General features: G+C 28.3%; 2 protein-coding genes across 2 annotated transcripts in view; both read left to right on the top strand.

Moving 5' to 3' along the window:
* Positions 1-16,386, top strand: part of LOC129962537 (TELO2-interacting protein 2-like) — a 21,710-nt gene extending 5,324 nt beyond the window's left edge. Inside the window, exons 5-12 of the mRNA XM_056076293.1 lie at positions 2,234-2,421; positions 4,384-4,506; positions 5,277-5,417; positions 7,545-7,694; positions 9,011-9,123; positions 12,986-13,059; positions 13,646-13,713; positions 16,206-16,386. Of these exons, the coding sequence (XP_055932268.1) occupies positions 2,234-2,421; positions 4,384-4,506; positions 5,277-5,417; positions 7,545-7,694; positions 9,011-9,123; positions 12,986-13,059; positions 13,646-13,713; positions 16,206-16,286 (938 nt within the window). The 3' untranslated portion in view covers positions 16,287-16,386. The remainder of the gene's footprint in view (positions 1-2,233; positions 2,422-4,383; positions 4,507-5,276; positions 5,418-7,544; positions 7,695-9,010; positions 9,124-12,985; positions 13,060-13,645; positions 13,714-16,205) is intronic.
* A 7,830-nt stretch (positions 16,387-24,216) lies between these two features.
* LOC129962900 (protein masquerade-like) lies at positions 24,217-70,578 on the top strand. The gene is made up of 7 exons (XM_056076901.1): positions 24,217-24,292; positions 56,298-58,775; positions 59,490-59,611; positions 59,736-59,827; positions 63,804-64,081; positions 66,294-66,448; positions 70,037-70,578. Exons 1-7 carry the CDS (start codon positions 24,217-24,219, stop codon positions 70,199-70,201), a joined length of 3,366 nt encoding a protein of 1,121 aa, XP_055932876.1. The 3' UTR covers positions 70,202-70,578.
* The last annotated feature ends 1,511 nt before the right edge of the window (positions 70,579-72,089 follow it).

Raw genomic sequence — 72,089 nt, 5'->3', positions numbered from 1 at the left:
ACTTCAACTACAATACAATGGAAGTTTGATTAACATGATTTCTATCAATTAAGGTCTGTATTAACTCAGTACCAGAAAATTAAATATTATTTTTTTAAATAAAATAACTGAATTCTTCAGAAAGTGTCAATTGAAATTGAAGCAGATTTTTATAACTTTGGTTGTAGAGGGTCATTGGAAGAAATCTTTCTGTAACTCAAACTTATTACATAAGTAAATAAAATCTCAATTCCTCCTTAAGCTCTTCAATAGTGAAATGAGCCAATTCTATGTATTCAAGAAAAGAAGGGGGGAAAAAAGACATTATTAATGTCTTCAAAATTTCTTTTTTGAGCAGCAGAAACAATTATTTTAAGAATATTGTTAAATAGATGTTAAAAAAAATGTTAAGGAAACATCAAAATTCAGTAACCTTTGTAAATCCTGTTATCAAAACTATTTTTTTTTAAATATACTCAATAATTTTGATCACAAATAAAAGTGTTAATATGTGGTAGTTCTTGTCAATTTAGATTTATAATTTCAAATAAGCATTTTGGAAAAAACTCACTGAAAGAAAAAGAAAATGATTTAAAATTCAGCTTCCCTTCACTGAGGTAATTAGGGTTCCAATTATTGGTGGCTCATCCATAAAAGTTGCAATCCTGCCTAAAATTATTTTTTAAAATTGCTGCATTTTCATTAAAAAAAAAAAAATCTTATTTGCTTGCTTTTCTGCTTTGAGAAATATATATTTGCTTACTTTCTCACTCTGAAAGTAAAATTTTGTAAGGACAAAGGCAATAACATGAAATTAAGACACAACATGAATTTAGAAGCAAGAAAAGCACAAGTCAGGGCTAGTCTGTGAAATGCTCATCAAAGTACATTGTGCATACTATTAATTAGTGGAAGTCAAACGCAACACTTTTAGTTTAGATATGTTAAAGCTGCTAAGAGACCATCTCCTGCTCAGAATGTTACAAACTAATTAATTTTTTTTTTTTTTTTATCCCATCCAAAGCTAATCTTTGTTCTCTCAGATTTTTCTGTTATTGGCGATTTATGAGTTTTGGTTTCTATTTTTTTTCTGTCTGGATGGAAACATATTGTTGGATATCCATTTCCTTTGCTAGAAATCTCTATCTCTCCTTGGATAAAAGATATGAAAGTAGTTTTCTGAAATATTCAGATATTCAGAAAATTTTTATTATTAATCAATTATTATATATATTAAAAACAACAAATGTTGTGTATCATTTATTGCACATCTTAATTAATGCTCATTTTTAGACAAGCATCAACAATTTGACTTGCTGGAAATGAAAATGTGTGTAAGAATGGTACTCTTATTTTCTTGATTTATCTTTTCACCATTCATTTTATTTTCAAATGAAAAATCTGCTGGGAAATTATATTATATTCTGGTTATTTATTACATTTGAAATGCAACAAATTTCATATGTAGATTTGAAATTAAAAATTTTGAGCTACTTATGAGTAAAAAATTTTTTTTGTAATTTCATGAAAAAAAAATCTGCCACTGGTTCCAATTAGCTAAGATAGTTGAGTTCTACTCTCATATTTGCATGTAATTCATTTTTTTTTTTTTTTATGATCCATAGTAAAAATTCTAAAAAGAAATCCATTTTATTGTTTTTTTTTTCCAGGTGTAAATTTTATTTGTGAGATATTTGCTATTAAATCAAGCAGCATCCAACAATTGGGAATTTTTTTATCAATTATTTTGAACAATAAAACTTTTTATGGATTTTATTTAGCACCGCAATGATATCGTAATTAGTAATAATATAGTAATTGCTTTGTTCACTTTGAATATGTGTCTTCCAAGATTCGCAATTGTTTTAACTAATTGATTGACCTAAGAAAAGTGTACATTTGACATCAAAATTTACAGATCAAAAACGTTTTAATCTCCTTTCAGTTGTTTTTAATATATTTCAATCATGTCCAGTTACTTTATCAGTCTTTCCTTTTTTATATACAAAATATCAGATTATATATCTTCCTTAATTTATATATTTACGACTTTTTTTGCTATATAATTTTTATTGTATAATTGAAGTTTTGAAACTATTTGTCTCTGCTTAAGGCATAAAAACTTTGACATATAATCATAAATCATCAATAAATAAAATAGGAGAAGAAAAAAAATTCAATTCAAGATTATGATTTTATAAAGCAAATTTCCTAATTTCCTACTTATATTAAATCAAGTATTTTTATTTTTCAGAATTTTTATCTGATCTCTTGCAATGTACTCAGCATAGCAGTTTAATGAGCTTGCTTTGTGATGATAATTTTCATCCTACAATTTTTAAAGGAATTTTGAAGAAAATGCGACCATCCTTAATGAAAGACACTTGGATGTTGAATCCAAGTTCATGTTACATATTTAGTTGGTTATTATGTCATGTAAAGGTGGGTTAAAATACATCTATCTACTATGTAAAAAAAAAATTACGTAACCATTGTGTTTTATTCACTTTTTGATTGATGGTTAGCAAGTCATCTGATGATGCTATTTCAGTTGTTTCACCAGTATTATTTGAAATATTTAATGAAGATTTTTATTATGCCATAATAAGTATTTGTATTGAACCTGGTGGTGATATAGTGGAAAATAAGTTAAAATAAAGCTTTAATTAACAGCAAAAAGTGGTTATTATTTGTTAATTCTACCATACCTAAACAGTACACGTATGAACTTTGCTGTGTTGTCTTTTAAATAGTAATGCTTCATACAGCGATATCAAATGAAGGAAGAAAAAAAAAATGTTAAGATAGATTTAATGATTTTAAGAAAGCTTTTATTTAGTTTGTTAAAAAAAAATCATTTTTGTGTTTTATGGCAGAAATGAAGAATTAAAAGTTCTTTGATTTCTTCTGAATTTTAACTGATGCTAAAATATATTCTTTTATTTGGAATTGAGTGTTTTTTGTTCGTGCCATTTTTACAACAACTTGTTCATATTTATTTTTGTGGTCTGTAGGTAGGGAATCAAACCCTCAGGAAAACCCACTAACCTGAGAATATACAATTCCAGGACAACATTGGGTACAATTTTACTTTAAAATATTCTAAATTTTTGTTTCTTTGGAAAAAATTAAGGGTTTGGATATTCACTTATTTAGGCCGTTTTTCCTATTCAGTATTTATCCTAAAGCTGATTTATAAACATGCATAGACTATGATTTTATCAAAAAGAAATTTTTTTTTCAGTAAATATATTATTATGACACTGAGTGATATATTCAAAATGGTTTTTCATGGAAATATAAGTTGTGTTGAATCTCACTACAGATAGTTAAATAATGACATTTTCAGTTTCAGATTTACTTGTTAGTCTGTTGGATATCTTAATCCCTATTTTATGTTATTTTATAAAAAGTTTCCAGTGAAATAAAGGTAACTAATAATTGCCAAATGAATTTAAGCTGAAGGAGAATTCAGACTGTATCTTTTAAGCTTATTACTATAAAATGATTTGTTATTAACTCATTTTTTTTCTCTTTCTCCATCGATTTATGTCATTATTTTTTTATCTTATGGTAATTAATATTTTGTATAGTAACATAATTTTATTTTGTCTATTAAAAGAAAACCTTTCAGCATTTTTTTTTTTATTTTTTTACATTGTTCCCATTATATATTATAAGGTGCTGAGTTATTTGCTAACAAGTAATTGAATATTAAGTCTGATTTTCTTATGTGGTATTGCAAGATTAGAATTTCGGAATCCTGACTGCTTGTTCATAATTGGGAACTTATAAAATGCAAATCTTAATTTTGCTCAATCATAGAATCAATGCAAATTATGTATATTTAAGAAGACAAAATCAAATCTTATGTTATCTTTTTTTTAAGTCTGTCATGAAAGCCCTTTATTCATCACCAATACCTTTTATGTGTGTTTTGTATCAGTATTAGTATTAGTATTTGAATCAGTAAAAGCCATTTTTTTTAATAAATTTTTTTTATCCTTATTAAAGAGTTTTAAAGGAGTATTATACTAGCATTTGTAGTATCTTTATAATTTCTCTGCACTTAATTCACAATTACATTCTTATGTAGCAGTGTTCTTAATATAAATCTAAATTGTTACAGAATGAATGTATTTATTTCTTTCATTTCTGTTTTTGTTATAAATTAGTAATATTCTCTGCCCATCCTTCTTCAATAAATGTATAGGTTTCAAAATTTCTATAATTGGTGTACCCCCCCCCCCTTTTTTTTTTTTAATTTCAATTTTCTCTTTATTTAAAAGTAAAATTCTAAGTTAACAATATCCAGTTATTCAAAGATTAAATATCACTTTTATTATGATTGGCATGACATATTTCTGTAAACTCTGAAGAAAATTTTTTATTCTTTTATTTTAGCATCCCCACTTGGTGGAATATTTACCTGATGTTTTCCCTCCTCCATTTATGTTTGTGTCTTATCATGCTGTTCCACAGAAAGTGTTGGGTATTCAATGTTTTAGCCATCTACTTGACAATGTCGTAAGTTTTCTTTGAATGCTTATCTATCATTTATAATCTAAAACATGAAGTCCATTAAAGAAGTTATTAAATGAAAAGAACACATTTATTGATTTGTATAGTTATAAAAATATGATTATGATGCACTCTTGATGATAGTTAAAATTGGATTATTGTAATCTTCTTATAAAATATTTCTTATTTAATGCATGGATAATTAAACTTATAAATATACAAATTTAATTAATTTACCATCTTCATTAATTTTTAGCAACTAATATTTGTCTTTCATGATGTTTATGACTTCCCCACCACCACCTTTATTAAATATGCTGACTGTAATTGTATTGAAAAATAATATCTCGTTTGATTGAAATTTCTTTGAATTGAAATAACTAGTAATTTTGGAGTAGAATAGGAAGCTAACTCCAAAGTACAAGTTTTGCAATCTAATTACTTTTGTTAAGTTTTATAACAAATTCTGATTCTTTATTTTGTAAGTTTATTAGCAAAATGTTATATGATATATTAGAATTATTTCAATCTCATATACCAAATTACACATGTTTATTTACAGTGACAAAATGAAATAGAAATCTATAGAATTGTTCGTGGCTCATGATTTTCATAACTGTTCTATTAAAAATTTGCTATTAAGTGCCTTTTTATTTTAGAACCTTCTATCATGAACTAAAGGCCTCTTCTGTAACTAATCTTTTGCTGAATATAGTATATACTTTTATTTCTCATTGAGAATTTATATATAAAATTTTAAATTCTTTTTTTCATAGCCACCAACATTAATGAAATTAGATGGTAAAGAAGATGTTATTTTTCATTCCTTGTTTTCTCTTATTTATTTAAAAGAGCTTCCTGTAATAGAAGTATTATTCCCTTGTCTTCTAAAATTGCCAATGATGAAAACACAAAAGGTAATAAACTCTTGAAAGCCTTATGATATATTTATTCATTTTATGCATTCATCTGTAGTTATTGTTTATTAGATATTCCGTTCAATTCTTGTCTTTCTATATGTTTAATGTTATTTTTAAATTTAATAGTTTTAAAAACTTGTTTGAAAACTTTAAGACAAGAATGTTTCTATTTTTTATATTTTTATTTTCCATGTTATAAATATTTCTTAGTTTTTTTTTTTTTTTTTTTTACATTAAGATTGTGAATGTTTACATTGATATCATTAATCTATTATATTTATTATCGAATCAAAATCTCTAATATTGTAGGAAACAACACTGAAAATTTGAATTATACATAATTTTTACATGTATAATGGCTAATAGTTTAGAACAAAAAACTTTGACCTTTGTTTTTGTTTTTTTTTTGTCTTAACATATAAGCATATCAAATGTCTTTTATGTGAAGTATCAATTACTTAGAGCACCCAGACTATAAACCCATTCAGTCAATTTTTGAAATAACATTTTAGCGCATAGCACTTTTTTGTTAATTGAGATACATGCTTTGAACTACATTTAAACATAACATGCAGAGGCTTTTGTCATAATGAAGGACCATAATGGTTTTCCTGTATCAAAGATGATGCCATCTTTGATGATAACCATGTGACAAAAAATTGTTTCATAGCATCATTATTTTGGAATGTCTTAACGGAAGTGAAAGTCTTAAACTGTAAAAAGAAATAAAAATAAGAGTGAAAAATAAACTATGAGGGGTTTAAAGTTATAATTCACAACCAACGTCTAATGAATCCTTATATAGGACAAGCATTGCTATTAATGGAAACAGCTCTATGGAAATTCACTTATGAACTAATGATTTATTCACAGTATCCATCACAAACTTCATAGTGAATGTCAGATGATGTAACATTCCATATATTTAAAAATGTTATGACTGATAGTACTTCACATGTAGCGTCTCTATCAATTTTCCTAAACACTTCAATCCACTGCAAAACATTAGCATCACTCTCTCCAACCATTAATGTCTTTAATAATTCAGACTTCTCAGTGTGCATGTGTATTATTATGATCAGCTCTGGCATAAATTGCAAATAAAACTCATTTTGTAGTAATTCATATATGACATGATGACAATATGACAGATTCATGCTCAAATTTATTAACAGAAATTTAGAATCTTGTCAATTGTTGAAAGTGTACAAAACAAGTGGTGTTTTCTTCAAGTTTTGTTAATGACATCAGCTTATAGAATTCTAAATTTTACTAATCCTGTCATTTAGTATTTCGATATATCATCTTTCAGTATTTGCTCTTAGTTCCTGAGCTACAATTGTTTTAGGTGCTTTCACAAAAAGAAATTATTTAGAGGTGAAATTTCGAATGGGGAAGTACTCAATTCTTCCTTTTCTATCTCAATTGTATTTTTGCTTGAATTTCAGCAAGATTAACAGTTAATTAAATTTTTAGTTTGATTAATTAATACATGTATTGAATTAGTATTTGGTATTTTAATTAATATTAGATTTGCACTCATATTTTATTGTTTATATAATGCTTATTTCAGTGTATGTGTGTTATTTTGGGGAAGGGGACATGTATTTAAATTTTAATGAGATGTTAATCTTTTGTTTATTGAATTTACTTACTTTATTTAATTTAAAGTAATCTATTACCTAAATTTTTTTCACAGCTTATTTATCAATTTAGAATACATGTAAAACATTTTATGGTGGTATTTTTTTTTTTTTTTTTGTTATGAAGTTTTATTAGAAAGTTATTTTATTTCGGTTTGATTACTAAATTATAGATATTTTGTTTCTTATGGAAATCTCAGTGAATTAGTAATTTAAAAATTTCTAACTTATTTAAATAAATATTTGATGATTTACTGTTTGTACTTATACATTATTTTTATAAGCAAGCATAAATACTTTCTTTACATAGCTCAGTTACTAATTTACTCATTTTGGACTTTTTATTATTGTTGTAGCATATGCACACATATTTAAATTTGTGGGAAAATAATATACTTGTTAATTTTTGTCTATTTATTTTTCTATATTTCTGATTTTTTTAATTGATCCAGAGTTTAATTAAAATTGTATGCTTTTACAGGCCAAACTGGTTTATTGGGAAGAAAGAGACAAAATCTTCAATCATCTGCTTTTTACTGCAGAATATGAAAATAACCGTGAGATGAAAAAGATTTATCTTTCACATATTAAAGATTTTGTTGAGTGCAGTCCTCCTTTTAATCATTTAAAGGTACAGTTAGTTTTAGTTTTTTTTTTTTTTTTTAAGAATCATTTGTCATATTTAGTATAAATAAATATATTGCATCAGCATACTAAAATGTAACAATAATAAAAGGTTTATGACCAAAAGATTAGCATCATTAAGTACTTACAGGCTTCTTCTCAAGTCATTATTACTTATTGTGAAAAAATATAACTCTGCTCCAAATTCTAATAAAGAAGAAGAAAAAAAATATTTTGATACTAGCCATATTTTAGTTTTTCCCCTTTCTGGCTTTTCCCATTTTATGTGTATTTCAGCAGCAATCAATTTTAGTATTGTATTAAAAAAGTTAGCTGGTAATTTTAATTAGCTTTTATGAGGTTTGAAGAATAAATTTCTTTTCTGGTTTATACTAAAGAAAAGAGACATTATACTGATGAATATAATCTCCTGTTGAAGAGAATTGTACATTATGGTTTGGTCCTTATGACTTCTTAAGGCTGACCTTCCCATTTATTACTGCTGCAATGATAGTTATCCAGATTACACAAGTGTACCAAGTTACTACACTAGTGCCAAGACAGAATAAGGGTTACTCCTTTATGTGGTAGTACTTTAGTATTTGTGAGTAAAATATGAAATACTTAAAATTTAATGAATAATGTTATCAAATGTTACTATTATCACACATAGGCTTTAGTGGCTGTGTAGTGCAAACATGACAATAAAATAAAGTGTTGGTAAAAACATAATTTAAATTGTTGCTTGCATGCAGATATATACATAAATAAATGTATTTCTTTTAAAAGAAAAATTAATTAAAAAATATTTATATGGGAAATATTGCTATATATAAATTCCTCTTATTGTATGAATATTTATTTTTCTTTGAAATGTGTACATCATTTGTTCATTTGCATCAAATAATTTTTAAATCTTGTAAACTCTCAAAAGAATTACAGGTGATTTTTAAATCAATCAAATGATTTTTAAAAACCTACAAATAAATCTCTTCATAAATTATTAATAATTTGTAGAACACTAACATTGAAAGTAGAAATTCAGTGGAAAACAAGCAATAAATTAAAAATATCCACAACATTTTGATTGAATAGGATAGATAATGATAAAATATTTTTTCTATATATAGAATCATGTTTTGAATTTTAATAAATAAAAAAAAAATAAGTTATGGAACCTTCACTAAAAGTCTTCTTTATAGTATTATGAGCAAAATTTGATTAAAAAAATTTCTTGTAGTTTGCATTTTAATAATATGATGCTATTTGTGAAATTTTCCCTTTAATATATGTATATAGATCATTTTGTTTGTTATATTGCAGCGTTTGATAGAAGTTGTAAAAACAGTTTTGATAGAAAATCCGTTTTCTGATTTAACTTGCAAGATAATAACTTTGCAAATCCTAAAAGCTGTTATCAAATCTTGTTGGCCAAGGTATGTAATTTTTATTTCTCCCTTCTGAATGAAATAAATTTGTTATTTGCACTGGTGTTAAGAGAATGGAATTAAATACTTATCTAAATTGAATTTTTCAATTCTCTCTTATGAATCTCTAGCTTTTCTATAGATATATATGATGCAAGAATCGTTTCATGTACAAAATAATATGACTATAAAGAATTTTATACTTTTTTCACAGATAATGAAAGTAATGAGGACAAAGATCCTCAATATAAGAAAATTGATAACATAAAGTAAATATTAATGTATCATTTTAAAATTTAAAATATATACACACAATAGATAGATTTCAATTTTATAATTAGTGTGTATTGCTCAGTTGGCAAGTTTTCAATTCACTAAGTTTTCTTTTGCAATTGTTATACATTTTCTACAGCTAATAAATAGATCTTGCATAAATATTTCTGGAACTATAAAATATGGAAGTAATATATAACGGAGTTGATATTCTTTTATGAGTTAAGATTGTTTAGAAATTGAATTTTGAAACAGTTTGTAATTTAATGCATCTCAGTATATTTTCTGTGGATGCATTCAATTTGGCTTTCTAAAATTAAAATTCCGAAGGAAAAGGAACAAATTAGTGAAACTCTTATTGGTTATTCTAAGACATGCATGTACATAATGTAATATATATATATATATATATATAATATGTGTGTGTGTGTGTGTAATGATATTTTAACTCTAATTTCAATTTAATTAATTTTCATAGTAACTTCATCTTAATTTAGCCCATAGTAACTTCATTCTAAAATATTCTCTTATTTCGTGATCCAATTCCACTGTCTCTACTTAATTAATTCAAGAGAAGCTTTGTTAAATTGTTGAATCAGCTAAACTCTAACTTTCCCACACTACGCGTGAAGAGATAACATACCGCTGATGAAGCAAATTCTTTTTTAAAATCTCCCTTTGTTTCCCCTACCTTCTCGGCGCCTGTAATGAAAATCCCTATCGAAATCTCATAATACATTAGCACTGTGAAGAAATGTTTTCCCTATCAAAATCATAGGTTATATAAGACCAGGGATAAAATGTCCGAGAGGTCTTCCCTCATTCCTTTCTGTGTCGTTCTGTGTGCTCGTCGCTTGTACATATGCTTGCTTCTTCAAAATGAAATAAAACGACGTCACGAAATTAAAAGTATCTTCATTGCCTTCAACTGCATCATGCTTCACCACAAATAATATTACATATTAAAAAGTCGACAAGGATAGTTTCCTGTGAAAAATGATGAAATGAACTAAACGAATTAAAATTAAATCCGCTGGCCAGGCCATCGCCGCGCTCCAAAGATGATTGCTTCGGTCCAGGTTCGCCTGCTGCGATGTTACCGCGGCGAAGCTCTTTCATCGCCGTCACCTTCGGCTGCCTCCGTCCACATCGTTTCGTGCAAACCGTGGTCCATGGTCCAGTCCAGTTTCCGTTGAATCCCCTGCATTCCGTCATGTTACCGCATCGTCGATGGTACCGTGCCTAACCTGTGACTTCATCCGACACTGCTGCTTAATACCCTTGTGCTTGTGCTCCATATCCTCATGTGCGTGCTCCTTATATCTTCAAAGTGTTGGGGCTCCTTGTCATCATAAAAATTTACTGGCTCCTTGCCTGTGCTGAATAATAATGATCTCGACGTGATTTCCTTTTTATATCATCACCACAATATAATACTCGCCAGTGGTCTCCAATGCCAGATTGAATCACTCAAATTTCGAAAATATCTCTTGTGTATTACATTATCAACTCAATATAAAAATAGCCTGCCGTAGTCACCATTTCCAGTGCTCAAAATTGCATTTTTGTGATTAATTAAAAAGTGATAATTCATCAAGAAAGTGTTAAGTGTTTCCCGACTCAACGGTGAAAATCAAGATTTACGTATATTGTGTGTTTTTCTTTTCTTTTGATTTTGAATTTTAGAATTATTGCGAGTTATATTTTTATAGTATTATTTAAAATATTGAATTTTTAGTCATTTATCAAGTTTATTTTTAAAATTTTATGCATAAATTATAATGTTTTTTATTTGAAGTATACTTAAATGTTATTAAGATCCGGAAAAATGACTGACCAAGATAAAACAAATGTGTCTAATTCTCAAGGTTCAGAAACTGAAATTGGTAAAAAAGAAAATGAACAAATAGCCCAAGAACCCTCCATAATCCCTTTTGATCCCGAAAATGGGATGAAGATGGATTTATGGTTGGGATATTTTAACAGAATTTGTCAAGAGAATAACAAAAATGATTCATGGAAAATTAAAAATATAGCTAAATTTCTAAAAGAGTCAACCTTACAATTAATTTCTATCTCTTTCTATTTTTATCCTGGATATGTTGTTCTCCACTTTGGAAATAAATATTCCTGGATGAGAGTAGAGAGAGAATAAGAATTACGTCCCCTTTTCTTGATGTCCTACTTTTGGGTCATTAAGTTTCACCCACTACTAGAAATTGGTGGACAAAGGTTTACTATTCACCACTAATTGGCTAACTAGTGGGTTAAAGTTTTTCTTTCACAAATACACACTTATTTATTTTAAATATTTATGCTATAATAAGATTTTGAATCTCATATTATTATTTTCAGATTCAAGTGTTATATACAAAAATTAGAACAGTGTTGATATATTACTATTATATAAGTTCAATTTGTTATTCCAATATTTCAATTGATAATTTTGGTGAGCCTTCTACTATTTAAAGGACCCTGTATGCAAACATTCTTTAGAGACATTCCTCATCAAATAGAGACAATCTTACAGATTGAGAGACAATAGACTGAGTTTCTTCAGAAAATCATTTGTACATTGCATATTTTAATATTATTTTTGGTGTTGTTGAATATTATCCAATATATTCACAGATATCATATTATCTTTTTTGTGCTTTATATAATCTTGTTAAAAATCATTTTTATATTATTGTAAAGGTAAGGGAAACTCGGGTATCACGTTTAATATGCTTTTAAATTTTAGTTTCTTACTTGACCAATTTTTGATTTTGACTTTTAAATTTTAGTTTCTTACTTGACCACCACTGTAAGGTAAGGCTGTATGTCGAGGGCCCCGGCATACTTCTGCGTCTTGCAGTGGGGAGAAAATTGTAATGATATTTTAACTCTAATTTCAATTTAATTAATTTTCATAGTAACTTCATCTTAATTTAGCCCATAGTAACTTCATTCTAAAATATTCTCTTATTTCGTGATCCAATTCCACTGTCTCTACTTAATTAATTCAAGAGAAGCTTTGTTAAATTGTTGAATCAGCTAAACTCTAACTTTCCCACACTACGCGTGAAGAGATAACATACCGCTGATGAAGCAAATTCTTTTTTAAAATCTCCCTTTGTTTCCCCTACCTTCTCGGCGCCTGTAATGAAAATCCCTATCGAAATCTCATAATACATTAGCACTGTGAAGAAATGTTTTCCCTATCAAAATCATAGGTTATATAAGACCAGGGATAAAATGTCCGAGAGGTCTTCCCTCATTCCTTTCTGTGTCGTTCTGTGTGCTCGTCGCTTGTACATATGCTTGCTTCTTCAAAATGAAATAAAACGACGTCACGAAATTAAAAGTATCTTCATTGCCTTCAACTGCATCATGCTTCACCACAAATAATATTACATATATATATATATATATATATAATACCTTATTAATTTTAATTATAGATACATTTATCACAGATAATGCCATTTAGCATTTTTTCATTTCTGATAAATATTTTTGTTTCCTTGCTTTTTTTGCTTGATTGAATAAATAAGATGTAATTATTATCTTAATACTGATATTGAATTGAAAACTGAATATCATATTTAAATTTTAGGATGGAAATCCACTGTTTTGACATTCTAATATCAGTGCTTGATCTACAGCAACAAAATGATGTCCAAAATAATGGTAAAATACTTTTAATTTGTATCTAAATTTCTGTCTTTGATATTAAAATCTTAGATTTTTGCAGTTGTATTAAAATATTCATATTAAGAAAAATACTTTCTTACTACTTAAAGAGGCATGTATTCCACTCTTTGTTTTGTTTTAAAAATAAACTGTTTTGCTTATATTAATATTAGCTATCTAATTGTATTCATGGAAATATCAAAATTTTTAAGATCTTGTTAAAGTATTTGTGAATAAGTTTTTAATTTTTTTTTCCCATAATTTTCTGAAATTAATAGCTTGCTGAACATATACTTGTCTTATGACTGACATTGTGTTAGAAAATACAACTTCAAAATATATTTTGCTTTATAAAATAACATTCATTTGTTTATTTTTTTTAGTGAATAACTAGATGCTTAGTATGCAACCCCCCCCCCCCCTTTATATAGTTTTCGAACTGCAGTGATCATAAATTCACTGTATTACATGAAATATTTTTTCAAAATACCTAAAGTTCAACAAAAGTTGTTTACATTCAAATAAAATGTAAATTCAAAATAAACGTAAATTCAATGTTTCTGATTAAAATTTTTTGTTGCAGATGAAGTTAATGAACTTAGTGAAGAATGTTTAACTCTTTTAAGGTTTTCTTGTGAAGATAAATTTATGGTAAATATAATTTTGCATATCTATATTATTATATTTCTTGATTCAAATAATTGTGCTTTTGCTTTTCACAAATACATTTTATTTGCGTGTGATTTGAATACCACAATTAAACAGTTTTAAAAAAATTCATGTTTACATATTATTCAAAATTTTGCTAAGTAACATGTGATGTACCATTAATTGACCCTCCTTACTATTGCTGGCCATATTAAGGAAATGGAATATTAATTGCCTTCTCAGAAGTGGTTCTCTTTAGAACTTATGGAGCAGCTGTACTTTGTGACATATGCTGGGGGTATTTGTGAATTAGAATCTCTGAAGAGAATTCTGAGATTATTTTTTGAACTTTCAATTAATATGGACATGCTAGTTTTTAAGGATTCTGGACGTTAAATGTTTATGAGCTAAGATACAATAAATACCAAGCTCTGGAACTAATTGCATGATACTTTAATTTTTAAACACAAATTGATGTTTAGAATCTACAATTTATATCTCTGTGGATAAAATATACCAAGATAAGTTAATATGAGTGTATTTATGAGTGAAAATCTACATAAATATTCTATAATGATTAAACTAATGCATGAAAATACAAGGCAAATTAAAAATTTCCAAATTAACAATTTATTTTTTATGTGCATTCTTATCAATTTCAGCATGTTTTAATATTTCTGACCATCTAAATGTCATCTTTGACATTTCCTATTACAATTAATGTTTCTCTTGAAGTTTACTCACTGCACTCTGGAACTGTCTCCAAAGTATTTGAACATCCTGTTTGTTTAGACCCAAGGAATTTATCATTGCACTTTGACTTTTTTCCTTATTTATAATCGAAAGAGAAGTTTTTGATTGTAACACCTGACAAAGTTTCAGTTTCCAATTCAGTTCATGTGCATATCAAAGATAATCCTTGATATTCTGTATTATTACATAAATGTTCTTACTTCAATTTCTTATTAGTTTCATACTTGTCTTTTATTTGGCTCATGTAAATAAATTGCTATTATTGTTTATATTATGATATCACATTCCCCAAATATTATTTATATCGCACATACTGTTTTTATATGAAAAATTTGTCTTTGTAGAAGTTAGCTGGAATATTAAAAATTTAAAGACTAACTTCTCATTTATTTTAGTTTTATCTTATTCTTATTGATCTTAAACCAATAAATGAGCATATAAATATTTTTAAGAATTTTAAATGGCTTCATTGACCATCTTGGAAATATTACATGTGAATGCAACAAATTTCCAATCAAATCAAAGATCTTGATAAGAATTAATTGTATTTTATACTTTTGAATTAGGGAATACACAAAATTAAACAATTCATTTAATAAAAATTCACTGGTGGATTATTTTGAAGGGGCTCATGAAGTCTATTAGAATGAAAAAGGTGAAAGACAAAATAATCATTCTTTGAGAAGTACTATTAAAAAGATTGTATTATAATTTCTTCCTTCTGTATGTCTTATACATCAACTGGACGTATGTTGTTGGAAACTGAATGAAGATGAACAACTTATTACATTTGAAGAACTGCATTGATACAGTCTTATAAAGAGCATTGTATAGTATATAATAGCATAATATATAAAAATATGTAATTGAATTTATTCTCAATGCAAATTTTATTTTCTTGTTTCAATTTGCTTTACTTTTTTTTATATGAAATGAGATTTGCTATTGAAGTACAGAATGGGCATATATGAAAATTGAATAGTTGAAGAATACTTTAATGTAACAATTGATGTATAGTTTTAAATAAGGTAATATTCTCACAGTTCTTTCGTTAATACATTGGCGATCTATAGCTGAAAACTGTCTTGAAGTAGAACTTTCAAAATTTCTATAGTAGCCAGAGAACGTTGATTTTTTTAGCATGCTGTACAAGTCCCAATATTATTCCATTATTATTTTTTCTTTGTGAAATTTATAAACTATTGTATATATGTAGCAAAAGCTTGTGATGTTGCTAACTGGAAAGAAAAAAAAATCAGAAGTCAATGATTTAATAATGGCTGAAATGTTTCATGCTGCTTGATATCAGGTGAAACACTGAATAATAATTTGTGTGCATCTCATGCAATTCATAACATAGTTGATGAATTTTCAAAATTAAATATTCTTGTATATTAAAACCTTAAATATTTGTTTGTTTTTCTTTTCAAAAAAAAAAAGTCCTGAAATCTGTTCAAAACTTTTAAACACTGTTTATATCTTCAGACAATTGAAAAATTTGTAAAGCATTTTTTTAAAATTATTAGTAATTAAACTTAGGTCAATGTTCTCCTTTTCAACTCTTCTTTTAGGAAAAGAATGGACTATGTTTAAATTTCACCAATAATAGTATTTCATGCTTTATTTATAATTAATTAAATAAATCCACTTCCTTATAAATTATAAGATATAAACAGTGTTTTATAATTTATAAAGAAGATTTAATTCAGTTTTAAAATATTAATTTCTTTCTCCTTTTACAGTCTCTTACCTCAAGTTATGTAGAAGATCCAAATCTTCCAGGAGTTGAATTGTTAAAACGAATTATTGCTAAAGAAGACTAATATTATTAGTTTATTCTTGTAAATATGATGTAAAATATTCCATAATTGTATTTGATTTCCATATATGTCCATAATTGTATTTATTTTTTGTATATTTGCAATGAACTTTTTATTAATACAAATTTATTTTTTTAACTCTTTGATTGATAACATTTGTTTGGCTTCTGTATTATTTATTTCCATAAAAATTGATTTATAATTAATCATTAATTTTTGTATATCTGCTTGCATTTCAATCCAAATAATTTTCTTCTTTTTCATTTCTGAAGAAATAACGGCCTAATTATTCACTTATGATATTTCCTTTTTACATCATGATTAATTAGCTTAATACTGATAATTTTCTAAATTATCCAGATATGCACATTATTATTATTACCTTTGTTAAATTTCTTCATATATCCATGACACATGAACAAATGAAAAGAATTTCCATGTACAAATTATATTTTACATTCATTATTATTAAATTATTTGATTCAATTTTTAGTGGATTGAGGCATATCACTATGCCTATTAACAAAATAACATTTGACAAAAATAAATTTGGGAGACATTGTTTTGTAGAATTACTCATATCTTATGAGGACCTTGGAGCAACTTTTAAAAATTTTAATTGAATAAAAATTAAGTGAAATTGTTGTATTTTTCCACAATAACTTCTGAAAAAATAATTGCATAAAAATAAATTTTGCACCATTTCAATTTTTTTTTTTTTAATAAGATGTCTTTTTTTTAGAGACATCAATTTGATAGTCGAGTGGATTTTTCTAAAGTTTGGCATTTTGTAAAAAACATTTTTTTGTTTTTTCCCTTAATTTGCAGCCATAGATTTTAATGTTGCTGTAAAATTCAAGGGCTTTCATTGTTTCATCAAATATGTAATTGCATGATTTTCTTCCATTATTTAAGGTAATAAGGATTCTATTTAATATTTGTGTAGTTTACAAGATCAAAAAAAAGTTAAATTATAATACCGCAAAATTTGGAAGATAGATGAACATGATATTTATATTTTGTTATAGCGCTATGATGTAATGGAACAGTCTTCATTAGAAAAATTCATATGGACACACACACACACAAAAAAAAAAAAAAAAAAAACAGAACTTGATTAAAACAATTAAACTAACATGGCTTATTGTCTGACAATTTGATGGAATCATTAAGTTATATCTAAGGAATTTTTTGAAATCAAATATAACTGATATTCCCAGTGAATCATCTGGTCGCTATGTGGTTAGTCTACCAAATAAATGGGGCTAATATGCTATTTTATGCAAATTTGGTATACATTCTGGGCACTGTTTATAAATCAGATGAAGGCAGAGGTGGGTGTCAGATCAAGTTCAAAGATATCCTGAGATGTAGACAGTTTCGCTGTTAACCAACTTTATTTTGTAACTGAATATATGATGTCTACGATTTAAATATATATATATATATTATGATATTTTAAACTCTAATTTCAATTTAATTAATTTCCAAGGTTTTTTCTTAATTTAGCAAATAGTAATTTCATTCTGAAATATTATCTTATTTCCTGATTTAATTCCACTTTCTGTACTTAATTAATTCAAGAGAAGCTTTGTAAAATTGCTGAATCGGCTAAAAGCTTAATTTTCCTACACTCTGAGTGAAGGCACAAAATACCGCTGACGTGACAAATTTTTTTTTAAAGATCCCTGTGTTTCCCTTGCCTGTCGGCACGTGCAGTGAAAATCTCTATCGAAATATCATTGTATATAAGCACTATGGAGAAATATTTTCTCTATCAATATCTCAGGTTATATAAGACCAGGGATAAAATCTTCAAGAGCTTTTTCCTCATTTCTTTCTGTGTCGTTGTGTGTATGCTCGTCGCTTGTGTTTAATGCCTGCTTCTCCAAAATGAAATAAAGCAACGTCACGAATTCGAAAGTCTCTTCACTGTCTTCGAAACTGCATTCTGCTTCACATAAAATAATGCTTATATACTATATAATGCTTATGCTTATATACTAATAATGCTTATATAATATAACTTTTGCTCATTGTTGACTCAGACTGTAATTTGTGTTTGATGGCTCAACTGTAATCCAATATATTTAATCTGTTCATTATCTCTAATGTTGTTCCAATGCAGAAGATCTCTGTTAGATTCTATAATTTAACGGCCAGAGAAAGGAATGAATCGAAAAGCGTATATAATACAAAAGCTGCAAAGCTTTTGGTCACAAAAATACCAGAAAACTGAATACCACAAAAACCTTTTCTCTGACCGATTAAAACCAAAATTTGTACAGAACTACAAATGCAATCGCAAATCAAGTACCGAATTTCTTAAATTTAATCCATTGTGTTTTTGAGTTATCGCGTTTACATGACTATGAAAGCTCAGACAGACAGATGACCGCCCTCTTGACAGATTTGATTTCAAATTTGACAGGCGCTTATATTTTCGATGTTAAATCTGTGTACCAAATTATACCCATATAATTCTCTTCATTTTGTAGTTATTTTGTTAGCTTATATTTGTACAGTCAAACTTCATTCACAATTTGATAGAAATCTACATATATGGTGTAGAAACCATATACTAAATTTATGCATCCGTCTAGCTCACAACGTTTTTGAGTTATCGTGTTCACGAACAAGCAGACAGACGTAATTCCAAAAATATGTTTTTCTTATTCAAGGAGGCTTGAAACGTGGCGAATTGTTAAAATATCGAGTTCCAATTTTTTTGAGGATTAAAATACTTTTCTCTGTGTACTTTATAAACAAGAAAGTGTTTAAAAAAACTGATTTCTGGTTTAAATGTGTTATTAAAAATAAATAGTTATTGTTTAAAACGCATAAATGTGTTGTATGAGTATTGCACTACTCAAAATTAATGGGAAAAAAAAATGCGAAAGATATGATTACTCGCAATATGTAGATTGTGCATTGGAAGGTAAAATGCACAACACCCTCATAACAGAATCTTACTGTTATTGACTGTAACTGTTTGTAATGTATTGATGGAACAAATTCAGACTGTTATAAATTCTGGGCTCATATCTTGACAGCTACAAATCATTTCTTTCGCTATGCCCTCCTTTCCAGATATCGCTGACATACTTGACACTTTTTCCCAACAATGGCATTTAGTAAGATTTTGTAAATCTTACATAAAAACGTCTTATATATATTTTAATAGTAATGGCGCAGTATAATCAAATATGGCACTTGCGCCACTAAATCCCACTATCCATCCATCCCAATAATGGCATAGCACCCGGGAAGCATGAGAGTTATATTAAAGTCTCAGGCGCTAGTTTTATGGGACGTGCAAACTTTAGTGCATTTATATCATTTTTTGCAATTAAATATCACGAAAGAGAGAAAACATTATGTCATGCTCTGGACCATTGAACCACTGATAATGACTGGGCTTGAAAAAAATAAATTGTGTCCGTGTATTTATTATCTTCGTTGCATACCTTCCAAGAAATGTGAAACCTACCTACATTAATGTCGGGAAATAGCGGACTGGAGCTCTAACGAGAGTCTATTCATAGAAAAAAAAATATGTTTTTGTTTCCGCGCTAGTAATGTTTGGTGAAATGGAACCACATGCAAGGCATTTCCCAAGTACTTCAGTAACACAGCGAATTAATGTAGTAATATAATATTCGAATAATATCACAAATGCAGAAGTTTCGCAAATAAGAATTCTCCGTTTATCATCCCGAATTTCCTAATTCCAGAAAGATACATAGAAGGACGATTCAATCCATTGGAGATATTATTCCTGAAACCATTTATTAAAGATATTTCAGCATAAAAATGTTAAGCTTATACCGCAATTGAAATTGGTCTTTGAGATTTTAAGATAAACTGTTTTGAAAATCATTCTACAATTTCAAATGAGATAATTTACTAGATTTCGAATTAAAATGTTTAAAAAAAAAACTGAATAATATTTTTTAGCTATTTATGATCCTATCAGAGAGAGAAAGTGTAAAACCTTCTAAAAGCATGATAATAATACTAATAAAATAATAATAAAAATTTAAAAAAAAACATTATTTAAATGTAAAAATTCATTCTTTTTTTATCAGAAATACCGACGTTTAAAACAAACTCATAAATTCGTGACGAGTTGATAGAAATAATCTTTGCATTGATGCTTATAAACATACATTGAAGCTTAATATCTTTATAATGTCGTTTACAGTACTTCGAGTTTTTAGGATTTTATTTCAGTATCATTATTTCTGAGAAATAAAACAGGTTATTACTCTGAATTTATTAAAAAGAGTGCTTTGGTTAAAGATTTTTAACTTATTATTTTCTAATTTTTTTTTTTTATCTTTAATATATTTTATAATTTTTTTTATTGCAAATAATATGGATTCTTGAAAAAAAAATTTTCAAATAGTATCGGATATCTAAGTTATTGTTGCAAATTGCTCTACAAAAATATTGACTTTAAGTCAGATATTCGAATCATTATTCTAGTAGAAGCGCTCTGAATGTTCTATCTAGTAGAAGCGTTATAAAAGATTCATGATCGATTAAAAAAAATTTCGAATAACAAATACAAAGTACTGCTGCTTTTAATTGTAGTTCCAAAACCATTGTCAATTGTTTTATTTGATTCTAAAATTGTTTTATTAGTTGACTCCTGAATTATTAAGCTTTCCCTTTGGATTACTGCAAAAGCAAGGAGGAGATGTTGAAGTTTTCAAATGCTATCTTCAAACAAAAACCTCACCAAAAAAAGAGGGTACTGGTCAAAAAATTGAGTTTGGTATTGAATTTAGTAGGAGAAAAAGGGATAATCCCGCGCACAGATGTTTTCGGTAATAAAAAGCATGAGAAATCATCTTGGCTCACTTACATTTATAAAATGCGTTAGAAAGTAAACAGTCGAAAGTATATGTGTTAGAAGAAGCCATTTTACTTTTTTATTTTCTAATTCACAAATCATTTTGTTTATGCGTTATTCATTTTATTTTTATGCAAAAATAAAAGTTCGTTTATCTTATGCTTGAAAAATAATTATGATTTCAATTTCAAACGATAAAATAACTAGTAATATAGATTTTATATTGGTTGATAAATAACAAAAATTACTATTATCACCTTAAAATCATTAAAAATGCTGTATTTTTAAATTTTAATAACGATAAATTACTTATTTTAACTTTACGAAATCGTTTTCATGTCAAAAATCAAAGAGAGCAGCTGATAATTTATTAAATACATAAACAAATGTTCCCGCTTTTAATAATGAAAAGGAAATAGTAGAAAGCAGATGTTAAGTTACCGAATATGTATGCAAATGGGCAAAATTTTAATGACCGTTCAAACACGAGCAATAACTAGAGAAATGAAGTTTATATAACGAATACAAATATTTGTTTCTGAGTCTAGATAAGAACGTAAAAAAAAGAACAAGAATCCAAATGAAGAACTCTTATTAGAAGGATTAGTGATATTTTGTAACAAGAAAGAAGAAAAATTTTAAGAGATAAGAATATTTAATTATATTTCGAAATTCCTCTTCAATCCTACAACTTTTTTTTTTCAGATATTCAGAGCAAACGTGTCAGTTTTTCTTTGCATTTGCTGTAATTAAAGTGTATTATATCTTCTTTTAATAAATTAAACATAATATAGATAGTAAAAATATTCTGAAGTTAAACATCTGTGTGAGTAGGAGAGTGCAAATGAAATCATGCGAATAATGCATAACATTAATTAAAACCATTTTTAAATAGTTAATTTGATTAAATAATTTAGATTTTTTTAACAAAAAAAATGCATCTATATTTATTATTATTTTTTTAAAAAAAATTAAATTATAATTCAAGTATTAGGAGAATAAGCATTTATTTTTGACTAAAAATGAGTAACAGAAAAATTAACATTATTTGTAAATGGTTAAGTCAATTTAAAATAATATCAAAAGAATTTTTTTAAAAAACGCAACCAAAAATGAGCCTTGGCCTTTCAGCCTCCTAGCGAATACCTTTTCTGCGCAGTTCGACATTAAAAGACGAGAGAACTTATTGGTGTATAAGCTATGGCGAAAATTTGAAGGCTGTTTTTTTTTAATTGGCTGGCTATTGACTAATATTTTAATGAATCCACTCTCTAAAGTAGATTTATCGTCATTATTCTAAATCTCATCTTGAATTCAATTTTCCAACCTGTGCATTCCCCTTGCCAAATCCAACTTAAAAACTCAAATTTGGAAACTGGCAGCTTCAACAATTTCTCATAATATAATTGCAAATAATAATTAACTCTTTTCAGTTTATTAGAAATTGCCATCCACTCAAATTTCAAGGTTGAAGAACATATCAAGAATTTGCAAATACATAAATTACTTCAGAAAAATTACAATTTTTTGCAATTTCTTTTTCGGTGCTAAATACAGCAAGTGCACTTAAGCGTTCTGAACACATGCTTGACCGAAGATAATTTTTTTTATTAATTTTAATTTGCTGAAAGAGCAAATGCTGTACAGCACATGCTGTAATAACTGGCAACGTAAAGAAAAGTTTTAACACAGTTGATACATTTAGAAATAACTCATTATAATTATTATTTAGTATGCATTACAATATGCCTTGTGCGTTATTTGCATCTCTTTCATTCAAAATCAAATCCCGTAACAAACAAATTTCTTGGATTAGGTTTTCATCTACATCTGTGTTATAAAACTTTACAAAGTTTTTGGAACATTTCTTTAATTCATATTTTGTGTCTTGTGACTAAGTCTGACGATAGCTCTTAATCTCGCACTTAGAATAAATTTCAATTTTTCTGGCGTCTTAGTGGTTTCTAAGGGTTTAAGACTGAAATCATGTATAAAGCTTAAACGATAAATGTAGAAAGAAGGCATATAAATTATTTGTATCATCATTTTCACCTTTAATAGCTCTTAAATTCGCACTTAGAATAAATTTCAATTTTTCTGGTGTCTTTGTAGTTTCTGTTAAAAACTGAAATCATGTATAAAGCTTAAACGATAAATGTAGGAAGAAGATATATAAATTATTTATATTATCATTTTTGAAAATATTAAGTTTTTTCATGTTAAAACATATTCCTAATTAAAGATAAATTTAGCAGAAAATGAAAAAGCTACAAAATACTAATTATATTTAATACATTCTATATTATTAAATTTTAACAAAATGAATGATTGCATTTCACTTTCCAAGTTTTGAGCATTATTTGTGCCACTTGAAGCTCCAATTCAGTTTCTTGATACTTTTTATAGTACACAGTAATTAAAGTTTCGGTAAGACTTAAGTTTAATGTCCAATTACTTGCAAAACATGACAAAATCGTGCCAACTTTCTGAAAACTCGTCAACAGTCAATCAAATAAGAATGGGTTGACAATGTGCCTAGCCAGGACTTATAATAGTTAAAAAATATGATTTATATATTATAGTTTAAGAATAGTTTTGTAGTTTGCACTTATAATAGATTTTTAAAAAATTCGAACTCCATATTTTGACGAATCAGCACATTTTAGATCTCCCAGAATCTGAGAAACAATTTTTTAAAATAAAATCATGCCTATGAGTGAACACAATTATTCAAAAATATTTTCAGCTTGATGGATGAAATTTTGTATATGGTCTCTACTTCAGATTTTTAAATTTCTATCAAATTTTGAACGAAGTGCATTCAGAGGAAATTTGTCAATTCGGTGATCCGAAAGTAATTTAACACGATGACAACAAAACGAAGAACGTTAAATGAGTAATATTTGATGCACAGATCTAACATCTGATGATATTGTGTCCGCGTTATAACCGAAAGAGGCTTCCTGTAGCTTCTAAGGACCCCAGAACATTCGAGGGCAGAAGTCTGACTTCATACTGACTGAATTTGGATTTTTCGTTGAGTGCCAATGAAAAACACTTCTACTCAGTATGAATATGACTGTGGTACCTGACTTTGAAACCCTGAGAAGTTATGGCTACAACAGCATTTTAAGTGTGGTCATGAGACCAGGTGAGATGAGAGCGATGATGGGGTGCAAAATAACAGGTGAATAATGAACAATAAATGATTTGGTGCAGTAAGAAATGCAGGGGGAGAATTGGACTAGGTTACAATGTTACGGAGGCTGTAGGGGCGGGCGATTCAGGGGTCTTGTTTCCGGTTGTGGGCGTGGTCAGTTAGATGTTGGGTTTTTAAGGAGGAGTGCGCCTAAGATGATGAGGAGTTTTTCTTGCTTGTTTTTTGCTATCTTGCTTAGTTTGATGGCCTGTAGGATATTGGGAAATTCTATTAGGAGTTCTTTGATTTCTCTGATGGGATATGAAGATTGCACTCACACTACTCGCTTATATAACCCCTTTTTACAGGGGTGGGGGAAGGTTCTTTCACATACCTCACAGACAGAACACAAGGGGAAGAACCCGGTCCACCCAGATTTTGGGGAAGACACGCTACTCCTAGGCCAGGATGCCGGCGGTTTTACATCTAAAGTATTTCAAATTTAGATTAACCGTCTGTCGATCTGCTCGTTCATAAGCGTGTAAACGTAGTAACAACGACTTAATCTGATAATTGATCTTATCATTAAAATAGTTTGGTAAGGAATTTTGAGTTTCATTTGGCTGACAAATGAGCGTCCAAAATGCATATTCGGTTTTCTTCATTATTCTACGAAGCACTAAACGCTCATGTAATTGATTTTGAAAATTAGTGCTTCTTGAATTGCTGTTTTTTTCTGCATTCGTTTCGCGTGATTTTATCGTTCAGCATATTTTTTGCGCGTTTCTTCTCTTTTTCTTTCACTTTTCTTTTACCTTCCACTTCCTTTTTTTAAATTAATTATTACACTAATATGATATGGCAATTTACCTCAAATACAGCACAGGGCAGAAACTTATTTCTTAACATGTCAAGTGAAAAGAAAATTTGTTTCCAAATTTTACTCAACACATTTTTTACAAATTTTAATCAATTTCAATCTCGATCGATAGCATTAGTTTTAAATACTTCGCGAAAAACTAGTTAATATTCGAAAAAATATATAAATTAAAACCCACATAATTTAATTAAATATTAAATCCCCTCTTTGCCCCTCTCTAGTATTCTAAGTTTGATTATTAGATTTATTCTACTGTTAACTTATTAACAATCATTGGTTATATTTCAGTTGTTATTGGATGCAGAAGGTTTCAACAATCACTCTTATTATTGTTGTTAGCAGAAATATTACTGTTTAATTTTGAACAAACGCACAAAATACAAACAATATAATAAATGAAACAATGAATCTACTTTCTGCTGCTCTGTTAAGAATCATTTCTCTGTTTGCAACTGATCGTTGTGTGACTTTTTTTGCTGAGCTATGCTTAGTGCGTTTTTTGAACATTTCAATGAGGCTACGGCCATCGTTGGATGGATCGTCCTATGGACGATTTTGGAACTGTTGAAATATTACATGTTCCCTCACTTACCCTCAATCGGAGATCTGTTTTTCGATCCCGATTTGGATCAAGATGTTGATACACCATCTGATCCACCTGCGACTAGAGTAGAATCCGTCCCAGTGGTTCGCTCCTACACGGTATTTAGGATTTGCCAGGCTTTAGAACTTCCAGCGAAATTGGCTCCATCTGCAACCCAGAAGTTAGATATCCCTGTTGTAGAATCCTATACGGTCTACAAGCTGTGTTCTGCTCTGGGTTTTCCTGCACGGATGGCTCCTATCGGAGTGCCAGTTGTAGAATCGTTTGCGATCTACCAGTTCTGTTTAGCCTTGGATATTCCAGTGAGATACCGGTCGCAGAAGGACGCAGTTTAACATCGAAACTGCTGTCGGCTGCCCGATGCAGTTTTCAGACCAGAACTGTCTTCGGATGCAGCGATGGAGGGTGGGTGGGCGGGGAACAAAAGTAGCCCACCTCCACGTGGTGTTCCCTGGGCAACGGTGCAGTTCTTTGGAACTGCATCGGCTAAGAGGCTACTCAAGTATGAAACAAATAAAAAACTTTTGATTTAGTTTGACAAAATTACACCTAATTTTTGATTTTGTGTTTTAATGCCCCAAAATTTCATTACAAGCATCAAATTCAGAACAAGCAGAACGTGTATTTATGGTAGCAACAATTTTAAATGCATTTGGCAAAGAATTGTTGTAGAACTCACACATACAGAAAATCAGTAGCGTTGACAATCATATATCTGGTGGAGGAATCTTATAATGACTTGAATTTGAAAAATTATAGTACCTACCTACCTAATACAATCCCTTACACCGAATAATGATTGAAGTTTGTTCTTTATGGGAAATATCAGGAATACAATCCCTTTCAATACTATAATACAAGGCTGCTTTTATATCATGTTTAATTTTATTACGGACTTCATTTCCTAATGCAGAGATAATTTGTTCTTTTGAACTATGTGCTAAATGATGCACAATTCTATTTTCGAATTTATTATTTTGTTTATATCAGCCGTTAGCACAGGGTCGTATTTACTTAATAATTCGATTAAACATTAAAAAAGTTCCATTATTAGGTTATCTTTTTATTTCGCGATTTCCTCGAAGTGGAAGATTAGAAAAATATAATAATTTAACTTGATTTGTTTTACCAATAGTTGAAAGTAAATTTAATCGTTTTAGTAATTTTTCCCAAGCAATAAGCGAATTAAATTGACAACTAGAACGCTCATGATCTTGGATTACAGTTGACAGCTTCCGCTTGTTATTATATCCACCTATAAATCGTGTAGTTTGCTCATCTCTTCTTTTGGAAAACAGCATACAACAAAAACAAAACATGGAGTCTTGCGTTTTTGAATAAATTAACCATCTGCGAAGTTGGGTTTCACCATTTGGCCTTTTTTTTTCAAGTGGTACATAGTTGAAAAGGATCGACTTTCAGTACTTTTAGCAAACAAAATCCCTTGTCTTGTACAGGTCTGCTTTAACACAAAACATTCTAGATTTATTAGTTATAATATTTGGCCATAAACCAGGATCATTTATACTTTCTTGATCGTATTTGTTATTATTTCTGTCATTATTTTCTGATTCGGTCATGTTTATATAAACACACGTTTCTTCAACAAATTTCACCGTTTTAACATTTTCATTTCAAGACTGTGTAGTTGCAGTAGAAATTTCTTCCTCAGTTGAAGTTTGAATTGTAATTTCTGAAGTGGAAACAATTTCTTTTCCAGAATTATTTCAAAGACAAGAAAAGCGATCTATTTGAGACCTCTTGTGAAGTTTAGCTTTTCTTCTTTTTTTTCTTTTCTATAATTTTCTTCTTTGACACCCAGAGCGATATTTTATTGGCATGGACATGATTATATCTAACAGTATTAAGTAGTTTACAGAATTAATTATCAAATTAATATATGCTATACTATACGCTATTACCTAGTAAGTAAGATAAGTGACTGTAAATCCACTTATATTAATAATATTTGCACACTTGCACTAGACTATAATATATACTGTAAACTTCGTATATTTCCAAATCCGTCGACTGCTCCATTTAAACTTCTTCCTTAATTCTTCTTATTCTGGTCGTGGTCGGTGAAGAAGTAATGCAGTTTGCATTGCTAGGAGTTTAATTTATCTTCGTTTCACTTTTTGTTTCAACAACTTAATATAAACAAATATGCACGGATGCACACATAAAATATGTTACATTAGATGTAGAAAAAAAGTAGATAGTTGATTATTTACAAGTCCATTTGAACCCAGCCGCATCCTGGACTTCTGGGAGCCGCATGCGCCAGAAGTCGCGCCGCTCTGTCTTAACATGTCTGAAGGGGATCTCCTTATTTATAAATGACCCCCCCCCCTCTTTTAAAAGTATCGCTGCGAAACAGCATAAGTCAAAACTCAGCCAGCCACGTGGAAACAAACGTATACTTTCAGTATGTGTAAATGTTATTATTGTTCAGAACACTATTTTAATTCTTGATCACAGCTGGGCCCCGGTGGATAGCATCCACCGCACCCTTCTGATGTCCAGCCTTGTTCAGAAACCACACAGATTTTAATCAGAAACATTGCTTTTTAGTTTTCAATAATGGAAAAAAAAATCGCGCAATCAGAGCGTTGATGAATCAATGAAAACGGTTTTAATTTCAGGGCAACAATGCAATTTACCTTTCAAAATCAAGCAAACTTTTTAAAAAATGCCAAAATTCAGAAAAAATTTGCCCTATTATTAAATTGGTATCATAAAAAGAGTATTTTTTTAAATCTTAAAACGGTGTCATTATTTATTTATTTATTTATTATGATTATTATTTTGCTGTAATGTTTTCGGAAATTATCGCATAAAAAAGCGAACACTCTGATTAATTTTTAATTGATTAATATTCTAATTAAATTTTCAAAAAAAATTGCCCAGGAGTACACATTTCCGACCTTTAAAGTGTACATGTACATAATTTGTAGTTGTAAGTTAAACAGCCTGGCCTGTAGAGCGCCAAAATATACTCATTCATCTTAATTATTAGTATAGATTAGCATATTTCATCTTATTCTAATAGTAAACATTTATTTAAATTGGAGGTTATTGAGTAACAATTATATTTAATTATATTATCTCTTATCTAAATCTAAATGGAAACTGATCCGCACTCGCAACCTTTTGTTGTCCAGGATCGAGTAAGATTTCCAAGAGCTGTACTTGCCTAGAGGCAAAGTCTCGGAATTTGAGACGAAAGACATCACCTTCTCCCCCATACGTTCGTCGTATGCATGGGTGTGATATCATTTAATTCAAATGGAAGTAAAATTCTTCCAGCTTTGAGAGAAAAGATCCAAGATGGGAGTTTGTTCCTATCATCGACGGGTGGCGAAATTCTTCGAAAAAGCCCTTTTATAGCATCGAAGTAGAATGTTAATCTAAGTAAATTTACGATTAAAATCACTTTTGAAAATTTTGTCTAATCCGTATTTGTGATAATAATTTTTTTAAAAAATGTGAATCTCTTTTTTCTCAACAAAAACACTGAATACAGTTTCAGCTACTGAAAGTTAGCCTGATTTCATTTGGTTGATTTGGTTTTGTAATATTTATTGGTGCAAGGGCCATATTTGACCATGCTGCGCCAAGCAAATGGAAAAATATAAAAACAGAAAGTTAACCGAGAGTACTAAATTTAGTACAAATATTCTTTGAAAGATGAAGATGTATAGGCTGGTTACTATCTGCTAATTGTATGTTGCATCATACATGCTGCGTCATGTATGATACAACATGCAATACATAATGTAATATGTATGATACAAAAATCTTTCAAAACGCTCTACAGAGCAAACTGTTTTATTTATGGCTATCAAATATGGCATATTTAAACGTAATAAAATAGTTTTTGATTATTTGCAGAATTTTAATTACGCTTATATTAAAAGTTAATCTAAATTTTAACTCTTTTTTAAAATAAACTCCGAGCATATTATCACATGGAAATCAATCTGACACCTCTGTAAATTTCAAAGGGAGGGGGGAGAAAGTAAAAAAATATTCTTCCGTTGATATGAATTTTAATTTGATTCAAACTTTTTAATCTTTAATAACAATTTCAAAATATTTTCTTGTATATTTTATATACATATTTGTAATTGTTTCAAATACGGCGAAAGTCTATGTACATTCGATAATATTAAATATATTTTGTGTGATTATCGTTGCTACAGTTAAGAAAACATTTTTTGAAAATACTATATGCATATAAATAGACGAATCAAATTGGAAATATTATTATGGTTTAGATTCCGTACTTGAGTGTTGGATCTGCTTTAAATCCCCACCCCTTTCTTCCCTGCTTTTCAAAATTAACGTCCCAACTGTTGGAATTCAGTAGCAACTGTAGAATGTTTCATCAATGTCAATTCACTTGGAAATTCCCATCCAAAAAAGGGGAAAATAAATTAAAAGTACGTGCCTGCAATTGAAAATGACGCCTACCTGTTCACCTTTGGAACTAAACTAAGTGGGGTGGTGCAAAGAAATTAAAGAAGGTAGGTAAGTCGGCGGAGAATCGGCCTTCGGTGAAGGTCATACGGTTTTCCTTGGTTATTCGTCATGAGCGGGGTCGCATAGTTTCGCTCTCGATTGGGAAGCCAACATCTTCAGGTCATTGACTTCGATACTGGGTTCACTGCCGCCCGTGCGTCGGCGGGAAAACAATGCCTGTGACGTCACTCCCAACCGAGCAATTACATCACGACCGTTTCCGTTTCATTTGCGGACCTCGCAGAAAACCCCGCTTTTGTTTCGGAAGTTTGTCAACAAATAAACTGGTTTTTGTTATAGTAAAAGAATCTGGCTGGAAGACGGGTGTTTGTTGTGAGGTATATCCTGGTTGGAATTGTTTGATTTTAAATGGAAAGGAGTTGATGCTTTTTTTTTTTTTTTCATAAATAGGTGAGATGTTTACTAAAGAAATGCATCATGTAACTTGTAATTTCGCTGATGAAATGGCATTCCATTACTGCATTGTTAAAACGTTGGAATTCATAATAGAACATTAAAGCTTCAATAATATAAAGGAACTTGTTTTATTTGAAAGAAAAATAAACATTTTCTAATGCATATCTTCAGGATATATTATTTTAAGTAAAAAATTGCATATCATAGAATAGAGTTTTTTTAAAAAATAATATTCGACTTATATACGTATCTGTATCGAAAATATTAAATAAAAAATATTTTTATTTAATTTGTTTTTATTACCGTAAATCGATTCTCAAAATAATATATATCAATTCAACTTAAGAATCAAGTAATTTAAGAATAAGGTAATTTTCTCGAAATTTCTTTTATAATTTAACTATTTTTATCAAAATTTCTGGGTTTTTATTATTATTGTTTTTTTAGTACAGTGAGTTGTGCATTAAAAAAAAAAAGAGTAACGGACAACTGATATTATTTAACTTTTCAGTAACATTAAAAGAAATAAGTAAAAAAAATGCTTTAAAATTAAGTTTTAAAATTGGGTATGGTATAAAATAATAATAATAAAATAAAAAAGAAATTTCTTGAATTGCAAGATATTCTAACAGTTAACAATTTGTCTGATATTTAGTTATTTAGGAAGATTTAATAAAAATAGCTCGAACTTTCATTTCAAAATTAAAATAATAATAGATAAAGACGGTATTAAAAATATTTTATGGTAAATGTTTTTCTAATCCATTTGTAGATTTTTTTTTGTGACAATTGGTATTTTATATTTTTAAGATTTCAGTTTTAAATAGAAACCTATCATTAAGCAGCCAATTACACCAACAAAGTTAAAAAGTCAAGCTAAGCCGACTAAGTCTAAAATAGCAACCAACTATTAAGCAGTCAATTACACCAAGATAACCTTTTATAGGAACGCATACAATCATCATTTTTTATGCTTATTGCATTTTGAATTTAAATATCTCATTTAAAAGTTATCTGAATTGAGATAAAACCAATCTAAAAAATATTTACAATCCTTTTGTTTTGAAGATTTTTTTTTTTTTTTAGATTCATGAACTATAGTTATTGCTTCTTATATTAATTTATATCTTCCCTTTATTCAATGAAACATATTTGGATTAAGTGTTAAAGATGATCAAAGAATTAAATACCTACTAAAATGCACGCATGCAGAAGAGAAAAAAAAAAAAATCCATCTTTAGCTTAATACAGTTATGGTTATTTGTATTTGTGTCAAGTTAATGGCATCATTCATGGTGTTTGACACAAAACTGAATTGAACTGAACTTTATTTTCTTTTTTTCCTTCAGAGATGATAATGATTCTTTTCATCATTTTTTAAGGAAAGAAAAACTAAGTTCTTGTGAGGCAGAAGCATCGTACAATCATCTTAATTCGATTTCAAGTGAATCTAATCTTTTTCCTTGTTATGTTGATGTTTCTCAGAAATTGAAGCAAGCTTATTTTTTATTTTGATGATGCTATAAAACATCATTTTTCTATTTAATATTATCGGTTTAACACAAAATTTTCATTTTACGAACTTTTTTTTTTTCAAATAATACAGTGTGTTCATTAATTTCTTGTGGAATATAAAATAATTATAAATTATTGACCGAAAGAATCAGATAAAAAATTGTTTGACGCTTGGTAAAACTATTTTTATCTCTGTATGTTTGTTCCTAAGAATTTTATTTAAAATTCAGGAGTTTTCCGAGAATTTCCTCTGTTCTATGACATTATTAAAAGAATTGTGTTCTTTGATCAGGGAAAATCAAATATATTAATACAATCCAAAGAAGTTTAGAATCCGGCAAAAAAAGAAAAAGAAAAAAAGAGCTTCGATCTGGAATTCTTTTATCACAAACAATAAGTTACTTCGTAGAATTTCATTTTATCATTCTAAATATCTATCGTAAAATTTTTAAATAAATATTAGTCACACAAAGAAAGACTATGTGTCTGTGAATGATTTCAAAATTTAATAAATATTAATATTGTATATATTACCAGAATAAAACAGATGATCCTCAGACTAACAAAATACTATGTGTTTGTGAATCATTTACAAATTAAATGAATATTTATTTATATTGTATATATTACCAGAATAAAGCAGACGACAAATCTGCAGATTTTGGACTCTTCAGAAATCAAATAACTTTGTATAAAATAAAATTTATTTTTATATGATAGTACTTTTAATAAGAACATAAGAACCAATCCCAAGTTAGTACAAAATTAGTTATATTTTATTTAAAGAATAATCCAGTAAAATGTGGTATGAATTATTGGCATTAAATGAATTCGTTTCAAGGCGTAAGAGTTGTCTCTTGAAAATAGTAGTTTACTGTATATTTTGTCAGTTTTACTGCATTTGTTTAGGACCTTGAGAGTTTAATAAACAAATAACAAATAGAAACAAAAACATTTAACAGACAAAAAAAGCATCAAATATAAGATGTTATCTTATATTAACATTTTAGAGCTTGTTGACATTAAAAGATTTTTTACCTCATTGACAATAATTCCAATTGGAAATCATATACACAATACCTAGTCTCTTAGGCGAATCTTCGAAACGAGAAAATGCAATTTAAAACTTATGATGAGGAGGGGATAATAATCAGTAATCAATAATCAGCAGTAATTGATTCCATTCCAATAAAATGGAGCTGTTGTAGACATTTCAGTTTTATAAATAATAGCTGTCTTGGAGAACAGCTAGTTCGCTGAGATTTTTGTTGTTATTACTTTGAATTAAATATCTTACAGATAACTTAATATCCATGTTTCTTTCAAAACAAATCTTCTAAACATCAGAAATTAAAGCCACTTTAATATAATGCATATTTTGTTCCTTTTGTATATAAACTACCCTAATGACATCATAATGCTTCAAATTGTAATTGTTCTCCTCACTTCTCTTCTAATTTTTGCGATCTCTAACTCGTCACTAGTCGCCTTTAGACAGCAGCTGGTTCGCCGAGAATATTGATTATATTTAATATCAGATCAATCGTTTAAATGAAGCTCCACGTCCATGATTCTGTCAAATTAATAGAAAAAAAACCGTGCTATTCTAATTATCTTACATATATTTTTTTATTTGTGTTTATGAATCTTTCAAAATGGAGACCAATTCTCATTCTTTTAAAAATGTGAATGTGCGGTTCATCTACTTTCTAAATTTAACAACATTGCAACTTGACTTCTTAATTTGTCTTGTAAACTGCATAGATATTAAATGGAATCTTCCTGCTTTAGCTTTCAACAGATGAAGAAAATCATGTATTCACATATTTAATGAAACAACAAAAAGGGGTTGATTTTCAGAGCAACAATTCAACATATTGTTGTAAATTGTAAAAAAAAATTTTTTTTTAAATTAAAAATTACCAAAATTTAGGAATAATTTGCACAACTATTAAATTGGTATCTTTAGAAAGACATTTACCTTTTTAAAATTTTGAAATGGTGTAAAATATATATTTATTTAATAATATTTCCCAAGTTATCATCAAAATTTACTTAGTTTTTGATGAATTGAAATTTCAAAAAAAAAAAAAAAAAAGCTCCCAGAACACTTTAAGTTTTAAACATAATATCATAACATATATATCATAAGAAGAAATCAGAATGAGTACTGTTGTATTACCATGCGAAAAGCCATTTTCGTAATTCGAACACAAATACAAAATCATTTTATTACAAAATAAATTAAAGATATGTAAGGAAGCACATTTCACTAAAATAAATTAAATGAAATATTGAACTATACAAAGTACTCTTGTAATGCCTTCAAAATCAAGATATTCTGAACAAACTCCAGCAAATTAAATACAACTCTTACAATATTTTTTTTTAATTAATGTTATTTGGAAATACGTAAACCTCGTTCAAATTTCATCTATCCTGTTTGAACAAATGTACAAGTTCCATCTCTTGCATTCATTGGTATTGTATGCTTTTCATAATTATTGGAGGTATGTATTCGTGGTTTCTAAAATCTCTTTTGAACTATGCATGAGCACACAGAGGGAAAAAAAAACAAAAAAAACAAAAAACCGAGATGCCAGTTTTAGGGCGAATCAACTTTTAAAACCTACAGTTTTGGTTTTTGCAATAAGAATACAGAAACACCTAAGAACATATGCATGACGATTTCATAGGAAAGATAAATGTTTTCATGGAAATGTTCTAATTTTATATTGTAAACTAATAACAAGAGCAGAACAGAAGAATATGGAAAATAATAAAATTGAAAGCAAATGAATATAATTTTTAATGTAATGTTTGATGAGAAGAATGCATGAATCATTACATTAATATTAAAATATTTGCGAAACTAAAAAAAAAGTTAAATAAATTCGTGACAAAAAAAAAGGAACTATTTAAATCTATAAAATATCAAAGCTGAAAAAATTGGTAAATTATAATTTATCAAAGTGTATATTTTATAATTTATTAGTTTATTTTCAAAAGTTTAGAATAAATTTTCTATTTAACATGATTTAAATATTTATATGATTTTTTTACAAATTACGCTAAATTAAATGTAATGAAAATTACAGAAATTTTTCCACCAAGACATTTTTTTTTCTCAAAGAGCAATTTTTTATGTTAAAATAATTTTTAAAAATTGCAACAATTAACAGCACATCTTTTTAAATTAAGATTACGCTACGCTTGTGTGTAAAAGCATAAAAATTAATATGTGAATTCTATATAAATAATGTTTTTGATTAAAAATATTTATTATCCTAAATTAAAAAAACTATATTTTGACTAAATGCTTATAAAAATTTTTAAAAACTCCAACAATATCAGTTGAGAAAAATGCACCATTCACTGCCAGTTAACATGATATATGAAGAAGAGACTGTTATTTATATAGATCGCCTTAGTTATGCCCACTTTCAACATTTGGATTGAATTATTTTAGACTGATATTTTATTGAATTTCTAAGGTTCTTAACTCTTTATAATTTCATGGTATTAATATTGGTTTTGAGTAGAAATTAGAAAATTAATTAAAAAAACGTACCTCATTTTGTATTCCAAATGATAGAAAATACTGAAATTTGTTATTTCTTTGTCCGATACTTATAAATGCAGCATAGAAACAGAGAATTCTAAAAGTGTTATTTTTTTTCTATTTAAGTGTTTTTGAATTTAATTTTTATTTGTGTATTCTGCTAGACATTGAAAATATGTAACCATAAACAACTATAAACAGTAGTAAAAAAAATATTATAAAATTAACCATTCCCAAATACATGTTTGTTGCCCAAATGTGATATTAATAGAAATAAGAAAAATATCGGTCAATTCTTTGAAATGATGGAATTTAAGTATACAACAAACTCTGCTCCTCTCTTCGATATTTATATTAGCTAGTTAAAGTGTCAATTTTAGTTGGCAAAGAAACTAGGTTTGAAGTTATGGTAGTGTTATTTTGGGGTGGATTTGCACTTTTGAAGTATGATTAAATGACGAACATTATCCCTTAGTCTGAACATTTTCCGGGCTTTCATGACGCATTAACGCAAGAATATCTGACTAGATTTCACTTGCACGAGACCACATAATAGCTGATATTCAATGGAGTGCGTATATTTCAGAATACATATATTTATACGCATTCAGTGAAGTATTTATATTTAAAGTGATACAGTTAGAAAAAGTAGTATATTTTGCTTCAGATGGATTAAAAATATTACAGATAGAGCAATATAAACTAAAAGTTGGTGAGACCTCCTATATTAGTTAGGAAGTCTTGAATTTTCCCGGTCTGTCTGTCCTGGATTTAAATAAATGTTCCGAATTTGAATTAAATGATTCAGATTATTCTTATTTCTTTAGCAAAAAGTAAGTGGCTCCTGTTGAAAAAAGATTGATCTGTTAATATATTTTTTTAATTTATCATTTGTAGAAGTGTACCAATTTATATTACTTTTTTCACCTTATGTGAATTAACCAATTTGAAAGGAAAATATAAAAATTAATAGCAAAAATATATTATTTCTAATTTTTCATTTTTCTAATTTTTTTTATCAATTTTATTCTTGGTAATGAACTGTTTCATTACTTCAAAATTAATTATTTAGGAATTTTCGTACTTTCTTTTACCTCTACCTTTCATTTCCAGATCATATTTTCAGACTCTTGTCCAGAGAATTGAATGACTTAATTTTTACTGAAAGATTTTAAATTTTTCCATTAATTTATAGTTTAGACTGTCAAAAATAATAGATTTATGAACTTGAAAAAGCAACATAAAAAACAATTGTTATATTTGCTTTTATCAGTATTACGGGCCATTTAGTTAGCTACTATGATTGGAAAGTCACTAATTTGAAAGATTTTAATTTATAAATCATTATTATAAATTTCCTGACATTACTAAAATCAATTTCTTCTCAAATATTTACATATATCTCCGTAAAATTAGGTTGCATATTCGGTGGGCTATAAAGGATTTTTTAACAAAAATCTCAAGTTTTTCTGGATATTTTTGGTTACAACATACAGAGTTTTCAATCAAATCATAGGAAACTTACTGAACATGTGAAATATTATACCACATACCATTATTTAAAAATATGAAGTAAAGGTTTTGAATATTTGAAGAAAAATGAATATTTGTAAAATATAATTTTTGTTTCCCATGCGCGAAAAAGGGCATGATTTGCCTTTTCTGATCTCGAAGTCAGATACATAGGACAACTTTATAAAAGTTCCAGATGGATACTACCAAGATTAAAAAAATATATCGCCATTCCAGTAGAATGATTTTCAGTTATTCTCTGAGAGAAGAAAATAAAGCGAGATTATCTAAAAATTCATATTTTAAACTTGAATCAAAGAATAAATATATTCAATTATATAAAGGTTAGAATCATACTAAATGTCCCTGCATGCAAATTAAGTACTTAATTTGAAGTACATAAGATTATGCATTATAAGTGATAAGAAGAAATATTATTAGAATTCTGCCTTCATTTAACTTGATATACAGCATATGGAGAAAAATTATTTATGTTTTACTTATTCTGCAGATGTTTCAATACTGGCATGAAATTATGATCGACTGTAGGTTTTAATGGTAAGAATATAATGATTGTAGATATTCCACATTGTTTTGATTTAGCAATCTAGCTTCTAATGTAAGAAACTTTAAAGATGGTAACTTATAATTTGAGCAATTCCATACTGCTTACATTTTGGCAAAATTTAAGGAGAAAAAGTTTGTTTCAGCATGTTGACAAGGCCTGAGCTGTGCATATCTGGCTTGTTGAAATGATTGTAGAGAAACTGAAATGACGCCTCAGACCAATCTCACTCCCATAAAATACTTATGGAATAAATCCAAGATTTACCCAATGTCCTACAACAGTAACTGTGGTTTAAGAACAATGTGTAATTTCAACTGAAGCCTTTCAAAAATATGTTGGTAGACTTTTTTACTGAATAACTACTGTCATTAAAGTAAAAAGTGACCCGATGCCACATTAGTCATTTACATATCTACATTATTATAAATTTAATTATAATAATGTAGATATGTAATATATGTTTTTAATTATATAGGCATATCAAGCTGAGTAATATTAAGCTTTATTGTTTGCAAAGAAAATGAATAATTAAATAAAAGATTATCGCTTTACGGTATCTAATTTAATTCTGACAGAATTTAAAAAAAAGTATAAAAATTTATAAATATATTTTTTATTGTTCAATATAACAGCTCTAAAATCCGAATATTAAAAGAAGGCAATCAATGGCAAAGACCTCATCAGATAGTTTCTTTTAGAGAACAACTGACATTACAATTCCAATATTTTTTTGCATCTTAACAGTATTTCACACGGATTTTTTTACTAATTTTTATATGAGTTACCTACTTTTATGTCCGACTTTAAAACTATGAAACAAGAATTACATTGTGGATCTCAAATACAAAATTAAAATTATAATTATTCACTAGAAATATTCATACCACCTTTAATATTCCAGATATTTCTTTGAATTTTAATAAAAATGCTTTCCTTGCATATTGTCATATATTCTATAAGTTTCATATAATTTAGTTGAAAGCTTTAAATGTTATAAGGAAAAAAAAAAAAAAAAAAAAAACGTGGTAAAAATTTCAGAATTTAAAAAGAGATAATATTTTTTTTAGAATATAAATATTATTTTTTTGAGAATGCATATAAGAGCTAAGCACAAAAATTCAGGAATAATAATAAAAATTATTAGCTTTCTTTGAAATGGAAAAAACCTAAACAGTTTCCTCTTTTATTGATTTCTGGCCGATCCCTAAATATCTTCAAAACCAAATCATCCCTGTAATATCAGAGTTCAAGGGAAGTTCATCAAATTTTTCTGGAGAAATTTAAAAAAAAAAAGGCTTAAATCCGAAAACGTTCAAATACTAGAAATACTCATATATCCCCGGATTTTCAAAGCATTTTCCTTTATTTTTAATATATTCCTTTGTTGACATATTGTCACATATAAAATTTACCTAACTAAAATAAGGAATAAATTTATTAAACATAAAAATTATTTCCTCACAAAAAATTTATATTTGAACCCTAAATAAAGATAATTTAATTTACAAATTCATTATTAACAACCATAACAATGAGATACAACCGTAACTATGAATATGAAGAATTTCTAATATTTTTAGAACTCTTCCATAAAAATAATTTGCGATTTATTTTTGTTTGAGAGAAATCGTGGCATTCCTATGTCACCATTTCTCTCAAGAAATCTTTAAAGAAATTTTAAACAAAATTGTATTGGTATTTTTTTATATGTCTTATGCAAATAATCAACCATTCTATGGATTCTTGAGTTAATATCTGAAAGACTAGCCTCCTTTTTTAGAATGCTACGACTTACATTAATTTTTTTATCAATATAATTGAATTCCATTAAAAGAATTACATTTAATAAAATAAATTTAAAAGGTGAAAGCTCAGCATTATATTTTGAATACAATATATACATTTATTTTTATTTGGAAACATTTCATTAAAATTTCAAAATGGCCAATTAGATTTATAGGTGAATTTTTAATATATAATATTAAATCTCTGTTCTCTGATTTATTTTCGAGTAAATTTTCATATGCAATAGATTTTAAAATATTTTTATATTATTTTTTGACTTATATATTTATGACAGAATGTTTAAATAAGGCCAGAAGAATTCACGGAACTGAAATTTTATTCTTATTCTAAGTTTCTTAACTAAGTCAAGTAATAAACAAGTGTAAAAGTATTAAAAAAATCGTAGGCTTGGAGCAGCATGGTGAAAAATTATTATTTTGCACAAAAACAAAATCGACTCAAAAATATATGAATCCTTTCTAATTCAAGCTGAAAGAAGAATTAATGACTCATTTTATGAATGGATATGTCTTTTGTGGTTGACTTATTCGTGAAGGGAAGTATGTATTTGCTCTTTTATTTTAATTCAAATGGAAATGAAAAAATATAAAGCTTTGAGAAGTTAATACGATCTCTAAACATTTACAAATAGTTTTTAATGGATGTTTTTTTTATAAATAATGGTTGAATGCACTTATGAGTAAAGTGCATGTGAAATGGATTTCAAAATATTTGTAGGCTATTTTTTTAAAAATAAGTATTTATGATTGAAAGGTCTTTGGCTAGATTAAGATGAAAGAATACAGTGTAGGAAAAATGTATTTAACAAAAGAACATTAGCGAACGAAAGAGAGAGTGAAACAAGCGTTTAAGAACATGAAAGAATTTATAATCCTGAATCAGTTCGAATTAGAAATATAATATCTTTAACTATTAAATTCAGATTTAAAATTTAATTTCTTACAACCATTCCTGTTTTTGAAATCGATAAAAGGAAATTTATTTTTATCTTAATCTTTCTGTCAATGACCAATGCCTTTTAACAAGCTTAAAAAGAATTTGCAATTAATCATAAGTCGATAGTTGTTAAAAATAGGAATAATATAAATAAAGAAAAAAAAATTGCTGAATATCTTTAACAAAAGCAGTTTTTAAAAACATCATTGATAAATGAAATAGAAAAGGAACATTTTAAAATTAATTATTTTCTACTTTTTAAATTTTATTTTACAATTCTTCATTTATAAATAGCAAGAAATCCTGCGATTTTTTTTTTCAAAAATTCACCAGATAGCACCATTGGTACAAAAACCAAATTACACTAAGTTGACTGATTAATAAATAATTAAATTAAGGAAATATTAAAACAGTGATTTTTTATCAAAAAATATTTAAATTAATTTAATATAATGTAAAAATAGTTAAAATAATATAAAATGTTTTAAAATTTTAGAACAGCAGAATATGGGTGAAATATTGGTTAAAAAATCCTCTCTTTATAAGCATGAAGCATATCATGTTAAACTGTTTTAAAATATATATATGCTTTGTATGCCAGATCAATTAAAAATACTGACAACTTTTAGCAAATAATAGCAAGTTCTTTCCAAATAATTAATTGCCCATTGTATTTTGTTTCTTTTTCGCATATGAAGTGTAATAAAGAGAAAATATTGTAATTGTAAAAAAAAAAAAAAAAAAAAAAAAAAATCGAATTCGAGATTGTGACGAATGTTTGGACAAATTACACTAAATTTAAAAATTTCTATCAAATTTTTAAATTTAGTGTAAAGTCTATAGAAATTATATAATTCAAATTTTTGCTAAACACTTTTAACATTTTAAAATTTTTATCAAATTTTTAATAAAATTCATTAAGAGAAATTCTTATTATCCGATTACAAGTAAATATGACAATTTTAAAACTTAAAGAGCGAAATAAAAATTTTGTATAGAAGCTTACCGTCTGAAATGCACCTTCATATCAGATTTAAAACCAAATCTGACAAGAGTTTGGCCATCTGTCGGTTTATGCGTTTGTATATGTCTAAAAGCGATAGCTAAAAAACGCAATAATAATAATAATGAAATTTGTAAGCCATCTTGTGACAAGAATTGTAAATCTTTGTCGATTTTTGGCATCAGTCAATCAGTAAAAAGGTATCGAAAATGCATATTCGAAATTTTGGTGTTTTTACATTAATTGTGTACCAGCGATTAATTGCCGAAAAATAAGCGCTGGGTTCAGTCAAAATAATAAATTCACGCTTAAAATTGATATTTGATAGATATTAAACGCCAATCCCATACAATTAATCCACAAATATAAATTTTCGTTACTATATTTATTTTTGCTCAATTACACACACTCTTATGTATGAGACACTGAAAATTAAAATCTGAGCAGAGTGAGATTCGCGGCTTTGCCCAAGGTTCACAGTTTTATAGGGGTGGGGGAAGGAGGCTATGTGAGAATGTTTTGAAGAGTCCATTGACGCTGTATTTCCCTTACCATTTGGTTGAATAGGTCTCAGTTTCAGAAATGATAAACAGAGGACATTCTATTCCCCAGAAGATCCATCATATATGATTATAATGCATATTAAATCTAAAGTCATGAGCCAAGTATTTTTTTATTATTGTTGATGATGATATGAAACTTAAAAAGAATTAAATATTTAAAAAAAATATTATAATAAAATAGGCGGTGGTATTTACCACAAAAACATATGTATTCTGTTAACAGTCTTCGTACTGATTTCGGCAATATGATAAAAACATCTAAAAATTCTGAATGATCAGTTTCTACGATTGTAGTGTTAACCTTAAACTAACTATTTGCTTAACCCTGCATTTTTTTTAGCTTGTAACTGAATTTAGTGCAAAAGCGGTGAATAATAATTTCTAATAACTAATGGGGAAGTTATACCTGGAATGTATCCTTTGGTTTTTTCCCAATGCAAGACATTTTTTACATCCGTCTTGCTCTTACTACAAGAAAAGTAATTTAATATAGGTTACCGCAATACCACAAAATCGGATTTCCGTTTTATTAAAAGAAATTTTGTGTTTAACTTTTTGAATTCTTTATGTAAAGTAAATGTATTACAATTTAAAATCATAATTATTTAACAAAAATTCGAGATAACTTGATTGAGATATTTGATTTGTCTAACATTTACAATACAATTTTTATATTAAATGTCATTTTCTTCCAAACCAATTCTAAGCGTTTTTAAACTAAAATAATTCTAAATAGTTTTATATTAAACTATTTCTAAATAATTATTTGAATGTTTGATTGATTTCTTTCTTTAAAAGAAAATGAAAAATGAAAAAAAAAATGCACAGTTGAATATTTGCAAAAGTTTTAATATCCTTTTAAATTCTTTGATAAAAAAATAATAAATTCATTGTGTTTATTACATGAGAGTGGTTTATTAATCAACCAATTTGATGGAGCAAAACCTCAAATAGTTATAATCAATGGGACATAAAGGTAGAATATGGAAAATTCGGATTTTTCCCGATCCCAAAATTAATTATGCTTTTAATAAATAGATCGTTATCACGATGAATTGTTTTCATTTTCTCAATCTTTGTTTTGCTGTTTTTAGTGGATCGACAGTTTCAGTGATTGATAGTCATAATTAGTATTTTGGGAAGCATGTATAGATATTTAGAAGTCCGTTGAAAGAATTTAGGAATAAACATTATTATGTTGAATAGTTCTTGGCAATCAAAAATATTATCATTGCGAAGATTACTTTCTAGTATTCACTTATTTAGATTAATATTTTTTCAAAGGACAAGGTCATTGAGAATTAATGTTCGAACAAAACGCATCGTGAAGTAATAAATATGTCTACACCAAAAAAGCAAAATGAATTATTTATTTATTTAATCTCCACCAGCTCAGCCCAACCCCCAAATGTGCAAGGCGCAAGCGTTGATGGGGAGGATTCTGAGACGAAACATAACAATTCAGAAATAAAATAGATTTCTGAAAAACATAAAAAAGAATCTCAGAATATAAGATACACATAAAATAAAAGAATACAGAACAACCAAACTATAAAATTATAATGTTACTTTAAAAATCAAAACAAAATGTCAATCATATAAATTTGTAAGTAAATTTTTCTTAAACTTTTTCTTATTCATTGATTTTGAGCAAAGTGTTTTGTTACTTTTTTAAAAACTAGATATTTTTATTGTCCGTTAGCGATGGCATGATTAAATAAAAATAAGATATAAGGACAGCCATTGAATTTAGAATTATATCTTTGTTACATGAGATTATTTCTCCTCCCATTTCAAAATTATCATGAATTTTCACAATTTCAAGTTTGACTCATCATATTAAAAATAGTGCTTTAAAATGTTATTTTCTTTTACAAAGTGCGTAAATGAAATTCATTCGAAAGTATGTATTCGCAACTTTATCCTTTAATTGTTTTCCACATTATTACAAATAAAAATTAATAATTTGTCCATAGTAAAAACTGGATAATCTTTTAAAAAACGATAAAACTCTTAAGACAATAAAGATGCCACAACCGCAGTTAAATTCTTTTTTCACATATTAAGGATCATAAAACTCTCATAGCCCCCTGCGGCTGCGTTCTCAACGACTGACTTATTAATCCATTTTCCCAAACAACTAATACGAAACAAAACCGAACCATCCTCTTAAGTCGGTTCCAAAATCGTGTTCCTCACATCACGTGAGAAAAGAACAACTAAATAGAGAGTGAAAAACTTCAGAGTGACGCTAGACTACCATTACGATTCGAACGGTGCAGACGTTCTTTTGAGAACACGGTTCCGAAAAAGAGAGAGCCGGTTTTGATCATTGCTTCAGTTCAACGCACACACCTGGAACATAACGTTACTTGGCTCTGGATCCATCAAGAGATGAAAGTTGGTGCACCGAAGCACAATCTTGAAGCCGCAATCTTAATTATGCACTGAAAAAGATACTTTTTTCTTGACGAGAGAGTTAATTTGTAGTGTTTGTGTGTGTGTGTATGATAGCTCTATATGGTGACTTTCACCATGTTTACTTCGGGAAGGTGGCACTTTGGAAGTGTGACCCTAACATTGACGTGTGCCCTCGCTTTTATCGGTCAGGCCGGCAGTCAAGATGTAGGGAGTTTCCTTGCAGGTAACTATAATAACCACTTTTCGTATCGTAAATATTATTGCTGACTATTTATATTTGTTGTTGACTGATATTATCTTGATGTAGCGTTTTTAAAAATTTACACCATTTCCTTTATTTCTTGCATAAAAAATTATATGCTAATAGTTCCATTATACAGAATTTAGGATTTAAAAATTATTTATTTCAAATTATCTTATCTTTCAAATTATTTCGAGAATTATTAATAGTTTTATTTATTTGAATTACTATTTAGGATTTTTTAAGGAAAAATTAAAAGCAGAAACAAAATCTATAACTAAAAATATAAATTAAAAGTTTTTTTAAAGAAATTTTAAAATTAGGAAAGTTTTTATGCACATCACTTTTATATTTCAGAATTATATTAAAAAAATTAAATATTTTTTTAATATTAAATACAATTTTTGTAAATATTAACCAATAATAAAAGTAATTTCCGACTTAACATTCTTGTAAATATCTTCCATCATTATTCAATATCTTAATCATAATATTTTCATAATTATTAGATAATGGTAGAATATGGTTAAATTATGTATTGAATTGTGCAGAAATAATGATAAAAATATCTATAATATTTTCTAAAGTAACATAAATATATACTTAAACATAAATAGATGACATTTATTTCCTCAAACCACATACAAAATTTCAAAAATGATATTTTGTAGGATATTTTAAAAAACGTTTGCCTTTTTTCCTGATTTTTGTATTGAAATAATATGTATCTGCAATTATAGTATGCTTATTTATCTCTCATTTTTCATTGAATTGTTGTCCTCATAATGCCAACTCAAAAATGGCAAGAAAAATGTATATATATAATTTAACTTCTAAAGTAAATTTCTCAGTTTCTCAACTGAGGAAATTCCATGGTAAAATTCTAAGTTGGAATGGGTTTTATATAAGAAGTAGTTGTTTTATTTTATGCTGAATAAATTTCTCAAAAATTAAAAAGATATGAATATTTGACATGGGTAATTTTTGTTTTCAGTTTCAGTTTTTTTCCTATCATACTTAAATCCAAAGGAGAGATAAAATTCATTGGAAATTCATCTGTCTTCTGCAATTAAATGTTCTTAAGAAACAGGGTGTAGTATTGTGATATTATGTCCTCAAATCAATTGAAAAATTTAATTAATTTTATTTTTGAATTTCAAGTTTAATTACAGATTTCTTTATTACGTTATTTATATTCATTAACAAAACACTTTAAATAGTATTTTTTAAATAGTATTTATAAATAGTGTATTAATATCATTATTTTTGAATAATGAGTGAAAAATAATGAAAAAAAAAAGGAATAGAGTGTGGAAATTAAGTACAAAATGAAAATATATCATAATAAAAAAAAAGAAACTTAAATCAAAAAATTTTCTTGGAAGATAATCCAGAAATTCGCAAATTGATTTCTAAAGAAATTTGCTTTGTTTAATGATTGAAACTAGTAATTTTAAAATTATGATTAGACAATCTGATTTTTAATGAAATTTTATAAAAATTTAATTAATAAAAGAATGACAAATAGTATTTATTTTGATTACAAAATGAAATGTTTAGTGAATGAAAAATGGATCTTCGAGTCATATGATAAACGATCTGTAGCTTTAAAGATTTATTGAACTTAATCCGTAACAAAGCAGACGCATCAACCTGGCCAAGAATCAATCAACCGTAACAAGACAATAACGCACCGATTAGAATCCACACCTCAAGCAATTATGCTAAACTGTTGAAACGGATCATCTTGAATGAAACAATGAAACAGCTTCCGCACTTGCATCATTACTATGCATACAAACAAAAAGAAGGGCTCCCTAAACGATGCGATATGAATGGCGTGACAATGACCTCGGAAATTTGCCACCACAGAAGCACCGGAAGAAGAACTCGTTTCTTGTGAGGCCTCTCGAGTCAGTAGGTACAAACCCTAAACAAACTCAAATTATAGGCCTATTCCGTATGCCTGTCTCGATCGGCCCAAACGAAGGAAAAAAAAGTTTCACTTTGCGGTTAGATTCATTTACTAATTGAGCTGCGATCAGAGTCTCAAGCGACAAATGCTTAAGGGAGGGGATGTCTCGAAAAACAAATATTTTAATGTTTATATGATGTTTTTTATTAATATAAGAATAAAATGATGAATAAAAGTAAAACTATTTAAATATATATGTAGCTTTTGAGGAAAAAGCATATTTTGATGTAATTTTTAGCATTTATTTACAAAAACTAGAATTTTTCTTGAGAAAAATATTGTTACTGTTTTTCATTTTTTTTTCTTTGTAATATTACATGTGTAACATATCTTAGCGTGTAACTAATTATTATCTCAGAATTATATTCAAAAATAAAATTTATGCGTGTGTAATATATGAAATTATCTATAAAATTTTGGAATTTTTTCAACAGTATTTACATTAAACAATCAGAAATCTACTTCTAGAGCATCCAACGTTAAATATATAGTTCATTACATTTGACATATCACAACAAGCCCTAATTATAAATTTCATTACGATATCTTGATTATTTTTTGAGATATCACTATACTAGTTTTTTTAGATATGACAAATTATGAAAGAACTCATTTTTCCGAAAATGCATTTAAAATTTTTAAATGCTTATAAGTACCACTTACATGCAAATAGTTTGCTATAACCTGGCTTCTAATTGACAGAGAGACAAAATAAAGATATCACTGGAAACAGAAGTGTACCCATTTTTTGAAATTGCAAATAAATAAATAAAAATACGGATTTTCATCCAAATTTATGTTTTCAAGCTAGTCGGATACCTTAAGAATCTAAATTCTAGATCAGTTTGCATGATACCTTGCTCAACATATATGGCAATTTCTCTAATCCACGTTAAAATGATTCAAAAATAATCGACCTGTGGTTGACAGTATTCGAAATCGACATTCAAATCGAATTCACTAAAAAAAATGATAATTTCTTTTAGATTTAGCAACGATGCGAATAATGCATTCTGCGCTGTGTCAAATTTTTTTTTTGAAAGTCTTACATTGCCGATTTAGCTAGGAGTTCAACACCATTTCACGAAATTTTTATTGGTGTGTGAAGTAACATACAAAGAATTGTGAACAACAAAAAATTCAAATTCAAAAATTTTACGAATCGCTACGTTTTAAACATTCCTGTTTCTGAAAGCATAACTTTTTGAATTGTATCTTCTTATCTTTCTGTGAATTTGATATTACTTAAAGGGCAATGAACTAGAAAAATCAAATTTGATATATGGTATTTAAAAAATTATGAATTAATATTTAGTTATGATTAAACTATGTTGATTGGAAGTCAGTCTTTCGACCCATCAGTGTTCTTATGAACATAGTAGCTCATAACTTCAGCAAACTAGATGATGGCCTTTTTTTTGTTTTAATACTAATATAATCTGCCTGAGTACAAATCCAAAAAAAGGATTGTTGCAAAATATACTTAAAATATTTTTATAAATTATAAAAACAAAAGTGAAAACTGTAAAGAAGCAAAAATAAGAAAATTTACTTTTTTTAATTTTTAAATGGTATAAAAATGGTTTTTTTTGCGATAATATACTCTTAAGTTATTCTGGAAGAATTAATAATAATTATTAATTTGTAATTAGAAATCTAATCAGACTTTTACCAAAACCTTTTTTTATTGGACACCTACAATCCGAAACTATCCTTGGTAATTTGGTAGCTCCGGATCTAATTGTTTTCTCTGCACAACGTTTTGAATAATTTTTGCATCACATATTGCTTTACTCATCACAGAATTTATAAATATGATTTTATTGAACTAGTTTATACGTAACTACGTTTTGAAATATAGACCTATAAACATTATCATATTAAAATTGGAACGAAAAAGACAAATGATCTAGGATTATAGATTCATCAAATAATATCTGTTCTGTGACAAGAAGATTCCATTCTAAAACGGTATTCGCAAATAAGATGGATGTTAATACATCCAATTTACAGCATCAACTAGAGCATTAAGATTTTTTATGTGATGTTAACTACATTCAGAATGAACATCCTAGTTTTATGTCAAGAAGCAATTCAAAATAAATTTATTTCCTTCTGATAGTCCTATCAAGATTATCAGAAGATTTATTGACTTTTAAATCAGAGACATACTCTTAAAAGCAAAACGCATATTTTGTTTTATTTCTTGTCATTTTTTTCCCTTCTGAATTCGTAAACATTTATACAGACTTGGAAAACATTTTTAAAATATGTGAATACTCAAAATGCCTTTATTTAAACTGAGATCGTTTGTTCGATTCCAGATTGGTTACTATTGTTACCATTTATCATTTCTATATGGTATACAAAATTTCATCCACAGTAATCGAATTGATTTATTTAATCGATAATATTGTATTAACATTATGTTTAAATAATACAAAAAAATATATTCACATCGATATAAAATCCAATAATTCCAAAATTTTTTAATGGTGTAATATGTTTCTGCAGAACATAGATGTGATGTGGTGCATATGACGATGTTATTTTCTTTTATTTAGTAAAAAGCTGAAACAGTAAGAATAATCATTTTCTGCTGTTTAATATTTTATTAAACAAATGAAATGAATTCAGAGCTATTTCGATGACAGAAGATAATATGAAGCTTGGAATTAATTTATTATTCAAAATTATTATTTCATTAAAAATAGTACTATAATAGTTATTAAAAAAATTTTATAATTAAAATTAAAAAATATAATTTTTTATAAAATAAAAATATGATTTCTTAAAATTAAAAAAAATTTTATCAATTAAATTGATAAAAAATGGTTTTTATAAAAAATTATATTTTGAAAATTTTTTAAAATTTAAAATTAAAATTATATTTTCTTTCAAGATATTAATAATCATAAATATCCATTAAGTAACCTCACGCAAACCTCCGACTTAATTTTTATACATTTTTCTTTTTTTTTCAGATATTGCTAAAACAAATGAAACTAAGATTTTTTATTTCCTAACCTGGTTTTTTTTTAAATAAATAAATAAATAACTATTTTTTAAAATGAAGGCCATAAACATTATTATATCTCTTTTAAAATTTTGCTGTCAGAAATGTATTATAAAATATTTACAATATATTATAGGGATATTGTAATAAGTCTTATCAACTGAGATTTAATTTTTCATGGCCCATACAAAGCTTTGAAAAAAAAAAAATAATAATATTTAATATTTTTATGTTTATAAACAGGAATTGGGTACAGGAGAATATAATCTTGCTGTTCAAATGCATATCTACAACTCATTTATATTGATAATAATTGGTTCAGGTGTCATCCAAAATCTTTTTGATGTTTTATTGTAGTTGAATAATTTTTTTATTGGCTTTTAGATATAAAAATCTGTCTTCCTTATTTCTTACCAAACAAAATTTTCTTTGTCTGTAATGCAACTACTGCCTACTGAGTAAATAGTTTATTATGCATATCTGAATTTGGAGATGTTGTTATTGTTAGTTTCGATTTTATGTTTTTTCAGAATAAAAACAATTTGAAGGTGTCCGAATAATAATAAAAAAAAATGTTCCACATTTATTTTCTAAGTTTATACTTTCCCCTTAATTGGTAAATTGTATAAATTATAAAGTTTGTAACTGAGTTAATGTTTAGCATCAAACTCTAATGATTCCAAAGATATTAAATTATTATATATTAGAATTTGAAAATGTTGCGAATTTTTAAATTGTTGTCAAATTTTATGCCCTTTGGTTTTGCATATATCTTCACTGCAATAAACGTTGCAACTGTTGGCATATTGCATATTTAAAACAGCTGCATGGTAGCTACTTAGAAACAGCTGCTCTGTATGTTACATTTTTAAAACATTGCAGCTGCATTTAGCAATTTTTCCAAGAAGAATCACCATTATGACCTGAATTCCATTTTTCAGCCGATATTTTGTAAAACATTTAAAGCATTAAAGCTACTAATTTTAAAGAAGACGATTCTCATTGATATTCCTATAATCTTCTTACCTACCATTCAGTTTACAGAAGTGGATAAAAAAAGAACATTCGCTTTCTGATACACTGTTTCCTTATGAAAGTCAGTAAAGGTTAATCTTCCTTTTTTAGAGCAAAACGATGATTCTGACAAAAATAAATAAATACCTTAAAGCCGACTTAAGTCACAAACATGAAAATAATTTGGTGATATTAAAAGCTATGATTATTTATCAATCAAAACCTCGAATGAAAGCATCATCAAGACACATGTTATTTGAATTTCGGCATAAAGTTAATGACCTTATTTAAGTTACTCAGTAGTCAATCTTTCGTAAAAGAAAGTTCTGGAATTAATGAATTGTAACGAGGTAGATGAAATGAAATCAGGATTCCAAGTTTATTTTTAAAAATTTCACTTTCGTTAATACTTTTTATTTGTTTAATTATATTATATATTTTAAAATTGAGGAAAAAATTTCTTACAGAAATACAGAATGATATATTAATGTGTTATTTTTAGTTATTAATGTTTAATATTTGTAATAATATAATTACTATTGCAAAGTAAACACAATTTATACTTTAAAACATTATGCTTTCTTTAAACAACATAATTGAATTTCAGGCTGAAATGATATATAGTTGCTGTTATAGCATGAATTTAATCTTTGTAAAATATCGGGTGACATTTACATGATTTTATTCAAAAATATATTACCAATCACAGCATTCGGACAACAGAAAGCTCCTACTAAACCAATATTGACTAAATATCTAATTCATTTAATACTCACATGGTGTTTCCATTGCCAAACAAAGATTATCATTGCGGGAGATTATCATGATTGATTGAGTCACTATTTATGAAACGATACCATATTAATATAAAAGAAAATAAAAACTGAATGTATTAATTACTGAGGTACTTGAAACTTTTATTTGTTTTATAAATTTTCATTTCATAATTGCATTAAATTTCTTATTTCAGTTTATCAATTTGAGTTATTGCTCTTTGTTGAAATGTGAATTGTTACAGTAGACAATTATGTAAATTTTGATGGACAAACAAAAATAAATTTTGACAAAGAACTGGGCAACTTGTTTTTCTCAGACATATTAATTCAGGGGAAAAAAAGAGACATATATAATATTAAATCATTAAAACTTAAACTATTCTGAAAAAAATGAGAATTTGAATTTATATTAGTTTTTAAACACAAATATAAATGAAATAACTAAAATCGACGAAGAGAAAGATTGTTGAGATTTAAAAAGAATGCATTCTTATTCTACATAAATATTTCTTCGAAATGAAACGAAATTTTGTTTATGTTTTCATATAAAAGTTTCGATTTCCGTTTGAATTAAAATATAACCTTAATGCAGCCAATTTATTTAACTCAAGAAAGGACACAGTAATTATATAAATGATATTAAAGAAATCACAATCTCAAAGTTTAAATTACGAGCAAAATCTACATTCATTTGAAAAAAAAGAGTCCAAAAAGCACTCTTTTCCTCAATTTTTCTCTCACTTATGAAAGTAGCAAATTCATGTTTCCCTTTATCTTTATCTCTAACTCTACTAATAATAAAGATGAATGTGTCACTTTCTCTCTCCCTATGTATATCTCTATGTATCTCTCTCTATACGTGTGTCACCACTCTACAAACCAAACTATTTACCACTTGAAACATATATACTTCGAAAATGGGAGTACGTTCGGATCAATTTTTATACATTTTTTTTAATTATATTTAAAAATTAAGTAAAGTTTTGATTCTTTTTACCATGACATTCAAAAATACTGCAGCATGTTCATGATTCTTTATATCATCTTAAAATTTATTTAAAAAAACGATCGTTTCAATTATTCTAATTTTTGCCTTGAAATTTTTTTCTATTTATTTCATTTCAAAAATACTTAAATCAAATTTATAATTATATATTTCATTGTTGAAGAGAAACTTAAATCGTTTTTATCGTTACTACTAATATATTTCATACTTGATTTCGTACCATTGTCCATGATCAAAATATGAAGTTCAACATATTTTCCATTTTTCAGTAAAAGACATGCTTTTAGTAACATTTTTAAAATTTTGTTTTGTTTACAGTTAAGATGTAATTAAATAGTCAAATAATGGAAAAAAATTCTTAAATTTGTTCATTTTTGAATTTTGCTTCTCTTTCTTATTACATATTTATATAATATATGCCGGCGTCCTGGCATAGGGGTAGCGCGTCTTCCGCGTGATCTGGGCGTCCCGGGTTTGAATCCCGGTTTGGGCATGGTTGTTCTTCTGTTGTTCTATCTGTGAGATGTGTGAATGTGCCCTCCTATAAAAAGGGGTTGTGCAAGCGAATGAGTGATGCGTGAGTAGCAAAGTCGTACTCTTGGCCCTAGTTGGCGCTGCTATAAAAAATAAGAGACGTCCCCCTCAGGCTTAAATCGCTGTATTCGTAACTGCGGGCTTGTCAGTGGCAAGTGCCATAAGAAACAAACAAACAAACGATATAATATATAAAGATATAGACAAAAAAATTTGGGAAAATGCATAACCCTAAGAACAAGGCTTTCAAAATAATACAAGTTATAAATTTAACAAAATTTGAAGTTAAAAAATATTTTTCTGAAGAATCTATTAAGACCACGTTACCCAAGATATTTGATTGAAGCTGTTATCAACTATTAATCCCGACGTCACCAGACTGCCAGTTTAAAATGATTTAATGAAAGTAATAATACATTTAGAATGCGGCGCACTTTTTCCCAATATTGTAGTCGTTAAGTTAAAAATCTACTTTTTCCACCATTTTCTTGTAGAATCTAAATGCAAAACAGCACTGCTTTATTAAATGCTTTCGTGCTGTCCCAGTTTTCAGAGTTAAAAGCGGATTCATTCCTCTGTAGGCCGGATGATAAACAGCTTCACATGGCAAGCCGCCTGAAACTTTCAATTCACAAACTAGAATGAGTTCTCAGTTTCCAAAGGAGCTATATTATTTTCCAATGGAATACATATCCATGGAAGCGTGGGACTTTCAATGTTGAAAGCCTTGCTATTCACAAAATTTGTATTACAAGAATAAAGATATTATCATACACTTCGTCTGTAAAGGCATATTTTTTTAAAGAAAAGTGAAAAAGCATCCCCCCCCTGCTGTTTTCTTTGTTAAAATAATGAAATATTGAATTGTGATCTCACGGAAAAAATGGCAGAAATACTTTACTTTAATATATATTTATTGCTTATTTAATACTTCTTGCAGTGCACTGGAATGATTATATTTCTTGTAATAAAATAATTTCTGTTAATAATAAAGATGAATGTTTGTGTATGTGTGTGTGTGTGTGTGTGAGAGAGAGAGAGAGAGAGAGAGTATTGGTACTTTACATGCCAGATTATTGTTGCCGAGCTCAGCACAAATGTACTTTAGAGTGTTGAAACATGCATTTCGAAAATATTTTTTATAATTTTAATTGATTAAAAATGAAATGAAATTTTGATGGTTTTTCTCCTCATCTTCCACAAATGTTACAGCATATGAAATTATATCATCTTAAAATTTAAAAATATATCTGTTCAATTAAGCAAATTTTTTGCAATATAAGATTTTCTATTTTTATAAATTAAAAAAAAAATATTTTCAACTTTGCTTATAACAATATATTAAATTGTTGAAGAAAAATTAAAATCATTTATGCTAATAATTTTTCCTAGCATCTTTTCTATTGTTGGTGATCAAGTCATGAATCTTGTTTTTTTTGCTTACTAAGCAAGTTTGGTATAAGGCATGCTTTTAATATTTTTTTAAAAATTTTGTTACAATTAAGACTAAATTCCAGAACTAAGCAAAGACTAATTTTTAAATGGTGCTGTTCTTCCCTATGATATAATTGGGAGAATTAAGATGTAGACAGAAAATTATGAAAATACAAAGCAGCATGATATAAATCTTCTAAATTAAAATGAGTTATATGTCTAGCAAAATTTGAAGTTTAAAAATATTTTGCCCAGGAAGCCATTTAGAAAAGATAGCACAAAATATTTAATTGAAAGTTTAGCAACCATAAATATTAGGGAATCAACAGGTAGCCAAAGAAGAATAAATTATAAGTAAATGAAAAATCAGTACACAATTTTTTTTAAAAAAGTTTATTATTTAGTTTGGAATCGCGTGTGGCATCAAGCCACAAGGCAGGATATTGATATAAAAAAATGAATAATTTAATTTTGCAACCTTACGAATATTTTGATTTATTAATTTTTACTGAAATGAATATTTAGTCTATTCTTTCTAATAATAGTCAGATAGCAAATTTCTAATCTGTTAGCGGTAGGCGTATTTACAGTAGAAATATACTCTAAAAACTTAAAGAGTTATACTTTATTTTTTATGATTCAATAATTATACTAATGAAGAAAGTCACGGGAACTAAACTTTCACACAATATCCCGGATTTTGATACTCTGGCATTCTAAATATAATGAGCGCAGTTCGTTTGTGACCAAAAATGATGATTTATTAAATATTATAGACTAAAAAGCCTCGAAGAAATGCTCACTATTGATTTTTGAATTTTCCACATAACTGATACGATCTAAAATAGTAATATACAGACAATAAGGAATTTTAGTTTTCAGAAGAGTGGAACTTTCTTGTTAAAATGCTAATGTTTCAAAAATATTTTACTAAATATTACTGGTAGAGCCTAAGGATTACACAAAATTTAGACGTTGTACTTTTTTATAAGTAAATTTATTGACTCAAACAGCTAATAATATCAATCTTTGCATCATTTAGAAGTTTTTCGATTTAAAAGTTTGTGCCAATCGTTAAAGTTTTAAAAATTAACTTGTTGGGATAGAATTAGAGTACACTCAATTTATCTTCAAATTACTTTCTTTCAGAAGATTTTGTTATTTTATAGCACTGTATTTCTTTTACGCATGCGAATGCTCCTATAATTGTTAGAAATCTAAAAATATATGCCTCTAAAATATGTAACATGATCAAGTCCCTGATTTATCTTTAATAATTTTTAAATTATTGGTAAATTTTTGTTCTTTTTTGCACAGCTATTGTTCTTACCAATATAGATCTGCAAAATAACATTTTACGATAACTTTTCGGTAGAATAAGGAGAATTTAAAAAATAAAGCAGTGGTAAGATAAGAATATATCCTCAAATTATCCTCTTTTCAGATATTTTGTTTGCAGTGTTTGATTCAACACCTATAACATCAAAAAGTTCTCCCTTTTGTTCTCAAATCACTAATGATATTTTATATTATTGTTAAAATATTTGTCTATATTGTAATCCTTTTCAAATATTAGATAATAAATCGCTAAATTATGATTATATTGTTATATAATAGAATATACTTACATATGCTACAAAAACAGTTGATTAATAATACTTATGTAAATAATTTTTCACATTTTAGCTAACCAAAATTTTATTTTTACAGGATTATTGGGTGCAGCAGACGTTCCTACAAGTGACATAAACAGTACATTGAATGAAATCCCATGCCCAGGAGAATGTGTGCATGCATTTACTTCTATTTTATGTAGTAGAGTAGTTGAACAATTTACTTGTGGTGCATCTTATCTGAGATGCTGTGTAAGCAGTGACTATAACTTTGGAACTGTAGTAGAAACATCTGCTCCTCTACCAGAAGACTATTCAACTGAATCTTCTACGGAGTACGAAGTTTTTCTAGTTTCAACAGAGCCTGCTCATGAAACAACCACTAATCACATTTATAATTCACCATCATCTTCACAGACATCAACTAAATATCAGTCTCGACCTACTACCGAAGCTAAAACGACAACAATGGCCACAACTACTGAAAAACTTAGACCTTGTAATGGTATTTGTGTAGAGAATATTTTTGTTCGCTATTGTAGTGCCACTATTCCCGGGTATTGCGAGAAAGGATCTACTTGTTGCGCTTCACACCAAGATGAAGACGATGCTCCCTTAGACACTACAACTACCAATATACCAATAACCACAAATAATATTTATGAAAAGAGATACCCCACGACTAGATACCCAAATTACGGATCTTCATCTGCTTCAACAACAATAATAAGTAAACCTGTTTGCCCGGGATCTTGTGTTGCCCCACTTTTCAGTCTTCTTTGTGATGTAGTTAGTGAAGTTTATTCATGTCCTAATGACGGCCGTTGTTGCTTAAATAATGATGAACCTAGTATTCCTACAGCGACGACTCCTGCGAACCAAGATTACATGAGTAATCCTTGCCCAGGTGCATGCATACCTATGTTCCTAAGAGGTATGTGTAACAGTCCATCTGAAATTATGTTGCAGTCTGAATGCAAACAGGATTTCGTTTGTTGCTACCAGCCGGATGTAAAAGATCACATTCATATTCCGCCACAAATTCCTCTCATTAGACCCGATTCCCCTCCATATGGTTACCCTAATATTCCACAGGTTCCTCAGAGCCATGGTCCACAAGTAAATCAACAACCTATGCATCATCCTTATCCACAGAGACCACAAATTCCCTTTCCAGGCAAACCTGTGCCTCCAGTTACTGCTCCACATGTTCACAATCAGGCCAATTCAAACCAAGGTTATTTAGTTCCAGGACAATCAGGGTATGGCCAGTTGCCTCCTATGCAAGTTCCGGCAAATAATGTCTATGTGAAACCTTCTTACTCTCAAAATAACAATTATGGAAGCAATAATCAACCAAATTTCCCTCTCAGACCACAGTTAGTTAACACTTCTTTGGAACTCAACCCTTCTAGATTTACAGGTGTACCACAACAGCCGCTTGCTTTACCATCACGTCATGATTCAAGTGGTCAACATGCATATGATAAAAGAAAAAATTTTACTCATTCTACAGTATTGCAAAATAATCATCAGCCGAATGTCAACCAACATGATGATTCTCGTTTCGTTTCTACGACACTAATACAGAATCCGAAACCACTCATGCAACCAGAAGAACCAATGAATTCCAACAAACAACATACTAGCATACCAGATCGTTTCGTTGGTACCTCTATCGATTTTGGATCTGACAGTTTGCGACCTATAGACACTGATTTAACAAGGGACAGATTTCATCCAACGAATTTTGAAGATAAGCCTACTTCTTTAAATGCATCTATAATCATAGGATCACCAAGCAGTGAGGAAGTCGTGGAATCTAGTGCACCTGAATCATATCCTCCTCATTCACCAGAATCATCAGAAACAGTATTTATACCACTTCAAGACTCTTTCCGGCCCATACAAAGTCACCAAAGACCGTTATCTCCAAGTAGATCTGACTCAATAAATCCTATTAGGCCTTCAGCATCAAATGTAGGAGACAAAACAATACCAATAAGACCTCCAGTGCCTTCTGCTATTGGAGACAATATGGTTCCTATTAGGAATCAAGTACCTTCAGTTACTGGAGACAACACTGTTCCTATTAGACATCCGCCACCTTCAAATGTAGATCACCAAACCATTCATGTTAGACCTCCTGTACCATCAAACATAAATGACAAAATTCCCGTTAGACAGTCTATACCTATTCCCATTCCCTCTGACACAAATGATAAGATAATTCCATTGAGGCCTATTCCCATTCCTATTCCAACAAATGTAGGTGATCAAGTGGTCCCTATTAGACCACCGATACCTGTCTCAACTCAGATGGTCACAGGTGATAGGAATTATTCAAACAACACCATTTCGAAGAAGCTACAGCCTGAATGCCCGGGCTCATGCATTGGATCTTTCCTGAGATTTACATGCTTTGGAAATACCGCAATTTACAATGGATTTAGATGTGAAGAGGAAGGTACTTTGTGTTGCACACCTGTGGAACACATCGAAAAATACGAGGAGCATTTGCAGTCTGGACGGCCATTGGATTTGATTAAATCAGTTGAAAGCTCTAAAGTAGAAAGTAAGTTTACTTTAAATAAAATAAGTTTAAGTAATTTTATTACTTTAATGTTTTAAATAAAGTAATGTTTTTGAAATTATTTATCTTGAAAGTGATTCTCTTTATGTTTTATTTTGTAAGCAATATAATAGATATTTCGAAAAAAAAAAAAAAAAATTTCGTAATGCGGTCTCACTGACAGTTTTAAAAAGAGAGAGAGAGAGAGAGAGAGAGAGAGAAACAAATACTTTAAGAAAGTACATTTCTTCAAAAAAATTTAACAATTTAATATTTATACAACATTGAAAGTAAGGAAATCAAAATAAAGCTAAATATTTTAACAATTGAAAATTATCGAATTTTATATTAAAATGTTGTAAATGAAACAAATGAAAATAATCATGAAAAAAAATCAATTTTTTATAGTGATATGTTTCCTATTATTTTCGAAATATAAATTATATTATAGTTGAAATTAAATGCTTAGTTTACTTTCTAGTTTTTCTTCTTTACTTTTTAGTTACTTTCTACAGTTTACTTAGAGTCAAACATTATTCCAGAATTTTCGCAAGATTGATGTTTATGTACATCTTCTTTGATAAATGTTCTCCTTTTTTTCATTTAATTTCCAATTCGAAGGGAAAAAAAATCTTATGATATTCTTTAATATAGTTGTATATGGTAAACTCAATAAATAAGTCATAACTTTTGAGTTTTTATGGTTACAAATTTTAGTGACTCAAGAAGTAACTCGAAGACCTGGAATGTACGTTTGTGGAATCAAAGGCAATCAACGAAGAAAAACAGGAAGAGTAGTTGGTGGAAAAACTTCAGTGCCTGGAGAGTGGTGTTGGCAAGTGAGTTTCAGTGGAGATTTTTTGTGTCTTTGAACGATCATTGTTTTATTTAAGCGTTAAAGCAGAATGTAAAATTAAAATAATTATCTTTTATATTTTAATAACGATAAATAAATATTTACAGGTTGCCTTGATAAACGCAAAAAATCAATACCTCTGTGGTGGTGCTCTGATTGGAAGTCGGTGGGTCCTCACTGCTGCACACTGTATTACATCGTAAGTCATACATGAATGAATTTGTTAATTTTAATATCGTTAAAATAGTAAGTGTAACGAATATATAAAAGTTAGCAAATTCCACACAGAGCCGTCCTCGATACATCAACGAAGGTAAACTACAATAACATTTAATAAATCTATACAAATAAGAAAATAATAATGACTTTGGCTGTTAATTTTTATCCAATGCAAATACATAAGTGAGTAAAACTGCAGTCGATAGATATCGAAACAAATAATTGAAAAGGAAAACACGCTGGAAAAAAAATGCAATAAAATCAGACAGTTTGCAGCAGACAATATTATTTCAATTGAAATTATCAGTAAATATAATCGTCTATCATCATCAGTTATAACGCTGGGCGGAGTTTAAAAATATCCAGCCCATTTTGATCTACGTCATTTCTCGGTTGTGTAAATAGCGTCAAGCAACGCCAAGTTTTTTTTAATGTTCAGTGTGGCTGAATTATCAATTCATGAATAATTAACATTTATGATGCTTAAATATATTTATCTATCACAGTGCAAAGTGAAAGTTATCGATAATACTTTCTTTAAACATTTTTTTTTTTTACTTTGCATGTGTTATTACTTTATTTTGTTCGTGGATATTAGTTTGCTTCAATCCGAATTTAGTGATTAGTTTTTATTTGAATTTCGTAAATGTTATGGAAAAAGGATATCCCATTTCAAGAAAACAAAATATCTAATCTTATTGTATATTTATTTTTAAAATGTGTAGCAAATATATTTTTTATTTCTTAAGCACTCTGCAATTTGCATGAGATTTTCTGCTACAACTTTCGTTAGTTAATCTGTAGTAATCAGATCTGCGAAGAATGAATAAAAACTAGCTACGAGATCGTAAACTTCACATTTTTCTTGCATTCTTTTTATGTTGGGTGGTAGAAAATGTTAAAAACCGGTTTTACTGATTAGTTTTATTTGAGTGTGACTATGGATAAAAAAATCCTATTTCACGTAAATAAAACTATACGCTTACATTTAAAACGAACTATTTACAAGAAATAATGTTCATCAGAAATATTTAAATGCATTTTTTATTTGTTGTAATATATGTGCATATCATAAAGCTTGCCCAAATACCATCGCTCCAAATCTTACCAAAAACGTTATACTTTTCTATGATATACATGCTAGTTTTGATGTCTCTGTCGTCTCTTAAATATGATTTTTCAACTGATCCATCAAAATGAAATCGAAGCAAAAGAGATCTGGAGACCTAAGAGGTAAGGAAATAGACAAATGGCTTCCAGTTTGAGTGAGTTTGAAGACTAAGTATTCAGGTGATTTGAATCCCCTTTATTGCAAATTCATTGGGCTTCTACCGAATGTTGTATTTAAAATAAACTGTTACTTTTCACAGATTAAGTAGACCTTTAAAGTCTCAGCCCTTTTTCTGTAACGCTTTACATGTTTATAAATGTAAAAGAAGGTTAGTGGTGCTATAAACAAGAGTCCTGGCGTCCTGGCATAGGGGTAGCTCGTCTTCCCCGTGATCTGGGCGTCCCGGGTTCGAGTCCTTGTTTGGGCATGGTTGTTCTTCCGTTGCTCTATCTGTAATACGTGAGAATGTGCCCTCCTGTAAAAAGGGGTTGTGCAAGCGAATGAGTGATGTGTGAGTAGCAAAGTCGTACTCTTGGGCCTAGTTGGCGCTACTATAAAAACAAGAGACGCTCACCCTCCGGCTTAAATCGCTGTCTTCGTAACCGCGGGCTTGTCCGTGGCAAGTGCCATAAGAAACAACAACAAAAACAACAGTAATCCAAATGAATATTAAGTTTGAAAATTATTTTTTTAAGACCCAACACGAAAACTTATATCAATTAACATGCGATAAATGTATAAGTTTAAATTTAATCGTATCTACCCATGTATCAATTTATTTAATTAGAAATATGCACATTGAATTAAGAAAAATATTTCTTATATGATTATTCTTATATGATGTTCGGAATTGTTTGATGTAACGTCGTATTCAATACCCTTGAATGTCGTTAACTTTCTTTGACCTTCTTCTTTTGCTGGAAAAAATAAAACAAACAAAAGGATGAGATATCTCCTCAAATCTTCGGATCTCCGTCACAATTTCCCTCTTTTTTTTCACTATTATTAGGATTTACAACGAGCTTTAAAGAATCTTCATGCCCTATTTAATTCCAGATCATAGAATGGATTTTTTTTCACTAGAGGATTGATTATCAATGATACTTTTCTGCCTGGGGCTGTTGACAATATGCATGTTTAAACGGATTAAATAATTTATTAATGATTTTTGGCTATAAAATGTATTCTTATTTTATTAAAAGAAATTCATAAAAATATAAATATCATTGCATTACTTACCTACTACTAATATTTAAAAAGCGGACAAGAATTGATTCTGCGTTTCATTTTAAACGCATTGTCAGTTTGAGAAGACGTCTCTTAAATTGTGATTTCCATATAAAAAAAAGCAGAATGTATGTATACTCCGTCTTAAAACGATTATACCCAAGTTTAATCTTCTTTAATAGTAACATTGCATATTTGCTGATATCTGCTGACCCCAGATTTACATTCGGCGATTACTATATGTTGATATTTCTTTTATGAAGCAAGATTGATTTTACAGGAAAAAATTGCTTTCGATTAGATGAAAACCTGCTTTTATCAGTTTTACAGTTATTTCATGTGACGTTATAATTACAAAACAAATGTACCTGCTCGTGTCAAAACTTATATACCTAAATATTACTTGGCAGGAAATAATTAGCTTTGCGAATACCATCTAACACTTTGAGCTGTGTTATGATACTGAGTTTAATTAATTTTATATCTTGTGTAAAAAGATTGTCTTAAGAAGTCTTTTTGAAGTGTATTCTTGATGTTTTTAAATTATATCAAAAGTATGTAGTGTGGACATTCGAAAGAAAACTTTTAAATCATCATAATATGATGTGCTATTTTCTTTCTGACATGAATGTTTTTCTAACACACTTATAAACATATTAAAATTTTTTAATAATGAAAAAATATAAATAAACATTAATATTAAAATCATATATTCTAACAAATATATAATTAAAAGTAGCCAAATATGCCATAAATTCAAAAAAGTCAATAAAATCGTAGTAATAAATACTTTAAAAATGCTAACAACCATAAAATATTTTAATGCAAACGTGAAGTCATATTAAATAAGCAAGGTAAACTTTAAAAGATGATAAAAATTCAACGCACTAAAAATGCAAGAATTAGAATAATAGTAACAAAGAAAGTGCAATAAAAATAATAAAATATTTCAAATAAAAAATTATTTATTTTTAGCCTTATTAATAGAAATTTTGTGATACCCAATAAATTTCAAATTTAAATATTGAACGCCATTTAAAATATATAATGCAAGCATCAATTTTCTGTGTTTCAATTTATCAAGGAACTGCTTATGCACAAAATAAGCTTATTATCAATAATCAGCAAGATATTCCCGTATAAATCTTTAATTTTAGGAAAATTATGCATTTTTCCTAGACACACTAAGCATTTATCGATTTCATCCTGTGTTCCATTAGTTTTATAAAAACAAATGGTGTTTCTTAGTTAATATATAATAGTTTTTCTAACGTGTAAATGATTTCCGCGATTATTTTTCTCAAGTCCTTTGTTATAATACTGTAGTAAACATATATAGGTATTAATAATTAGGGAATAAAAAAAAATCAAGAAAAATGGCAGATGCCGTTCATTGTTATTTTGTCATCAAACTTTTTTACATAAGATGTAATTTTTTTATTACAATATTTTATAACAGTCTAATAATGTTTTTTATTTTGTGTTTCTTTTCTTTATTGTATTACAGGATTTGCTTCCATTTAAATAAAACTATTAAGTAACATTTTTTTAAATTTTCTGAAATACTTTTCCCACTTAACATTTCTAAGATTTAATAACAGAAGTGATGTCATTTCAGTTTGGTGAGAAACGGAGACCCCATCTATGTTCGTGTTGGAGATTACGATTTGGCGAGCCAGTATGGAACACCAGGGGCCCAGACTCAGAAAGTGTCCACTTCTTATATACATCACAATCACAATGGTCAGACGCTGGACAACGATATCGCATTGCTGAGATTAGAGAACCCTGTTCAACTTCAAGAGAGCGTGTGTCTGGTTTGCCTGCCAGCTAGGGGCGCGGAAAGCCTTCCTGGCAAGCGATGCACAGTTACTGGTTATGGGTACATGGATGAAAGTAAGGCTGAAAATCTCATTACTTTTGAGTATTTTTAATTTTGGTTAGATTAACTTGACGTTTTCAGGTTGCATGGAAGATATTTTGGGACTGATATGATATCAAATTTAGCAATCATGGTCTAGCTAATAGGTTGAGACTCTTTGTTTAAACTTCTACTCAACATCAGTAGAAGAAGAATTGAACTTGACGTATTTAAAATGTTTCTAATTCGTGTAACTATTCGGGACTTTTTGAGGAATAGAATCTGGGACTGACAAATCTGGGACTGGGTCACGAAAACAAGGTTCTATCCAAAAACCAATGCGATTGTAGTATCCAATTCGGCAATTTTGAGCATCTCAAATAAATAGTCATAAATGCAACAAAAGAACAGTTTCTATTATTTTCTTATACCCATTTCTTTTATAGGACAAAATATTCGATACATATCAGATTTATGAACAAATAGGCATTCAAATTATAATTTTAAAATTAATAAGCGAACAGAACAACATCGACAAAAAGCACTTTTATGTAGTACAGAAATCAGCGTGTCTTGATAATTGTTTAAGCCTTTAACCGTAAAACAGTGAAGGAGAATTGAGCTTAACAAATTTACAGTTTTGAAAATTCCAGCAACAACGGATCTTTGAGGAATAAAATCTAAGATAGACAATCTTCTATTTGTGAAGGCAAGGCTCTATCAAAAATCAGTGCCACTTAGTATCTAATAAGACAATTGTAGGCGTTGCAAATAAATGGGCATAAATGTGAAAAAAAGTATATATTATTTTCATAAATCCATTTCTTTTACAGAACAAAATATTCAAAACGCATCAAATTACTGAACAAGCAGATTTCAAATTATAATTTTAGAGTCAAAAAACGAACGGAATAACATCGACAAAAAAACCTTTTTTGTGCTTATTTTTTATGTAGTACAGAAATTAGCAGTTTCTTGATAGTTTGGTCATGGCTTCGGATGGTATTACAGTTATCAAAAAGTACAGTTTCGCTTCCATTAAAGACATACGAGAACATAGCACATATCGGATCATTCATTTTATCCTCCAGCAGGAAAGTTTGAAGAGTTACATTGAATATATACAGGTGCTTACAAGTACTTGTAAGTGCCTACAAGTACTTGTAAGCATTTAAAATATTTGATGTACATATATTCATTGGCTAATCTCTAAAACACATTTCACTTCCACCTTCTGTCCATCAGTGTTCTGGTGCGTTAAGACACGGCCTGATATAGTTGTAAAATATAAATCGACGGAGAAAGATTTTGGGTTGAAAGCTGATAATTTTATATATGTTTCAACAATGTGTTATTGGCTACAGTTATATTAACAAATTGAGCTTTTTCAAAGTTTTCTTCAAGCGAAATACAAACGGAGGCTAAGCAATCTCTTATGAAAATTTTCCAAGATGGCTATTTATTTCCATATATTGAAACTAAGTCCAATCCTAGATCAAGCTCAGTTTTTTAAAAGGAATCTTTGGTTCATAAATATTTCTACTTTAAAACTAGAAAATAAGATTAGAATCTCCAATGTTTTTAAATTTAAAAACAGTGTATAATGCACGAATAAAGAAGATATTTTCTTGAAGATAATGATTATTAATCTCATGTCAGGAGTCGATCAAAAATCTCAACTTTTGCAATTTACTTTAAACATGTTTCAGAGGAAATGCATCTCATATATAAAAGAATTTCAGCTTCCTAGATGATGGAATTATTGGATATATTTCAATAACAGATGCAAGTTCAATTGCTGTTAAAGATTCGTGAACTGTCATTAATAACTGAAATAGAAAGAATTTAATAAATGCAGTAATTCAAAATTTCAACACCCTTTCCTTGTAACCGAAACAAAACATTTTTTAAAGTACGGAAACGTTTAGAAATAATTAAATAAAGATGAAATAATATAACGAAAGCAAAGTTTTTGATAAATATTTAGTTGCATAAAGATTTGCATATTGTTGTGTTATGTATAGTAATTAAATTGTTTGAAAACAATTATGCTTAAATTTATATTTATGCAACACATAAATATTCTGCATTTATTAATTTAATATCGAGTTTTTATTTCTGCACATTTTAAAATGCGATCGTAATTAAGAATGAAATGGCTGAAAAAATTTCGTGTTTATTCAGCGAAAGTAAGTATTCGCTTTTATTTTAATAAATAGTAATCGCTTCAATTGTTTTTCAATAAAGGTGGACCCATAGCACTCAAGATTCGTGAAGCGACATTGCCAATAGTAGAAGAGAAACTTTGTACCGAGCAAGTGAATAAAGTCACAGAAAAGCGATTCATATTACCTGCAGGCAGTTTCTGTGCTGGAGGTGAATCCGGAAATGACGCATGCCAAGTAAGTGTTGATCTTTGGAATTTGAACTCTAAATAGGCATATTTTAGATTCTTTTAAACTATTTCAACTTCTTATAATTCTTTGCTGCAGGTGACAAATTTTTAGCTGCAATTGTGATGGGTTTCTGTTTATGTATATATTTTTATTACTCGTGATTTATTTTAAAAATATAAATAGTGTTCGTCTTTACAATTGCTTTGTTTAAGCGTTTCTTTATTATTTTTTTAAATTTAACTTATTTTATATTTGTAAAGATAGAATTCTATAGAAGGTTTATCCCTCAATTACTGAAATGTAAGAATTCTGAAAATTTGTACATGTGTGCGTTCTCGGCTACTTTATACAATTTTTATATTTTCAGAATTTAATTTAAATAAACAGAATAATTAAAATAAAGAAACAAGAATTAAAAGAGATTTTTTTTAATACAAACAATGCTATCCGCTCTTGAATTTGTAGGAAAAAAATTGATAATGATCCATTCTATAAAATTTATGTAAATAAATTCTGAAATGAATTATAAGCTGAAGAATAAAGATAATAATAATAAAATGTAATATTCAGATAACAGCATGCGTTTAGAAACTGTTATTGTTATCACATTTTTTTTATTTTTGGAATAGTTTTGCTTAATGCACAAAAAGTTGAAAAAAAGAATCTAATAACAAAATTGTTTCAATCAAATTTGAAAATTTCTGGAAAGACGAAAACATTCTGCTAGCTTATTTTGATTAAAATGAAAAAGTTTTCGAAATATACAATTTAATTTATAAAAAAAATATCTGTATATATTAGGATTTTCTCACAATTTTTTTAGTGTAAAATATATATACATTAGGATTTTCCCACTTCTCTTATAGTGGAAATTACTAAGTAAATTATTTGAGGATAGTTCTACAAGTGAGAATCATTAAAGTAATATAGTATCTTATTAGTTATTTTTCAATGCATATTTTAAACAAATTACAATGCTGTATCTTTTAAAACTGATTGTTACATTTTAAGAGGATTCATTTTTCAATCAATGGAAACTAATTCATTTTGAATACAGACAGTCAATACAGACATTCAGTTCATTTAAAATACAGTCATCTACGTATGCATAATTTAAAGTAATAAATCCAAAATTCCTAAACTGGCGACTGGTTCCTGATTAGACAAATGCATCCATTTTACCTTCATACTTTAATTGTTAAAATTATTTTTAACTTTTTGAAATTCCTACTCTTGTTCTTTTACAATGTGTTTTTTTAAGAAGAAATTGTTAATTTTCCAACGTTTTTTAACACTTTTTTTATTTTTACATCGGTTTAATTTAAAATGACAAATAAAAAAAAATTTAATCGGAAAAAGTGAAAAAACGTCTATCATCACTTCTCCATGGAAAGGAGATTCCTAACGAATACTTTAAAAAGGTTTAAAACAAGTGAAAATAATAAGAGAAAATCCATCGGTGCAGATATCAATTGAAAATCTTAAAATTCCTCTGTGGAAACAATAAATAAAATAATAAATCAAAATTATTTACAACTTTTAAAAGCCAAAACTGGTGGTTCAAAACAGAACAGATTATAAAACCTTTATGAAAATTATTTAACTGAAAATAAATGGAAATTCTTTGTAAGCCTTAATGTAGCACATTTTAGTTAAATGACTGCTACAAAATAAGTCTATTTTATAGAAAATGCAGAGAAACAAATTAACAAACCTGGTTTTACCAGTGCAAAGAAAGTTTCATATTATCACATAGTTCTCCTACAATGGAAAATAAAAAATAAAAATGGAATGGAAAAGAATGTTAAAATCAACTTTATTTCCTATATAAAGAGAAATTTTTTCCTTTCTTTATCACAATGACTTTGATAGAGGTGAAACTTCATCAAGAAAAATTCACAAGTTACTTCCGAGGAATGTAAATTAATACCCTTTGATATTTTACGAAAAGCTTTTCTACCATAGAGATTATTGCGCAGGCGTATAATTCAGAAAAGAGACTCTCAGATCGAGCATTTTAAGAAATTGTTTTCATATTTTAAACCTCAATTAAACGGCCCTAAAACGTTCTAAAAATGTGTAACCATCTGTGTAATGATGTAACAACCTTTGTGGTATAACATAAAGATCTGTCTTACTACTCGGATAATATTGACTGATGTCCGTGAAAAATAATATTTTTACAAACCTGTAATTTTGCTTCCCATCACGATTAGTGTCATCGTAAAAAAGACCGTTTTAACGATTAGCCCTGTGTGTACTGATCGAGTGATGCGTCAGTGACTTCAGAGCTTGGCGATCATTTGGCAACTTGGCGTCGAATTTGGCGCTTTTGGCAACAAAATGGATAATGCTGGAAACTTCGAGAATTTTCACGATCCATCGAATAGGAAATGAGATACGGCCTGCTTGGCCCAGAAGGTTCTAGGCCCACCTCCCGGGAACAATAAAAGGCCGGTACTCTCAAGCTGCAGGTCGTCGTGAAGTCATTGTGAATTGAACGGTGAATTGAATTGTAGTCGGAGTCGCCGACAAGTAACGAGTCTTCGAGAGGATAGAGAAGCAACAGCGGAGTGTCAGCGTTGTGTGGAGCGAGTACTGAACTGCTGTGTGCCACCGAGTCTTGTTGTCTACTGTAGAAGCAGCGTCGTATCTTGTGTGTAGTAGCCAGTTGCGAGAAGTAGCGAGTCGGCAACTAAAGCGAGGAGACAGTGAGAAGGTCAGAAGTTCAGCCTATAGATTAGGGTTTCTTCGAGATCTGCGCCGTCAATATGGGTTTGAAGTATGAATTTGATAGATAGTAGTTTGACTAGTATATTGTATTATACTAGTACCTTGACTCTATATTTAAGTTAGATTTCACCGCAGAACATTCAGCACCTCAAGAGTGATGTATAACCTTTTACTAAGAAGTTAAATAGAACTATAAAGTAATGAAACAGATATTCATATTTGGCAATAGATTTATGAATCTTCTCCTGGTGCAGCAGCTTGATAATGACCGAATATTTATCAATATAATAATTAATGTATATAATAAGTAAATACAAAATTGTTTTATGTAATTTGTGAACAAGTTAAAAAAATTAATTATAGAGCTGGAGTCATAGTACCGCCATGTTTGCATTCAAGAGTTAGAATAATGGCGTTTCCGTTTTAGGATAAAGATTTCGTCGGAATTTTTAGAAATACTATAAAAGAATTTGAATTGAATTGCATTATGATTTTTTATAATTCTTTCACTTAATTTACTACACTTTAAAAATTTTTAAAAAATTGTTCATTAGTAGTCTATTCCCACCCTTGGTATGATGTAAATGAAATTCGTTATTTCCCTCTTACCCTCTCCAACCGGAAATTGAGTTAAGTTGTTTTCCTTCTGCTTCTTCTTTCAACATATAACTGTCTTCAACAAACTCACTTATAATCATTTTTAAAGCACACTTGTATTGTCAATCCAATTTTAAATTTTCAATCAAAGCAAATGATTATGAAATTTATAATCGTCAATTAAAAAAATATTACTTTAATAGTGTGAAGCTAGTGAAAATTTATGTTTATTTATACAAACTTTGCTGTTTTTCTGCCTTTCAGGGTGATGGAGGAGGACCTCTGACTTGTGAAAACGAAGGCTACCACGAACTTACTGGATTGGTGTCGTGGGGCTTCGGATGTGGTAAAGAAAATGTTCCAGGAGTATATGTCAAAGTATCTGCATATATTGGATGGATAAACCAAATAATCAGTGTGAATAACTAACTCTAGCATCGTTTTTGATGTAGTCATTGAATATTTATTTTACCCAAATTCTCTTGGGTTGTCATATTCTCAAAGCGTGAAGACATTCCATTTACATTTCAATGGACTTCATAAAACATAACATTTTTTAAAAGTTATTGGCATCAACTCATTTTCCAGTGCATGTTTGAACAGTGATTTGGAAAAATTTCACCGCTGGTACGATGAATTCATGGATATAGTTTAGTAGAGATTTTAGTGTATCGATTTAAAATTTCTTTAATTGATTAAAAATGTCCATAAAGTAAATATATGGGTATATAAATCAATGAAGTATTTCTAATCATTGATGAATGTTTCTTTTATATTTTTTGAAACAATAAATTGATTATATATTTTTCTATCTACTTATTTAACAAGAGTTAATTCCCTCTGCTAAACACATCAATAGATAGTACATATACAATGTGAGTAAAAATATTTAGGAAGTAGATCATTTTTACATAGAAACATAATACCACAAAAATAATATGTGATTCTTAGAAGGATCATTGAATTAGGAAAGCAACAAATCAAATCATAGATAGTTTTTCATGAAAAGCGCATTCTTTGTAATATGTGACGGATGAGCATTATTGGTACCAGTGGAAGATCGAAAACTCAGAGAAACAAAGCAACATGATGCACAATAACATTTCAGTCCCAATATTTGGATTATTATCATTTCGAAAGATGGTATGGATACAAATCTTCTTCAACTAATATCATGATCAAGGGAATGTATGGCATCCATTTGATGCTCAAATTGATTTCGGAGCAACTAAGAACCGTTAAAGATAGAAGTCTCTAATGACATGAATATATTATTGTGGAATTCTGGTCAAGGGAAATTCTCAAGAAACAATCAGAGCTAATAGGTTCTCATTTACATTTTGTTAGAAAACTGAAAATCGTCAGTAGCCAGATAGACTACAATAACCAATTCATCACCAAAGTCGTTTACATTCATTAGTTTTTGAATAAAATTCATAAACCACACAAACAAAGAATTCTTTCCATAAACTTTTTTTTATCTATTAACTTTTACGAGCCCTGCCATGTTTTAAACTACCAAACAACCGATGGGCATGGCAGCAAATAGCTCCACCTGTTGTTTCTCTCAGCACTGATTGATCCATTGATTTTATCATATATTCTTAGAACTCTTACCTCAATTACATCTAGACAAATATTACTTTTAATTTTGCAGCTTAGAGAAAATAATGTACTCCTCTTTCTTTACCTCTTACTCACAGTAATGTATCGAAAGTCGATCAATGCATTTGAAATGACATGAAAACTGTACAATTGTATATTCCTGATTTACACTAAAAATTTGTCTTAAGATTTATTAATGCCCTTTGAATATAGTAAACATATATACTGGGTAATATAAAATATCGCGGAAAATACATGATCCTCAAGAGAACATTACTTTCAAAAAAATTGAATAAAATTTTGAATACAGGTATTGTAAATCACCCTATTATGACAAGGTATTGTTCGACATCTCCTCGATGTTGATTGATATTTTGAATGTCAGCCAATAACATAAATATTTCAGAATAATATTGTTGGACAAATTGTGCTAATAGGGCATGTTCTCAGTTATGATGCGAATGCAAAACTATAGTCCAAATAAGGACAATTTCGAAATTCAACAATAAAAACAAATTCAATGGCAAAATATAGACTTTTTTCAAATGGTCATACTTTTTTGATTTTTTACAAAATTCTGATCTTAGCAGTAAAAAAACTGCGACGATATTGTAATCTTTACAAATGACGGCGCTAGATAAAGACAGAGAAAAAAAAATGAAATCAACCAATAATAGACGTAGAAGAAATATCGAATCAAAGGATTTTTATG

Source organism: Argiope bruennichi, chromosome 3 (assembly GCF_947563725.1).
Source record: "Argiope bruennichi chromosome 3, qqArgBrue1.1, whole genome shotgun sequence".
Classification (NCBI taxonomy): domain Eukaryota; kingdom Metazoa; phylum Arthropoda; class Arachnida; order Araneae; family Araneidae; genus Argiope; species Argiope bruennichi.
The sequence above is the reverse complement of the archived record's forward strand: the minus strand, read 5'-3'. Positions and strand labels throughout refer to the sequence as shown.

Coding starts and splice junctions, on each gene's coding strand:
- LOC129962900 (XM_056076901.1), top strand. CDS start 24,217: ATGACTGTGGTACCTGACTTTGAAACCCTGAGAAGTTATGGCTACAAC. Junction 24,293..56,297: donor AAGTGTGGTCATGAGACCAG/GTGAGATGAGAG, acceptor TTATTTTTACAG/GATTATTGGGTGCAGCAGAC. Junction 58,776..59,489: donor TGAAAGCTCTAAAGTAGAAA/GTAAGTTTACTT, acceptor TACAAATTTTAG/TGACTCAAGAAGTAACTCGA.